Genomic DNA, 52,843 nt, shown 5'->3' on the forward strand with positions numbered 1-52,843 from the left:
TCCCGATGCCGCAGTCAGATGTTGCAGACTGGCCAGGTAGGAGGGTGGGTCGCGCCCCCTCCCAGCACCGTGGTCAGGGTCTGCGTTCCTGCCGGAAAGGCAGGGGGCCGCCCTCCCTCTCCCAGCACCAGTCAGTCCGCTGCTCTGTGCTGCTGCGCGCTCCACCTCGGGTCGGCGATCCGCAGGCGGGCTCAGGGAAGACCGAGGAACAGCCTTGTCCCTGCTCCAGGCCAGAGCCCAGCTCCTTGTTTGTCTTGGCGGAGCAAGTTCTCTGAGGGACCAGGACGGAAGGATCCTATCTGCCTCGGGCTGTAGACAAGTCTCGGTCTGGCTTTTGAGGCTGCTAAGTCCTTAGGTGCGGATGCAGGTTTCGCCCCCGCCCCCACCTGGGTGCTAAGCACCGGAGGATATGGCTGCTGTGCCTGAGCCCCGCCTCTCTTCCCCCGAAAACTTTCCGTGGGTTTTCAGAGATGGGGGTATACACCCTTCCCCCCAGGGCACATCAACCGTGTTGTTTTATGGAGGGCCCACGTTGTTCTGCCCTGTACACCCACAGCCACGGCGCGCAGCCCCCTGCAGTCCCCCAGGGCTGCCTCAGTGCAGGGGACGCCGTCCTCCGACCAGCTCGGGCAGCCTGGCCCTGCCCCCAGCTGCCAGCCCGCGTCTCAGGCTGGGTGTTGCGGGGACCCTCTGTGCCCGTTTAACTTAGTTCTGCCAGTCAAGGGCTGGTCTGTACAGATCCAAGACTCGGAGGCTCCCCCTCTGTCCCGCTGGCCTCTCAGTTGGAGGGGAGACCCAAAGAACGAGCGCCAGTCCTCTTCTGCCGCTCCCTCCCCGCAGGACCCGTCCCGCGCTGCTTTGCCTTTTCTTCTTTCTTTTTTCCTTTTCTCCTACCAGATTTTTGGCGTCTCTATCTTTTGAAGAGGACGATGTTCTGTCAGAGTTCTGCAGGTGCTCTGGTTGGCTGAGTGGGTCTGTGGATGTGAGTCTTGGTGCATTTGTGGGAGAGGGTGAACTACCAGTGGCCTTCTACTCCGCCATCTTCTCTCTTCCTCTGTGCACAAGTTTCTGTTTGAACATCTGTTTCCTTTTATTTGAGTATATGCCTAGTTGTACAGTTGCTGGATCATGTAGTAATTCTGTGTTTTACTTATGGAAGACTCACTGAATTCTCTTCTGTGAAGGCAGAACCACTTCACCTTTCTACCAACAATGTCTGAAGGGTGCCAGCTTCTCCACGCATGTGTCATATTTTCCTTCTTTTGGATTATGACAATCCTAATGGGCTTGAGGTGGCATCCCTTTGTGGCTTTGATTTGCATTTCTCTAAAGAATAATGGGGTTGGTCATCTTTTCATGTTCTTATTGGCATTATGAGTATCTTTCCTGGAGAAGTCTCTGTTCAGTGTCTGTGCCCGTGTATTAACTGGGTTGTTTGTCTTGTTGTTGTTGAGCTGTAACAATGTTTTACATATTTCAGCTCCTAGACCCTTATCAGATATATTATTTGCTAATAATTTCTCCCACTCTGAGTAGTCTCCTCACTTGCTTTATAGTGTCCTTTGATGTACACAAATTTTTAATATTGTGAAATCCAATTTATCTGTTTTTTCCTTGTGTTGTTTTGCGCTTTGAATGTCATATTTAGGACACCATTGCCAAATTCAAGTACATGAAGATTTGCTCTTTGTTTCTTCTAAGAGTTTTATAGCTCTTCAGTTTAGTTATTTGATCTATTTGGGGTTAAGTTTTGTATATGATGTGAAATAAAGGCCCAGCATCACTCATTTGCATGCAGGTATTCTGTTGTCCAGCACTGGACACTGTTCTTTCCCCCACTGAATTGTCTTGGCATCCTTGTCAAAAATCACCTGATCACAGATGTACAGGTTTATCTCTGGATTCTCTCTCCTCTTCCACTCACTGATATCTCTAGCCTTGTGCCTGTATTACACTATTTAGTTATTGCAGCTTTGTAGAAAGTTTGAAAATCAGGAAATGTGAGTCCTCCAACTTTGTTCTTTTTAAGATTGCTTTGGCAATTTAAGGTCCTTTGAAATTCCATAGAAATTCTAGTATCAGATTTTCCATTTCTGCAAAATGGACACTGGGATGTGGGTAAGAACAGACTTGAAGCTGTAGGTCACGTCAAGGAGCACTGCCACCATCACGACACTGAGTCTCCCAAACCATGGACATAGGGTGTATATTGGCTCATCTGGGCCTTCTTTAATTTCTTACTACTGTGTTTATTAGATTTAGTGTATAACTCTCTCACCTCCTTGGTTAAGTTCATTCCTAGGCATTACATTCTTTCTAACACTATTGTAAATTCCGTTCCTTAATTTGGGGGGGTTGTTCATTGCTGGGGTATAGAAATACAATTGAATTTTGTGTGTTGATCTTGGATCCTACAACTTTGCTAAATTCATGTGTTAGTTCAAGAAATGTCTTCTTTTTGGCAGGTTCTTTAGGGTTTTCCACATACAGCATCATGTCATCTATGAACAGACATAGCTTTCCTTTTCCTTTCCAATACTGACAATTCATTTCTTTTTCCTGACAAATTGCTATGGCTGAAAATTATAGCGCAGTGTTGAATGGAAGTTGTGAGAGGAGGCATCTCTGTCTTGTGCCTGATCTGAGGAGAATGGAAGCTTTCAGTCTTTCACCTGCTAGTACGGTGCTGCATTCAGGTTTTTTCATATATGTCCTCTCTTGTGTTGAGGAAGTTCTCCTCTACTCCTAGATTATTGAGTGCTGTTGTTTTGGTTTGTTTTTTTTTGTTTTGTTTTGTTTTTTGTTTTTTCAGGAACAGATGATAATTTTTTCAAATTCTTTTGAAACATTATTGAGATGATCACGTGGATTTTTCCCTCAGTGCATTGATGTGGCCTATTACACTGATCTTCACATGTTGAACCACTCTTGCACTTCTGGGAAAGATTTCACCTGATTGTAGCATGCCATCCTTTTAGTATGGTGCTGGGTTCAGTTTGTTCTGACCCTGTTCAAACTGTGATTCACCCTGCCCTTTCCACCTGGGGGTGGAAGTAGAAATGGACAGACCAGCCAGTCTCTTCTCCAGATAGGCTACAACAGTAATAGGGGCAGTTTGGTGTCACCTGAATGGGTCCCTGGGGTACCTGGGCATGAGGCAGAGGTGGGAGGAGCGTTAATGACAATGACATGGAGGCATTTTGAGGCCACTTTTTGAAGTCTTCTTCCCCCTGTTAGATGTCATGCCTGGAAATAGCCAACATCCCCTGTGCCGTGCAGCCACAGATGTTGTAAACAGAGACTAAAATCCTCTAAGATAATGAATTTCAGACCCAAAGTATTTGAGATACAGTAGGAACTGCTAGTTTCAGCTCAGTTTTCATACCTAAGCTTCCACCGTAGGCAACCCAAGAAAGCAGAGGAAATTAAACTTAAAGCAACTGTAAGAACATAAATAATAAAGATCAGAGCAGAAATCTATGAACTCAGAGCACAGGAAAACAGTAGAGAATATCAAAGATCAAGAAAGTTCGTAAACCTCTAGACAGTTTGGCCAAGAGAAAAAGAGAAGACATAAGATACAGAACAGGAACGAGCAAGAACATAACTAATGATCCCCGAGGCACTTAAACACTAGTGAGAGCACAAATGCCACAACCGACTCAAGCTTGTCAGTCTGATAACTCACACGAAGTGGACCGATTCCTCCAAGGACAAGCCACCAAAAGTCACTCAGAAGAACTAGGTAACCTGAATACCTTGTGCCTATTAAAAAAACTGAAGTTATGTTTAAAAACCTTTTGAAAAACTCCAGATCCAGATGGTTTCAGTAGCAAATATGCCAAACGCTTATAGAAAAATACCAGTTCTACACAAGCTCTCCCACAAAATGCAAGGGAAAGGAACACTTACTGAATCACTTTTTAAGGCGACCTGTATTCATGTCAATAGTCGATCAGAAAATGACAGACCACTCTCTCTCATGAACACGACACAAAAATTCCAAGCTAAATATCAGCCAATTGAATCCAGCAATATATAAAAAGTGTCACTTTTAAAATTTCAGCTATACCAGTGGGTGAATAGTTGTAATAATAAGACTGACTCTGTTTTTTGGATGCTTGCTGTCAGCTTTTAGGCATGTGTATTCACTTTTTCCCCGTGACTCATGTCTGGTCAAACTGATAAGGAATCTAAGGGCTCCCTCCTTTGGTGCAAGTAAGAGATTCAAAGCATTCAGCCCCTGCTGGCAGGTGTGAGCCCTCACCCAGGCCGCATCTGGATCACAATAAAAAAAAATAAAAAAAATAAAAAAATAAAAACCCAGACCAATTTCCTTTATACTCCTGCTCTAGCCGTTTTGAGATCATCTCGGGAGCTTTGTCCTGCTCTCCCAGACAGAGCCTCAGCATGTGAATGACAAGCCTCTCCCTACCCCTTGACCTGTCAGTGGCATCATCAGTCTCAATTTATGATTAAAGGGAACAGTCGAGTAGAAGGATACAGGAGTCACGAGACACATCGGTAGGCAGTAGAAGGCACTGCAGTGTGTGTGCACTGACTGCAGGGAGATTAGGGTAATTCTGAACTCTCTAGTCTCAGCAGATCAGTGGAGCCCACGCTTCAGATTGGAGATTTAGAATGAGATGAAGGTAATCTATAACTTGGCCGTTGATTTTGAATGTGACCATAATATCTTCTTTTATCTTATATTAGTTAACCTTATAACAAACGTGACAATAAAATATAACTGAAGTCAGATATGTTTTGTGCCACATATTTATGTATGCTTCAGTAATTATATATGCTCATTTGTAAAAATGAGCTATATAATACAATAAACATTTGAGAGAATATCATTGTACAGATGCTACTGGCATTCACTATGCATAGAACGGTAAGAGGAGTTACAGTTTTAAGTAAACTGTCTCTTAACACATAAAGATAGTCTTCAGAATCAGCAGAACGTTTCTAAGAGAAACTGACTGGAATAAATGGTGAAAACATGATACTTTCTGTTTTCATAAACGTTAAATTCTGCTCTTTAAGTATCTTGATGGTCCCTTGGTCTGATGTAGCTAAACATTTGACCATCTTGCAGGAAGTCTCCTGGAAAATTAATACATTCACAGTTATTCTGAATCTTTACATTCGTAATCAAATTATCTGTCTATAGGACGTGCTGATCTTGGTTTGAAGATCTAAGAGAGACTGAAAGACTATGATTTCCAGTGACGTGATTTTTGGGATCTTCTTCACCTTTCAAATTTGTATTGGGTTCATGGGGAATTCCTTGTTATTTTTGTTGTATATGTACATCTTCTTAATTCTCCCTCATAAGAAGAAGCCCGCAGATACGATTCTTGCCCACCTAACTTTGGCTAACACCCTATCACTCATATTCAGAGGGGTCCCAAATATAATGTTATCATTTGGAATTAGGCCCGAGATGGGTGATATTGGATGTAAAACAGTGCTTTACATTCAGAGAGTTACCCGAAGTATTTCTCTGTACGCAACCTCCCTCCAGAGTACATTTCAAGCTGTGACTATTACTCCAAGTAATAGTAAGTGGGCCTGGATCAAAACCAAAATTTCTACGTTTATTCAACCCTCTTTACTTTTTGCCTGGATCATCAACATGATCATTTATACTGAGATCATCTTAAGAACTGTGGCCAACAGGAATGCCACTCATGCTGGTCCTGGGTATTACACCGCTACTTGTAAAACCAGTGCCTATAACCAACATCTGGCAGCAACATTTCTAAGCACAACATTCACTCGAGATTTGTTCTTTCTCTCTCTAATGACATGTAATAGTATCTACATGGTGAATATTCTTTTCAGACATCACAAAATAGCTCAGCATGTTCGCAGTACCATCCACTCTTCACGAGGCTCTCCTGAAAACAAAGCTACCAGTGTTATTCTCATCCTGGTGAGCTGCTTTGTTTTATTTCACTGGACCAATACCTTTCTTACTGTTTATTTAATTTTTGTGCAAAAGAAAAACTGGCACCTGGAGAACTTTGGTAATTTCATTGCATCATGTTACCCTAGCATCTGTCCTTTCTTGCTGATTACAAATGAAAATAGAATTTCCGAGATAAATTACATCAAAACAAGGATGAGGATTTTCTCTTCCTAAAGTAATTAAATGATCATATGACCACTCCTTAGCATTCCTCGCACCACTGGAGTAATGTGCCTGAGGACAGAGTAACCTGTTTATCAATGACCTGAGTTACATTTTAGTTCCCCCCTGGACTGAGTTAACAAGGCTTAGGTTATGATGTCGTGTGTATAAGGTTTAAAATTTTAGAAGACAGTAACATATAAGTAATGTAGAATGCTTTTTAATAGAGGAAATATTATTAAATCATAAAATTACAGAAATTGATACATGCTGTTACTTTTGAGTATAAGGTAACCCTGACACTAAAGTAGGTGATGAGATATGCGTGTTATTTAAATTGTGCTCTATACCTTGGGATGTCAGAAATACTACATATTTAGTTTTTAAAATAAATAAAATTCTTCATATTTGCATATCAATTCAGAAATGTCTTCAGACTATGCAATAATTATTTACCTGCATCTAAGATAAAGTGAAAAGACATAAACATAAACAGCATCTCAGAACACCTAAGAGATTTTTTTATGTCCTGAGGACTATTGAGCATACAGGTGAACTTGGGCTCTGAATTGAAGATTAAAAAATCAAGGAGGCCAAAAACACAATGTCCATGATCTAGGTACCCCTGAATGTAAGACACATGGGAGAGTCTCACAATTACCGGTTCCTCCACAGGGCAACATGCTCAGCACACAGCACAGCGGAAGAGTTCATGTAGACGGTTTGGGACAGGGTTAGGGGTTCAGCTCTGAGTCTGGGCTTGGGGTTGGGGTTAAGATTCTGACTGGGTTTGGCTTTGGGTTAAAGTTAGGGTCAATTATACCTCAATAAAGCTGAAAACTTTTAAAGAGAATTCAATTTCTTTTGTCTTTAAAATAACTAGAGTAGATCCTGTTATCTGCCACAGAAACCTGATGGAGTAGACATTCTTTTTCCTATTCTTACCTCTAAGTATAACTAAAACCCCTGAAATTATATACAAAACAAAATAAGAAGACAGCACGATATGGAGAAACTTGATACACAAGGAATTACTTGGTTGTGGATTTCTTTTTGTTTGTTTTGTCTTGTTTTTGTTTTGTTTCATATATCCTAGATTTGAACCTGGAAAAGACAATATTGGTTATTGACAAATGAGACGAGCACACACAACAAAATCCTACAAAGAAACAGGGGAAGGCTCTTGACATTAGTCTTGACAATGATACTTTGGAATCGACACCTCAACGATAATAGCACAAGCAGCAATAGCAAAAAACAGCAAGACTACACCAAACCAAAACACCTTTGCACAGCAAAAGGAACAATCAACAAAATGAAAAGACAGCCTACAGAATGGGAGAAATTATTTGCAAATCATACGTCTGATAAGGCGGTGATATCCAAGATATATAAAGAACTCTACTACCTTTTTTTTTTTTTTCTTTTTTGCTATGATGTGTACATTTTATTTTAAAAGAGTTGCAGACAGAAAGAAACACACTGGCTTGGCCAATATTCAGGGTCCTGTAGTTCTTTTAAGGCACAGTGTTATAATGCTTTATAAAATGTGATCCTACAGTATCTCATGCCTGGTAACACTGATACTTATCACTTAACAATCCCCTTACTCTCGTGATGTTATGATTTGAGTAGACAGAATATAAAATAATGGGTAATTTTAAAATAATGACTGCATTAATTATAATAAAGATAAGTGCCTTAAAGCCCTCAACATAGTTACAATTATAGGTATAATTAGCCTACACTAATCACTTAAAATCAATCTCACATTACTAAGATGACCTTGTGCCTGACTTGCCTAGGACAGTCCTGATTTGTGTCCACGTCCTAGTGTAATTGTTACCAGTGCCTACTTTCACTCCTTAAAAACTCTTGGCAAACTATGGTTTGTCTATGTGTAATTAACTACAGAATAATTATATTTTTTAAATTTTATGAATTTAGTGTTCAGTCTGGGACAGGAAATACCAACTGTCACCAAAATCTGGAAACTATGATCATCACAGTATATAATATTTAATTAACTTAAGTAATTTTCTTCCACTGAGAGCCAAAGTAAATTTTGTAAGTGAATTAACTCTACTACATATGAGACTATAAAAAAGATATAACTTTAGGTTCACCAGAACCCAGAAAATGGAAGGAGAGTGATGAAAACATACACAAAGTAGGCTTCTCAAATTTGGGAAGAGAAATAAACATACAGATTCAAGAAGCTGAGTGAATCGTCCAGTGAGGATTATCGTCCAGCCTTCAGAGCTAGTTGGATTTGCGTAGCTGGATTTTGGACAAGCCTGGGGCCCACCAGGCTTTTTTTCCTTCCAAGTCCCCCTTTGCAATGGGAGAGTCCATCGTACGCCTGTTCCATCACTGTGTTTCAGAAGCACACAACTCGTCTGGCTCCACAGGTCAGCGAAAGAGGAATTTTGCCTCTGGATGCATCCCACCTTGAGTCGCACATATATTTAGTTTTAATGAGACTGAGATGTGACTTGGGACTTCAGACTTGATGCTGGAGTGAGTTAAGACTCTGGGGACTGTTGGGATGGAACGAATGCATTTTGTACATGAGGACGTTAACTTGGGGGCCACGGGGCAGAGTGCTATGGACTAAGCTGTGTTCCTCCAGAGTCCCTACGCTGAGGCCTGTCTTTGTCTTTGAGCTGCTGCAGCAGAGTGTCATGGATGGGGCGGCTTACAGACAACAGAAATTCACTTCTCACAGCTCTGGGAGCTGGGAAGCCCAAGAGCAAAGCACTAGCAGACTCATCTGGTGAGGGCGCACTTCCCTGTTCAGTCTCCCTGCTGTGTCCCCACCCAGAGGAAGGGGACCAGGCTGTTCTCTGGGCCTCTTTTATGGGCACAAACCCCATTCCTGGGGCTCCATCCTCATAATCTAACCACATCCCTTTGTTGGTTAGATTTCAACACATGAATCTTGGGGCAACAGACATTCACTATAATGCAAAGCCCTAACCCTCAAGGAGACCGTATTTGGAGATGGGGCTTCGAAGAAGTAACTATGGTTCAATGATGTCACAAAGGAGGAGCCCCGATCCAGTGGGTGGGTGTCCTTACAAGGAGACGCCAGAGAGCTCACTCTCCTCACCACGAGAGAGCACATCGAGAAGGCATCGTCCGCAAGCCAAGAAGACAGTCCTCACAGGGAACCAGGTTGGCTGGCACCTCAGGGACTTCCCAGCCTCCAGAACTCAATTCCTGAGAACTAAATTCCTGTTGTTTAACCCACACAGTCTAAGGCATTTTGTGTTGGCCACCCAAGTTGACCAAAATGCTCTAAATCCTCCATCTCAGTAGCTGATAGAATAAGCAGACAAAAGTGTCAGTCAAGATCCAACTAGCTGAACACGACAACAGCTTTGTCTAAACCACATACATAGAGCTTTATATTCAGCAACAGTCCAACACACGTTCTTTTCAAGTACATGTGAAAATGACCAGTATCACTGAGTCATAAAACAAGAGCCAACACATTTCAAAGCACTGGAATCACTCAAGAGTTTGAGTTTGTTCTCCGACCACACTGAAATTAAGCTAGAGAGCACTAAGAAAAGGTAACTAGAAAGTGCCACCTTTTAAAATTAAGCCGTGCACCTCTAAATAATCTGTGGTACAACAGAAGAAATCATAACAGAAGTTAGGAATATTTGGAACTGCATGACACTGAAAGTGTATCACAATATGTTGTTGCAGCTAAAACAGTTCTAGGGGAAAATTCAGTTTTTGATGCATGAATTAGAAAAGGAAAAAGATTGAAAATCAATAATCTAAGCTTTTACCTCATGGGAAAATAAACCTTAATCCTCCTCCACATCAATGGCAAAAATCAATTCCAGGTAGAGAGTTGATCTAAGTGGAAAGGATGGAATAACATAGCTGTAAAAGAGAGTGTCGGAGAATATCTTAGTGGTTTGGAACAGGCAAAGGTTTCTTAAGCAGGACACAGCAAGTGTTAACCTTACAGAAAAGTAATGTCAAATTAGACAAAATTTAAGTTTTGAGTTTGATAAAACTTCTGTTTATCAAAAACACTTTAAAGTAAGCAAAAAACAACCCTCAGTAGTAAAATAGGCAGAAGCCCTCAGAAGCACTCCAACAACAGGGCACCCTAATGAGCAGCGAGTACATGAAGCCACGCTGCCTCAGGAAAACGGACCCTCGGTCGTCAGCGTGGGCACCCACCAGAGAACATGGCCCGCAGTGCGTGTTGACGAGGGTGGGCGCTTTGCAGCTTTCCCAGGGGGCTGTAGTGACGCAGGTCCTCTGACTCTGCACAACCATCTGTCATTTCTAGGGAAGCTGAACTCCTAAGTGTGTACCGAAAACAAATGTGTAAACACATGTGCACCACACAAATGTGTGCGCACACATGCACCAACACACAGAAAGGTGTACACATATGTGCACCAAACACACAGAAATGTTCCCCTTCACCCCAGTCATAACAGCTGGACACCGAAAACAACCAACACTGGAATAAGACACGTACATTGTGTGCATGCAGACGGTGAAGCACACGGCTCATGGATGAATCTCACAAACACATGACCTACAGAAGGCAGACACCGAGGGACCGGCAGCCCCCAAGAACACCGCATGGAGGGCTCAGAGGGTGGACGTGGGTGCTCAGAGTCATGGAGGCTGGAGGTCCCTACTACATCAGGGCCCGGCCCAGCGTCTGGTGGGAAGCGTGCTCTGGTTCGCGGACGCTCCTGCTGGGCCCTCACGTGTAGGTCAGGCAAGAGCTCTGCGGGGCCCTTTATAATAAAGGCACTAACCCCTTCACGGGGCACCACCTTACGACCTCACCACCTCCAAACACTACACTGGGGGTTAGTTTTCAGCACATGAGTTTGGGGAGGACATGAACATCCAGTCTACTGAAAATTCACTAAGTATACAATTCCACTCATACAGTGTTGGAAACCAGGCTAAAGCCACTTCCAGTCTTAGAAGCCAGGCACCACCTTGGGGGTGGTTCTGAGAGGAAGGGCCAGTTGGGACCCCGAGTGTGTGCAAGGGTTTTGGCCTGAGCGCTGGCTACATATTTGTCTACTTTGTGGAATGTCATCCATCTGTACGCTCACAACTCGTGCGGTCTGGGGTATAGATTTTATATTCCAGTAAACAGCTGAAAGTCAAATTGACACACACCCAAAAACCTAGACATGGACCCACTGGCGTGAAAGTTTCTTTGTAATATTAGATGAGAAAGGTTACAGAGCAATGCACACAGTTTGACCCACCCAGTAAAAAATACTGTACATGCACAGAAGCATTCATTTATTAAAAAATATTTATTGAGCATGTACTATGTGCCAACACGTAATTCGTCTGGAAGACATCGCTACAGCCGGACCACCCCATGCAGAGCCGCATCGCATTCATTGCACCTCCAGCCCCGCACGCCCCACAGCTGGGCGGCTGAGCCAGGGACAGGAAGAGCACATGGACACACGGTGCACAAACAGCCACCTTCACAGGAGGACATGGTTGACGTCTGTGTCCTGTGAGCTCAGAACTAGACCTAGCTCAGGGACACTGTGCCACCAGCTACCCACAGGTGGACACTAGGCACACAGCCCGCTTCTAGGGACGGACAGGGCAGTGACACGGCAAGCCCGTGGAGCCCGGGGCAAGGCTGTTGTCACTCCATCAGAGAGAAAGTGGCGGCTCACAGGACACGTTCCCATCCGGGCGCGTCTTCGCTGGTCACGTCCGAGCCTCCAGGACCACACGCTGCCTTCCAGACAGAGCTTGTTTGCCCTGTCACCTCCAGATTGGAAAGACTTTCTCCCCAACCTGAAAAAGACAAAGAAAACAAACCAATCAGGTAATAAATCATTTCAGTTTGACCAACATGCAGTATTTCCTAATAATCATTTAGTATTTTCAAGAGTCTGGCCTTCAGGTACAGACTTTAACAACAAACATTTCAACTTGTCACATAAAATGAGCATAAAACAAAGCACAAAATAGGTGCTACAAAGTAAAGGGAAACTATCTGATTATTTTCTTCTCTCTCCTACATTAACCTGGAGTCTAAAGGAGAGGACTTTCAGTGGCCCACCCAGCCACACATTCACTCCAGCCCTCACACCACTGCCCATGGCCAAGGCACTGCGGTGGGCGCAAGGCCCTCAGCAACTCTGCAGCCGGGGGTCTCCTGGGCTGGGACGGGCTCTGTTCTCACTGACTGGCCGTCTCACAGCATATGACTCACCTTCCTGCTCCTCCGCTTCCTGTTCTGTAATAAGAGCACCCACTGCCCATCACGACGATGAGAAAAGTGACACAGACAAGGTCTGGCCGTGGGGTCTGTGTGGTGGGGATGGGCATCCCCCACTGTGATCACCCCCAGACCCACCATCTCCCGAGACCAGCACCACAGCACATGACTCTCGGCTAAATGCCTTACTTTCGGCGACGCAGGGTCTTGTCTGGAAGTGATGGACCAGCTCAGGGTGACAGACATGTGCCGCCTCCACACTGGGTTTCTCTGTAGCACAACTGCACCGGTGACCACATCTCCCGCGTGGACCGAGACGGGCTCGTCCATCATGAACAGCACCTGCTTCCAGTGGGTGGTGCTGCAAGACAGGGACGCAGTGTCACCCAAGACGCCCTCCCACCCTGTCAGGCGCCTGGCTGCAGGCTCCCACTGGGACAGACACACTCCCGCCTTGTAGGGCGAGGATGCAGCCCTGGGTGCTGCTCAGGTTCCCTGAGGCGTGGGGGTCCTGCCTGGCGCCTGTTCCCCAGCCCCAGCCTCCACGTGCTGGCACAGCAGTGTCCACCCAAAGCCACCAATGAAATCGTGTCCCCAAAAAAAGCTGTTATTTCTGTGAAAGGTCAAATGTGAGCAAGACACAGGCAGCATTTGGGGGAAAGCGGTCCCCCCGGGGGTCTGAGGTTGTTGGCTCAAGGGGACACCAAGCAGTGAGGCTCTGGCTAACCTCTCCCCCATCATGACCTGTCCTCCCTGACTCCTGGGCAACCCCTGGGCCACCGTGGGGGGGTCTCTTTCCCTGGCCCACACCCCACCTCGTCCCATATCACCTGTGTGGAGGACCCCACAGCAGACGCTCAGGAGGGAAACTGACAGGCACCCAGCATCCCGGGTGGTTCCCAAGGCTCCTACCCTCAACCTCCACCCCGCGACAGCTAGCACCCGCGCGGCCCTGGAAGGTGGCCTGGCTGGAGTCCCTGCCCCGCCGCCTCCACCGGCCGCTCCGGGCAAACGGCTCCTCTCTTGAGGTCCTCCGGGACCCAAGGGCCACGGAGCGCCTGACCCGGGCCTGGGCGATGCTCCCCGGGGCGGAAGGACCGCGCAAACCCCCAGCGAAGGCTACCGCGTCCCGCACCAGAAGGGATGCCGTGCGCTCCCCAGCGCGCAGGAGCCAGCCTGCAGCCAGGACAGCACTGCGCCAAACACGTGCTCAGGAAGACATCGGCTGACCCAGAGTCCAGTCCGAGTGAAACCCCGGGGGACTCTGACCACAAGAAGCTGCAGCAGCGTCGGGGCAACCGAGGGTGGGGGGAGCCTGAGGCGGGCGGGGAGGGGCCTGCGGTCCCGGAAGGGCTGCGCGGCGCGAGGCGCACTCACGGGTGCAGCGGGCCCGTGCTCAGCACCAGCTGTGGCTCGTCCTCCTCCAGGTTCTGAAACCGGACGCTGAACCAGGCTGTGAACCCGTGCAGGGTGCCTGCCTTCCTGATGTCAAAGCACAGCTCGCCTCTCATCGTCTGTGTGCAAGCAAACCAGTGAGAAAGGGGCCCGCCTGGACCCCGCACCACGCGGAATTACACACGCACCACAGCCCGCTAGTGCAGTTGCGCACATCACACGGCAAAACCTGCATCCTGAATTCAAAGGCCGCACAAAATCAGAAAAGGTTTCGAGCAGTCTGGGCCTCATTCGCCTGACTTTCTGTTCCCGGATTCGAGCGGAAAACTTTTCATTTCTTCGCACAGATAGAAAGCTCCGGATCCCAAACTAACTACAGCCTCCAAAGTTCAGTCTGCACATGGCTCAGCCCGTCCAAGTTCTGCAACCGGGTCTCCTCCGCCTCGAGCAGCCCTTAAAACGGGTCGTTCTGAACCCACACGCGCCACCTCGTGGTCACAGAGGGTAAGTAAAAGAAACATTCTTAGGAATTCTGTCTTCACTGGGAGCTAAAAAACTTAGAAAAAAATTTAATTCAACTTCTATGGTGAAACTTATATGATTTATTTGAATCGGAGGATGCTGAGAATATTAAACATAAATCTAAAAAGTAACTGAAGATGTTAAAGAGGTTAACTATAAAGAAAACAACCTAAAAATATAGACAGCGACATCAGAATAGAACGTAAGAAAGACTGAGGGCAAATCAACAGCAGAAAGTTTAAGCCGTTTATTTGAACAATGGTTACTTGGTGTAGAAGGAAGCGTCACCTCTCCTCACCTCCAGATCGGTGATCTGCACCGTTCTCATGTCCAGCTGTAAGATGGTACAGGGCTCAGAGAGACAGTCTTCTGGTTTCAAGATGTGGTTATATTTGGGCTTCGAAAAAAACTCCTTAATTGCTAAAGATCTGGGGAAAAGTCAAAGTGAGCGCTCAGGATCCGACCACACATGTCACAGTCTTCTGTATCAGTTCCTGTATCCCGCTGAGCAGTGCTGCCTCGCCCTGCAGGTGGCCAGGGCCCTCGGTGCCCTCCTGCAGGACAGCCTGCTGAGCCTCTGCCTGGACAGCAGCTGGGTGTGGGAGCAACAGGCACCTCCCTCTGCCCTGCTGGTGGGTCTCACATACCCAGAGGACATGGAAGCCATGTGGAATTAAGTTTTAACATAAGGTGTAGGGAACAGACGCCTTCTCCAAGGGTAAGGGTTAGGGTTAGGGTTGGCTGTCCCCAGGTAATGTGTGGCCTCAGCCCTCCTCCCTCCAGCTCATGATGTGCCCTCTCCCAACACACTCCAATCAGAGCTTCCTAGCCTGCTGCTCTGCTCACCTGTCTTTCCCGTTGCCTTCATTATCACGATGTGCACACGAGGCAGCATGAGACTCTCCTCCTTGCTCTTTTCAAAACCCTCCCAGCCGGGGGTTGGGAGGGGGAGGGTACTGTAGCTCAGTGGTAGAGCATGTGCCCAGCATGCACGAGGTCCTGGGTTCAATCCCTAGTCCTCCATTAAAATAAATAAACCTAATCATCACCTCCCAAAAAACCTGGAAAACAACAACAACCCCCTCAGCCCTTCCTGTGCATCTGTCCTGCACAAACCAGGAACAGCTCTGTCAGAGACCTTCCCCTCCACCCGCTCTGGGATTTGGGCTGACAGTGCAATGATCCAGCACATTAACTGGGGAAGATTCTATACCTTTATGTTCATTTTTTTTCTTTTTCTTTTTTTTTTTTGAGTTTTGTGTGTGTGTGTGTGGAAGTGGGCAGAGGTAATCAGGTTTCTTTATTGTTCTTTCTTTATTTTTTAATGGAGGTAATGGAGGTACAGGACCTCATGCATGCTAGGCACATGCTCTACCACTGAGCTATACCCTCCCCAGTTTGTGAGTTTTTAAATAACAAAATAAAAAGGCCCAGAGCCCTCGCGTCTTGCTGCCAACTCCCTATCTGGGCATCCAGCAGGTGTCCAGGCTCACGAACAGAAGTTTCCTGCAGTTTCTGACAAAGGAGGCTCTCCCTGATTCCCTGATTCCCAGGGCTGAGGCTGGGTGCCTCCTGCCTCCTCCCTGCCGCCCTGGGGAAGCAGCTCGTGGATGTCACCGCCCTCCTCTGGTGAGGCAACACTGCAGATGTGAAGGCCTTGTGAGGAGATCACTTTATGTTAAAACCTGAAGCTCCACTACAAGCATGTCCGTATGTTCAAAACCAGGAAACCATCTATTCTGGAGTACTGCTTTCTTTGCAAAGTGCCAGGAAGGACTTCACTAACACATTTTCTGACTTATGAAAAATGTATGGCTCTTAGTGGGAACTTCCAGTTGTGTTTAATGGCCCACGTGTTCATACACATGACCTTATTTTCCCACTATAATTGGGGTCTTATGAACGGGACAGTTCAATCCCCATCACATGTTATCAGTTTAAAGGCCTGTAAGGTAATGTGTCTAAGTCATGTCTTAGATCAGGGTTGTGGCGTATTCTAGACCGAGCGGCCACTCTGCCCCGCCAAGAGGCCAGGAAAGCCAGCCGACACTCACTTGAGGGCGCTGAGGTCAAACTCATAGGCGTTGTCCCAGAAGAGCACCTTGCTGCGGTAGTCTCTGTCGGCGCTGCAGGGCACGAGGTGCAGGGCGGCCGAGGTCGGCCAGATGACCCCGCCCTCCTTCAGCCAGGCATCCCGGGCATACAGGATGGACTCAATCATGAACTCAAACTGCACGGGAGGAGACACACAGAAGACGTGCTGACTGAGAGCCCTGTCTGCCAACCCCTCGCTACATCACACCCTCGGGGGTCTGCACAGTTGTCACCCTCGAGAGCAACCGCCGCCCGGTCCACTTGGAGGAATGCGCTTGCACCCCCCCAGACATGGTCACTGACTCTATCCCAGCCAGGGTTTATGTCCCGTGATCCACATCAGGATTCACCGGTGCGCATGGCCAAGGTCAGGGAAAGCGCCCTCTCGCCCACTGGTCACCCAGGAACCAGCTGCTCCCACACATTTAGGAGCTGGTGCCGCAGGGTCTTAACTCTCCAGCAACGCGGCATGGTCTGGGTGGTCCCAGAATCTTCACAGCCCTTTAAGTTGACTGCAGTCACTTCTTAAAAACATCAAAGCAGGAGGCCACAGCGCAAGTGAGAAGAGCAGCCAAACGCCACTGCGCTCGCCCGGAAGGCAGGATGCGGGTGCCGGCACCCCAGGGTGCACCAGGGAGCCAGGGGGCCAGAGACGCTGTGTCTCGTGGCAGATGGGAAGCCGGGGGGTTGCTTCTCTTAAATAACTGCAGGCAGCTATTGTTACAGAAGAAATACTTGTTCGGTATGGAAAAACGGAGAAAACTCAGAAAAGCACAAACAAAATAAAAATCATGAGTAAACCCAGCAGCAGAAGGCATCACTTTTTTCACCTGAGATGTGTGTCCGAACATCCACCCACACCCTCACACACACCCCCACACCCCCGCATACACCCATTCACACACACGTGTGAAAACTGCACAGCATGTAACTTTTAAGTTTAGTCTTTGAGTGATCATACAGTGAACCAGTCTGTGTAAGCTCGGTCAGGACCCAGAATGGCTCCATCAGCCAAACACTCCTCGCGGTGCCCTTTCTGGTCCAGGCCTCCCACCATCCGCCCTCTCTGGAAATCTCTCACCTGTCTGTACCCCGTGGTGTCTCTCTGAGAGGGGCAAACAGATGAAAGCTTGGAAGGGGCTACTCTGTCCTAACAAGTAAAAAGCTGAACAAACTGAAATATCAACAACTCTTCCTAGATCCGAAAGAGAAATGAGGTCAAAGAGCAAACTGCTGCGCCCAGAACTGGAGAAATCGAGAGGCTAACACACATGGTCCCTGACTCACCGGGTTCAACTTGGGAGTTTTCGACTTTACGATGGTTCGATAGCCATTCAGCAGAAACCACGCTTTGAATTTTGAATTCTGCCCTTCTCCCACCAGCCACACACAGTGACACCATGTGCCCACAGGCCACGGCTCTTCGCGGCCGGGCATCAGGAGGATGAACAGCCGGCGACAACAGCCCTCCAGCTCCTCCCTTCCACGCAGCGTCAGCCAGCACTTCAGTACCAAACGGGCTTTGTGTTACACCTGCGCCCAGCCGTAGGCGGCGTGAGCGTTCCGAGCCCGCTTACGGCAGGCGAGGCGAGGCGGGGACGTCCGGTCGGTCAGATGTACTATGCGCATTTCCGACCTAGGTGAGTGCAATTTACGACGGGTTTCTCAGGACGAGACCCTGTCGGAAGTTGAGGAAGATCTGTACAGAGAACCACAACTCACTGGAGCAGAACCTCCCCTGGAACCAGAGTCCAGGGAGGAAACACGAACTGCTGGGGGCTCATTGTGGAGAAGCCCGAGAGTCCGAAACTCCAGCCACAGGCCCCACACTTCCGTGAGCTCCCCTCCTGGACTCCACCAGGGTCCCAAGGTAAGTAGCAGAGAGAAGGCCCCTCGTGCTTCCACAGGTTAAAAAGGAACATTTTGAAACATGCCAGAATATTCTGTCCTTCTTAACAGGGTCTGCCCTCAGGAGAAACTGTTTAACCAGAGCCTAACTAGGGTGGGGAAAGACAGAGCCAACTCAAGCCCCTCCGATCCCACCTAAAAGGGGGAAAGAAACTGAGACGCACTTGCGAAGGTCACAGAGCAGAGGCCCAGGCTCCTCGAGCCCTGTGGCCTGGCGAGGCCTGGAGGACAACTCCCTCCCCCACATCACTAAAGCCCATCCACACTGATCCTGTATGCAGTACATCATGACTGGCCAACACGCAAGAATGAGCACACAGACTCAAGGGCAAGTAACAGTCTGAGAGACTCAGCAAGCCTCCGAACCAGACTCAGACAAGAAACGGAGGGCAATGTAAACAGAGAAATGAACCATCTTAGAAAGAACCAAAAGCAAACGTTTGAGATCAAAAACCACGTAACAGGAATGACAGGTGCCTCGATGGGCTCAGCAGTAGACTGGGCACAGGTGAGCAGCGAGTCTCTGAGCTTGAGCACATGACAACAGGAACCTCCAAGACTGAAAAGCAAAGAGAACAAAGCCTAGAAAAATAGAACCAAATACTCAAGTGCTGCAGGAAACTACAGAAGGTGTAACACACACAATGGAAGTACCAGGAGAACAAGAGGGAGGAACAGAAGGAGCACCAGAGACAATACTGACTGAGAACTGCCCCTAAATGACTGTCCAACACCGACCCGCAGACCCAGGAACGCAGAGCAAGAAGATCCAAGAAGGATCAATGCTAAAAAGAAAGTACAACTAGGCAAGCCACTTTCAAACTACAGAAACTCAGAAGACCAAGAGCAAACCCGAAAGAAGCTGGAGGAAAAAACACCTCACCTATGAGGAACAAAGATAAAACTTCATCTGAGTTCTCAGAAAACACACAAGCAAGAAGAGAGCGGGCTGATACACTGAAGGGGTTGAGAGGAAAAAACTCACCAATCTAGAATTCTGCACCCTGTGAAATTATCCTTCAAAAATGAATAAAATAAAAACTTTCTCAAACAAAAATTGAGGGAATTTGTTGCCAGTAGGCCTGCCTTGCAATAAATGCTAAAAGAGGCTCTTCAGAGAGAAGGAAAATGATCTAAGGCAGACCTCACCTCACTGCACCTCATAGAAGCTGTGCTTTGTACAAAGTGAAGGTCTGGGGCAACGCGACATCGAAAAAGCCTACTGGCGCCATCTTCCCGCAGCCTTTGCTCTCTTTATGTCTCTGTGTCACATTCTGGTAATTCTCCCAATGTTTCAAACATTCATTATTATTGTATTTGTTGTAGCAATCTGTGGTCAATGATCTTCACTTGTTTTTTTAATTATTTCACTGAAGTTCTGAAGTCCAAAATGGGTCAGCACCATTGCATTCCTTCTGGAGGCTCCAGAGAAGAATCTGTTTCCTCACCTTCTTTATTCAAGTTTCGAATGTTACACTCCATTTACAGTTACTACAAAATACTGCCTATATCCTCCAAACAACAATCTTTGATGTTACTGCTGCAAAAAGATTACGATTTGCTGAAAGCTCAGATGATGGTTAGCATTTTTAGCAGCAAGGTATATGTTAATTAATGTATGTACATTGTTACTTTAGACATAATGCTATTGCACACTTAACAGACTATAGTATAGTGTAAATATAACCTTCATATGCCCTAGGAAACAAAAAAATTCTTGTGACTCGCTTTATTGCGACATTCGCTTTACTGTGGTTGTCTGGAACTGAACCCACAATGTATCTCCAAGGTCTGAGGTCTGCCTGTAGATCAGAAACACAGATCTAAATAAAGATAGGTACCGAGAAAGGAATGAAAGATTAAAGATAAAGTTAAAACTTTTAATTCTCTTATCCTTAATTAATCTAACAATTTGTGCAAAATAGCAGCAACTCAGTATTTGACCGTATGCGCTTATGTATGCGTATACAGCTATGCTTACACATTATAAAAGCAATGGCAATGACGACACAGGGACAGGAGGGGCTCAGGATTATTCTGTTATCATAAACCACACTACCATGAAGCATTACAGTGTTCAAAGCAGATCTGCATCAGCTGCAAATGTGTGTTACAAACTGTGGGGCAACCACTTTAAAAAGCAAAAAGGAAGAAGTATAACCAATACACTAAGAAAGAAGAGAAAACAGAGTCATACAAAATGCTCAATTAAAACCTCAAAAAGCAGAGCTTTTCCTCTAAGATCAGGAATAAGAAAAGGATGCACACCCTCACCATTTTTATTTAACATAGCAATAAAGTCCCATCCAGAGCCATGAGGCAAGAAAAGGAAATAAAAGGCAACCAAATTGGAAAAGAAGAAGTAAATATGTCTCCATTTGAAGATGACATGGTAATACATAGAGAAAACCCTACACACTCCACCAAAAAATTGTTAGAACTGATAAAAGAATTCAGTGCAGCTGCAGGATACAAAACCAACATACAAAAATCAGTTGCATTTCTATACACTAACACCAAACTATCAGAAAGAGAAATTAAGAAGACAATCCCATTAACCTAATCAAACTTATTCATAAGCTTTTGCACAGCAAAGGAAACCATACACAAACAAACAAAAAAAAAGACAATCTACAGAATTGGAGAAAATATATGCAAACAATGCAACTGACAAAGGCGTAACTTCCAAAATATAAAAACGGTTTGTACAACTCAGTATCAACAAACAACCCAATCAAAAAATAGTCATAAAACCTATAGACATTTCTCCAAAGACACACAGATGGCCAACAGGCACACAAAAAGATGCTCAACATTGGTAATTGATGGAGAAATGTAAATCAAAATTATAATGAGGTTATCACCTCACATTGGTCAGAATGGCCATCCATCAATAAAAAGTCTACAAATAATAAATGCTGAAGAAGGTGTGGAGAAAAGGGAGCCCTCCTACGCTGTTCGTAGGAATGTAAATTGGTGCAGCCACTGTGGAAAACAGTATGGAGGTAACTTAGAAACTAAAAATTGAGTCATCACATCATCCAACAATCCTACTCTTGGACATACATCTGAAAAAGATGAAAACTCTAATTTGAGACAATACATGCACCCCAATGTTCATAACAGCACTATTTACAATAGCCAAGATATGGAAGGAACCTAAGTGTCCATCGACAGATGACTGGACAAAGAAGATGTGGTGTATATATACAATGGAATACTCTCAGCCATAAAAAAGAATAAAATATTGCCATTTGCAGCAACATGGGTGGACCTAGAAATTATCATACTAAGTGAAGTGAGTCAGACAGAGAAAGGCAAACATTATATGATATCATTACATGTGGAATCTAAAAAGTAATACAAATGAACATATTTACAAAACAGAAACAGACTCACAGACACAGAAAACAAAATTATGGTTACCAAAGAGAAAAGGGGGGGGGATAAAATTGAATTAGTAGATACGCACTATTATATATAAAATAGACAAACAAGGATTTAATGTATAGCACAGGGAACTATATTCAGTCTCCTGTAAAACTTATAATGAAAAAGAATCTGAAAAAGAATGAATATATATACAAAATATATATATATATATAACTGAATCACTTTGCTGTACATCTGAAACTAACACAGTATTGTAAATCAACTATACTTCAACTTAAAAAAGAAAGAAAACAATCTCATTTACAATTACATCAAAAAGAATGAAACCTAGGAATAAATTTAACCAAGGGGGTGGAAGATCTGTATATTGAAGGAAACCGAAGAAGACATAACAAATGGAAAGATATCCCATGTTCATGGATAGGAAGAATTAGTACTGTTTACACGTCTGGACTACCCAAAACAACCTAAAGAAACAATGCAATCCCTATCAAAATTCCAATGGCATTTTTCACATAAATAGAAAAAACAATCCTAAAATCTGTAGGGAACCTAAAAGACCCCAAATAACCAAAGTAATCTTGATAAAGAAGAACAAATCTGGAGGCATCACACTTCCTGATTTCAAACTACAGTAATCAAAACAGTATGGTACTAGCATAAAAACAGATACACAGAACAGATCAACAGAACAGAACAGAGAGCCCAGAAATCAACCCATGCATATAAGGTTAATTAGTTTTCAACAAAAAAAAACAAGAATACACAATGGGGAAAGAATAATCTCTTCAAAACAGTGTTGGGAGAACTGGATAACCACTTGCAAAAGAATAAATATGGACCCCTATCATACACCATACACAAAAATCAACCCAAAATGGATTAAGGACTTGAACATAATACCTAAAATCATAAAACTCCTAGAAGAAACCAAGAGGGGTAAGCTCCTTGAGACACAGGTCTTGCCAATAATTTTACGGATTAGACACAAAAAGCAAAGGCAACAAAAGCAAAAATAAACAAGTGGGACAACATCAAACTAAAAAGCTTTTGCACAGCAAAGGAAACCATCAGCAAAATGAGAAGATATACTGTAGAATGGGAGACAGTATCTGTGAAACACCTATCTAATAAGGGATTAACATCCAAAATATACAAGGAATTCATACAACTCAGAAGCAAAAATAGTAACAACAGTAACCCCATTTAAACTGGACAAAGGCCCTGAATAGCCATTTTTTCAAAGACATACAAATGGCCAACAGGTACATGAAAAAGTGCTCAACATCAGTAATCATCAGGGAAAAGCAATCGAAACCATAGTGAGATATCACCTTGCACCTGTTAGGATGTCTGTTATCAAAAAGACAAGTGACAAAAACTGGAGAGGATGTGGAGAAAAGCCATTGGTAGCAGGAATGCAAACTGGTGCAGCCACCATAGGGCTCCTCAAAAAATTAAAACCAGAACCACAGTCCAGCAATTCCAGATCTGGATTTATATCCAGAGGAAAGGAAACCAGTATCTCAGAAACGTCTGCACTCCCATCTTCACTGCAGCATTAGCACAAAAGCCAAGTTACGGAAAAAAACTAAATGTCCACTGACAGATGAATAGATAAAGAAATGTGATGTATATACTCACACACACAACAGAGCATTATTCAGCCATTAAAAAGAAAAAAAAATCTTGTCATTTGCAACAACATGGATGAACCTAGAAGCCATTATGCTAAGTGACATAAGCTGGACAAATACTGCAGGTGTCATATAATGAATCTAAAAAAATACCTGAACTCATAGAAACAGGAGAAAAGTGCTCGCCAGGGGCTGAGGAGGTGCAGGAAATAGGGAGAGGTTGGTAAAATGTACAAACTTCTAGTTACAAGATGAAAAAGGTATGAGGATCTATTCGTATACCACGGTGACTACGGTTGAAAACACTGTGTTGTATAAGTGAAATCTGCTAAAAAAAAAAATAGAGTTTAAATGTTCTAACAACAACAAAAAAGGTAAATATGTGAGGTGATGGATATATTAATCAGCTCAATGGGGACAACCCTTTGACAATGTACACAGATATCGAATCATCATACTGTACCGTTAAATATCTCACAATTTTGTCAGTTATACCTCAATAAAACCGTAAACAGATACACAGGTAGATAAACAGATAAATGAAGTAAGCTTCAGGAGAGAGATTACAACTGAGAATTTTTTAAACTTTGAAGTGGTTTGCAAAGTGGATAGTCCATCAATTTATGAAAATACGTATCTTAAGTTTACATTTATCAACATGTGATCATGTCAGGCTCTAAACCAACATATGCCTGAGCACTGAATTAATTCACCCTTTATTCATGCTGATTAAATTCCCTATCTTTAGGTGCTAAACACACACACAGAAACAGAAACATAAAAAGCAGAAAAAGAGAAGAAGAAAACAGGAACAAAGAAGAGCAACAGAGAAAACAGTAATTAATATGGTAGCTATTAATCCAGCTGTATCAATAATCACTTTGAATTCCAATGGCCCAAATACTCAAATTAAGACAGTGGATCAAAAAACAACTGTATGTTGTCTATGAGAAACCCACTTGAAATATAAAGACACATGTATATTAAAAGGAAGTGGATGAAGATACACCATGTTAAGAAAGCAGGAATAGCTTCAGACAGAGCAGACTTTAAAGCAAGAAAAGTTATCAGGGACAGTGAGGGGCATCACATAATGACAAAGGGTCAATTCTCCAGGAAGACTTAGTGGTCCTTAACACGTATGCACCTAACAACAGAGCATCAAACTGTATGAGGCAGAGAGTGATACAACTGCAGCGAGAAACAGTCTCCCACTATCAAAGCTGGAGACTCTGAAAGCCCTGTCTCAGAAACAGTCAGATCCAGCAGGCAATCACTGACCACCACCATCAGGCAACATACACAACTGACACCTACAGACCATTTCATCCAGGAGCAGCAGGGCACACACTATTCTCAGGCTCACACAGAACATTCACCCAGACAGACCCCGATCTGTGACAGGAACACATCTTAAAATTCACGAGAGGAATCATACAACATCTTCCCTCATACCACAGCGGAATTAAACTAGAATTCAGTAACAGAAAGCAGATAGGTGGAAAATTCCAGAATACTTGGAGATTAAACACACTTCTAAATAACATGGGTCAAAAAAGAAATCATGGGGAGGGTGTAGCTCAGAGAACGTGCTTAGCATGCACAAGGTCCTGGGTTCAATCCCCATACCTCTGTTAAAAAAAAAATAATCAAATAAAAGAATTTTTAAAAAAGAAATTAGAAATTGTTCAAATATTTTGTCAAAATTTTTGTGCATTAATTGGTACAGCCCTGTGATTTTTCTTCCTTAGACTGTTAATATGGTGGATTACATTGACTGATTTTAAAATATTGAACCAGCCTTGAATTCTGAAGATAATCTCTCCTTTGCAGCAGTGTATTATTCTTTTTATGTATTGCTGGATTCAATTTCTAATGTTCTGAGGATTCTTACACTTAGTTCATGAGTGTTATTGGTCTGTAGGTTATGTTTTTTGCACTAATTTTGCTTTTGACACTAGGGTAGTGCTGGTCTTGAAAAACAAATCAAACATTCTCTAGCTTCTCTACATGCTTTGTTCTTACAAAGAGCTTCCCATCCCAACATCAGATCAAATTTTTAGCACCTGTTTTATGTTTCTTTCTTTAGGAAAAAAAAAAGGTTAAATCTATATATCCAGTTCCATCTGGAACTTATTTTAGCATATGGTGTGAGGAAGGATCAAAACATTTTCTCCAAAATAATCAATTGCTTCGGCACCATCTTTGAAGGATTCTATATCCTTACCTCAATGATTGGAAACCTCTTATTATTATAAACTAAGTGCACATATATTTGTGTTTGTTTCCCAACTTTCTACATGTCAAGCATAGAGTAGGAAGACAGGTGGGAGACTGGGGCCCGGAGGTCTGAGCTCTGGGAACAGGCAGTGGACAGGAAGGGCAGCCACAGGGATGCAGGGCTCTGCACAGGATGAGGGTGGTCCAGCTGATGAAGCTGTGACACTGCCAGATGCCCAGCCTCCTGTCACCACGTCTACCACTTAGCCTGACAACAGTCACCACACGGGCCCCTCCTGGCCTGCACAAAACCACCAGACTCCCAGCATCATGTGACTAGACACCTCGTCCTGAGTGACTCGCTACCCCAGTTGTCCTCACTGTCCCCCTGTCCTCGGTGTCCACAGTCTGGCTCCCCAGGTCCCATCACCCCAGGGTGCCCAGTTAAAATTTAGTGAATGGACACTGGTGTTTCAGGGCAGAGGCCAATGACCACCTTATGACTAAAGGTGTGGTTAGTTCTATTTTCCCGTGTGTCATCTCACGAATCCACAGATTACACCCCAGATTACAGATAAGCATGTCTGTTTACACTTTATTTCCAGACAACGTAATTTCAACAGTCAAGACCCAGTGTCACTGCTGTCATTTTCCTCAATCTCTGCAATCTGTAAGAAGCCAGCGGCAACATTCTATTATTCACATAAACTGCTCCCTTATGATTTAAACAGGTTTCTTGCTGGAAACACTGGTGGCATTCCCCTCAACTTCACCCAGACGCCGTTTTTCTAGGTTTTTACAGAGACTGAAGCCCAGGTTGGGCTGTTCTGCCACAAGGTCTCAGATCCTGAGATGCTGAGCAGGAAAGGGGGTTGGACTGAGGGTCCTAGGAGGGTCCCACATTCCTGCCAGCCCGGCTCCCGCCCACATCTCGCTTGTCCTTGGAGCAGAGTTTGTGAGCCCAGAAGCCACTGTGCAGGGAGGTGGGCAGAACCAGAACTCTCCACCCTGCCCGTGTGACACCGGGGGAAGAAAGATGGAGAACTCGGGCTTTGGCGAGCCTCACAGACACTAACTGGGGGCTGCAGGGACAGGGGAGACCAGGCTGGGGACACATGACAAAGACTTTGCTGGTATTAAAAGAACAGCCTAATACATTAAACACTGGATACCCACAGGTTCCCAGAGAGAACAGAATTTATGTAATCATTCACAAGAAAGTTGCATTAACTTTGACTTAGATTCCTCATAAAGGCGTGTTTTCAATCAGTTAAAAATTCAAGCTACTGAGCCAATGGTCATACAGGAAATCAATTACACATCCCTTAGGAAGAAAGTCAAAATTAATCATGATTTGTGAAGATTCCAGAGACCAGACCAGCCACCCCAGCAGTCTCTGCCGCCCCCCAGCCATCCACACCTTATCCCAGGCCCCTTACCAGCAGGCAGGTCCCCATCCACTCAGACACCAGCACATCCACCTTCTCCGGCAGCACCACGTCCTCCACCTTCTGCTGGAACACGGTGATGATGTCAGCGAAGCCATTCTGCATGACCAGCTGCCCTGTGTGCTGGGCCATCTCACTGGCCTCCACCGCGTACACCTGCATGTGACAGAAGCACTGTTGGAGCATCCCGGCCCCAAGCTGAGGCCCGCTGTCACTCTGCCCAAGCCTGAGTCACCTCGCCTGAGTCAGAATCAGCGTCAGAGAAAATGACAGCGGCAGAACGGAGGCATGTTCTGGACGGCAGCAGCCGACCCCCCGCGCCGCCCACCACAGGGGCCCCAGGAAGGAGCTGCCTCTAATCCTAACTCCACCTTCCGCCTAAAACGCAGACACAGGGCTGCAGGTGGGCAGGAGCCTCTGCATCCACGGGCTGCCCACCCCCGAGCGCGGGGGAAGGCCCAGCGGCCTGGCTCCCGTGCAAGCAGCAACGCCATCTGTAAGTGCCACAGGAGGTCCCTGGCACTCGACTGAGCCCAGGTACTTGCAGGCTACCAGCGGCTAACGACAAATCCAGGTTCCTAGAAGGTCCTGAGAGCTATGGCCCGGCTCCGGTCCCTGCACCGCAGGCCCACTGTAAACTAGGAGTTTCATCCACCAGTGTTGGGCCGTCAGGAGGCTGCACCTTGCACGGCCCAAGCAGGCTTTCAAGGGAGGGCAGGGGCCCAGCATGAGTTGTGGAGGGTGGTCCGTCCTGTCCCTGCCAGGCGGTCACCGCCAGGGCGGCCCGGCACTGGGACAGTGATCTGTGGGTGGCATGGCCCAGACACGTGGACACACACGTTTCCTCGAGTCCCTGAAACAAACGTTTCACAGACACATCCCTCCAGACGTGCCTCACTCAGATTTTCTGTCCTATCCTGTTCCACTCTGCACTATTTGCAGCTCATTAAACCCACAGCCCAGGCCCTGGAGGGCTCAGCCCACAAGACACGCCACCTGGCTCACCTGCAAGGCCTGGTACACGGTGGAACCCTCGCCAGGATCCGGCTCAGAGGGCAGCTGCCGCCTACTCACCGCTTTGGGCCGAGCATAATGTGCACAGAAGAGGCTGATGATCCCGGTTCCACAGCCAACATCCAGAATCACTTTATCTCTCAGGGCCTCTCTGTTCTGCAGGATGACACTGTGGTATTTAGTCGTTCGCGGCTGGTCTGCCAACATCTCCAAGTGAAGTTTCTGGGGAAGATGCACATGAAGAACCATCGCCTGTAGTCAGAGCGGCGGCAAGCTCTGGCTTAAGACGGAGGCTAGAGCCTGACTCAACCCCTAACCCCAACACCACACACGTAAAAATGAGGGCAACAAAGAGGTTTAAAAAATCCAAAGACCAAAATATGCCAACAGATACAAGTAAGAGTGGACAGTGAATGAATGAGATGGGAGTTTCCAGAATCCTACCAGTAGTTCTCCCTGTACCCACGCCCCAAGAGCCAGGCAGGCAGAGAAGCAGGTGTGGACCGCGGAGGCAGTGTGGCTGTCGCCCTGCTGGCCACCGCTCCCACCTGAGACAGGAGGCACTGCCACTTTCCCAACCAGACACAGCCTGGCCAAGATCCCCCAGGGGAGAACAGGATGAGCCCGGGAGGGGCGCCCAGGGCCCTACGAGGGTCCTCCTCACGCAGCGCCCAGGAGTCCTCTCACATAAACTGCCCTTCACTGGCTTGGGGAGCAGAAACTGCAGCTCTGGAGGGAGGTGATAACCCACTGACCCTTGGGGGTGAGCTAAGGGACCCCAGCCACGTCCAGGGGAAACCCCAAAATCTGAGGGCACACCCCGTGGGAATCGGGCCAGTCCCCAGATGCTTCGCAAAGCCACAGCAGGTGGTCAGAGCCCCGGCTGCCGACAGCGGTGCACCCACCGCTCCGTCCCCATGCCCCACTCCACGGGTCTCAAGCTGCATTAGCACAAACAGAAGGTCTGCACGGCCCTCACAAGCCCACATGGCTCCTCAAAAGATGGACAGAGCGGGGCTGTGAGGGTAGACAGAGTAAGACCCAGCCATCCCACCAGCAGCATCCACCGTGACGGGAAGTCAGAGCCAGAACACAGAGGCGCCGGCAGAGGGGAGGCTGGCAGGGCGGTGTACACGGCAGACAGGATGCAGGCAGAGCACGAGTGTTCCCAGGAAGAGCGTCAGGTCCTAATAACACGCAGTCACTTCAGCAAAAGGACATGGTCATTCCAAACAGTTCTGCATCTAATAACAGGGCTTCCAAATACATAAAGAAAAGCTACCAGGAATGCAACAAGAAATGGACAAGTTCACAACTACCGTCAGAGACGTAGCACCCGTCTCTCAGTCGTCGGTGGAAGGAGATCAGTAGAGACACAGACGTGAACAACACCGTCAACCAGCTTAACCCCACTGAGCTGGAAGAACACTTCACCCTGCCACTCACGATAATACACAAGAGTACCCAGGAACAGATTTAACTAGAAGTACACAAACCCTGTTTGAGCAAAACCTTGAAACTCTGAGAGACATAACGTAAGGCTTAAGAAATGAGGAGAGTCGGTGTGTTGTCACTTCTCCCTAAATTAACGCTCTTTCTCTGCAACACGGTAAAAGGCAAACCAACTTGGCGGGGGGGGGGGGGGGAAGCACTGAAAAAGACAATAAAATTACTTAAAAAAAAATAAACAGACAAGGCTAGCCAGGAAACTGCTGAAAAATAGGAGAACTGCCAGAGGCCTCAGTCTTCCAGCTGTTGAAAAGCTGCAGTGATGAGAGGTATCTGGAACGCGCCGCAGAAGAAACAAACGACCAGCGGAACAACAGAGACCCCAGAACAGACCGCAGAGACTTAACATACGACAGGTGTGCACTTTGTGCCACACAGAAAAGGAAGACGATCCAATCACTGCAACAGCTGGACACGTGTGGGGAAATTAAGTCAGAAGTTTTCCTTATTCTTTACAGCAAGTAAATTCCAGATTGATTCAAACATTTCACTGCTAAAAATGGGATCATAAAAGTTCTAAAAGAATGCATGGAAATTTATAATCTTGGAGTGAAAAAGGCCTTGAAAGTAGGATGCAAAACCCAAAAGCTATTTTAAAAAACAAAGGATAGATTAGACCACATAAAGAAAAAAGGTTCCACAGGGGAAAAAGAGTGGCAAACTCTTTAGGAGTGACACAGACCACAAATACAAGCGAAATTGCCTATTTAACACATAAACTGACAGAAACCAAATTATATGAAAGCTCACCAAGAAAGCAAGATGCAAAAGACCCATCAAATTCGACAAACCATCAACCTCTCGTTACAAAATGGAAATCAAAATCGTGACACCTTTTCACCTTTAAGACTGGAAATCTTTTCTCACTGTGATGGCTTGTGGTCATGAAATATGCAGTCTCACGCCATTGGTAGGTGTAGAATCAGTGGATCTTTCTGGAGGGCGATTCGGCAAGACCCACCCAAGTAAAAACACATAACACACCCCTTGAATTTACCCAGGAAACTCTAGCAAAGGCTTAGCGGGATCTGTGCAGGAGGGCATCCCTCACAGCCTCGCTGGTCATGATAAAAAGCCATTAAATAAGCAAATACGGGCCTTTTGAAATCAACACAATACTCTGCAGCTGTTGTAAGGAAGAGCCCACAGTAATTACAGCTTCATGGGAAGAGCAAGGTGAAAAGCGTGTGCAGAAACATCTTTCCCTATGAATTTAAGAGAACAAAACAGATACAGCGCAGACTTGGTAGAACACCTGCTGAAAGGAGTCTCTAAGAGCAGAGCGAGGAGACAGACCCTGGGTTCCCATTACGTCTTTCTTAACAGATGGAAACTGTTAACCGTGTACACAGTCAGTGCTTTCTCATTTACTTTAATGTTTTTAATTGTGAAATATGACATGTCCACAAAATGTACATTAAACAGTGCCTGCGGAGCTTATCCAACATAGCTACATCGCAAACTCTCTAGCAGCCAATCCCAGAACCCTGCCGGCACCCGGTCCTTCCCACCTGGACCCGCTGAACACGGACCCTCTCTTTCCAGGCACCACCACCCACATCCTCAAGGGAGCCATGTCCCTGACTAGAGTTTCACATAAATGTTCGTAACAATACCTTTTAATGCTGCTGTCTCACTGACATGATTGAATCAAATGTAAGATACCCTCTGATGTCTTGCTTCTTTCGCTCAACACTCTAGCTGCAACATGCGTCGTGCAAGCATCTGCTTTATCTGCTTTAAAGTATAAACAGGGGCTGCGCAGACCGCGGGGCTGGGGGTCTTTACCCAGACAGAAACACAAACCAATGAGCTACTTGTCATACACACTACTGTTGACTCGTGCAACTTTTTTGTAATTTGTTTTTTAAGTAAAATTTATTACTTTTAAAAAAAATATTGAGAAAAGTTCATAATCCCAGCACTAATATAGTATCTCTAAACAGGGGTCAGCACGTTACAGCCCGTGGGCCAGTCCAGCCCACCATCTGCTCTGTATGGCTTGCAAGCTAAGAACAGCGTTTACATATTTTTGATGGTTTTTAAAAATCAAAAGAAGAATGTGACACTTGAAAATCCTATGAAATGCAGATTTCAGTGTCTACAGGTGAGGTTTGTAGGAGCACAGCCCTGCTCACTTGATTTTTACAGCTGCTTCGGCACTTGGACAGCAGGGAGGGGCCTGCTCCGAGCGGTGAGCAGCCCAGAAATTATTTTTTACAGTGAGAACCTACAACTGGGGAGAAGCAGCTGCCGCGGCCAGCTGGACAGGGTAGGGGCAGTACCAGGGTCCCGTAGCTGCCGAAGTATTCCTCGTCCTGCCAGGAGTCCTCGGGGCCCCAGTCCTCCAGACACTTCCCCAGGTGGTTCGCTGGGATGTACCCGCAGCAGCCGGCCCGCTCGCCCCACCACCAGTCTGCAGTGGTCTGTCTCAGGATGAGGATCTTCTCTCCTCTCAAAAAGCTGAGCTACAAAACACATACGGAAGTGAAAATTAAAGGATGACCTGTAGTTGGCATCTCAGTTACAGTTCAGGGAGAAATCCCCCATCACTGGGGCCCAAATCACTGTGATTCCAAAAAGGAGTCAATGGGTAATGACACCAACTGAGTTTACAAACATGATTCTAGGATGTAGAGATTTTTGTGGAACATCTACATGAAACAAAAGCGTAGCTTAATTCATTTTTTAAAAAGATTTAACATTTTCAAACAGCTTAAATTTCTCAGAACAGAATTTCTAACAGCCCCTCCACCGTAACCAGGTGGTAACTGGGGTTCACACTAAGACATTTCTGTTACAAAGCAGAGAAAGCTACATTCAAGCAGATACTTTTATTTCACACCCAATTTCTCATTGACTAGAACAGCTTCTAAATAAGGGTTTCCGAGCAGAAACTCCCTCCTCCCCTTCCTCACCCCGGGTCTTCCACATCAGGCCTGGATCCGAATATGCTAGGCTGGGAGAGTCACTCACAGGTTCCGGGTGGCTCTAAGTACCTGAACACTTCTTTCTTTAAATCTGGTACAACTTCTGCAAAACTTACGTCTAATTCTGTCACTGAACATGCTGAGCCCTAAGGCATGGCCCACACGGCTACCTGCGTCTCGTCGGTGGCAGAATAGTCCGCGATGGCCACGAACTCCTCCAGGCACTCGGTCCCCTGGGGGTGCTCCTCCTCGCCCGGCTCCACAGGGTCCTCCCCCTCCTGCTCAGATTGAGGGGGACAGGAGATGACTGTGGGCTCCCACACGCCGTCTCCCTCTCCCTCCCCACTCCGCTGTCTCTGTCTCTGTCTGTCTGTCTCTCTCTCTCTCCTCGGGTCTCCACCAGTCTCTGTCTCTGTCTCTCTCTCTCCCCCAGTCTCTCTCAGTCTCTCTGTTTTCTGGCTCTAGGTCATCGGTACGGTTTCACATCAAGTCCACGTGACCACGTCTGTATTGCACAAACATTTCAGGTCATCTTCACCAGCAGAGTCAAGGGATCACACCCTCCCTCCATCTTGACTCTCCGTCTCTAGCGCAAGATGGTTTGAGAACGTCAGGAAAATAAACCAGGAAGAGGCACTCTTGAGCGTCTACTCAGTAACAGACGCGGTCACAGCAGCGCTTCCTCAGACTGATGACCAGCCCAGGAGGCAGGGGCCTCGTCAGACCCAGGGTAGAGCTAGGTGGCGTGCCAAGGCCTACAGAGTGCTGCCGGGGTGGCCCGTGGATAGCCCCGCCGCTGACATGGGCCGCCCAGGGCCCAGAAGAGGCGCCTCACACCCTGGGGCCACGGCCCAACCGCTTCACGTCAGAACGGGCCTGCGGGAAGTCACCTTGGAGCCGAACCCAGAGCCCCACCCCCAAACACACATGTAAACAGATCTTCCTAAACACAGACATCACTCATGTTCACTTTAGAAAATGTGCGAAAGCACAAGAGCACACAGGAAAATTAAAACCATCTGTAGTCTCACTCATTGGTCAGATAAACGCTGGTGATATGATAACACGACAGTATTTCAGGCTTTCTTCAGTACACACGACACCCCTTACACAGGGTTTGCTGGGGTCACACAATTCTGCCTAATGACACGTCTTCCACTTTTCTGAACATTTTTCCTCATTCTGAAAGATACTTCTAAACACATCTTAAGTATCTGATAGTATTTCATCCTATAAATTACTGTAACTTACTTAACAAACCTCCCAGTTTTGGATACTTAAGACTATTTTCAGGTTTTACTATTATAAATTGTGTTGAGATAAACTCACTTTAATATTAATCAGTCAGTCCCTGATAACTTTCTTGGGATAAAATCCTGAGTGTGAAACTAACGGATCGAGGTCTTTTGTGGGTTTTGAGTCCCCCACCAGCTGCTTCCTGGAGGGTGGACAGTCACCCCTACATGTGAGCGGGATGGACAGCAGGAGCGGAAGCCCTGACGTTCCTGCACCCTCGTCAGCAATAGACATCACCATGGCAACCCTGCCAACAGATGAGGAGAAATCATCTCTCTGGTTATTAAGGAGGTCAAACACATCTTTAAGTACCTGCTGTCATCTTCTTCACTTTAACAGCTGCTTGTTTGTATCCTCTGACTCCTTTCAAATCAGCCTCGACCCTGTCCCTGCTCCCCAACATCGTCACCCGCTCACCCCTACCCCTGACCCTCTATGGGATAGTCTGACGGGGCTGAAACAGGAGCATGGCTCTCTTTCACACCTTTGTCAGATTCTTCCCATAAAGGGTGCAGCACTTCACGCCTCACCTGCAGTGCACGGAGTAACTGTCTTTAATGCTTGCCAGAGTGACAGGTGCAAAGTCCACAGAAAAGGTAAATATGTGGGTAACACTATTACTTACATTTTATAAAAAAGACTTCTTATAGTATAGAGAAACAATAATAATCAATTGTGGGGTTTATAACATATATGGAAGTGAAATATGTTACAACAATAGGACAAAAATGGGACTGGTAATTTCTGGTCAAGATGGCAGAGTGGCAGGACCACAAGCTTGCCTCTCCTCGCCATTACAACGAAACCACAACTGAATGCTAAACAACCATTGAAAAAAGACTAGAACCTAGCAAAAAAGATCTTCTGCGAATGGAAACATAGAGAGGGAACCACAGCAGGACAGTAGGAGGGCTGTGCTCACGATATAATTGGGCCCCATACCCCAGAGTGGGCGATCCACAAGCGGAAGAACAGTTTAGTCGCAGAGGCCCTCCCACAGGAGTGAGAGTTCTGACCCCAAGTCAGGCTCCCCAGCCCGGGTTCCAGCATTGGGAAGAGAAGGAGACCCCAGGACATCTGGTTTTGAAGGCCAGTGGGGCTTGGCTCTGGGAGCCTCATGGGACTAGGGGGAAACAGAGACTCCATTCGCTTGGGAAACATACACGGAAACTCACGTGCATCAGGTCCAAGGGCACAGGCAGTGATTTCACAGGAACCTGAGCCAGACCTGCCTGCTGGATTTGGAGGGTCTCCTGGGGACGTGGGGGACGGCTGCGGCTCACTCAGGGGACATAAAAGCTGGTGGCGGACATTCCAGGAGTGTTCATCTACATGAGCTTTCCTGGAGGCTGAGGATCTTGACTGGATCATCAGCACCAAGACCAAGCCCCACTCAACAGCCTGTAGAGAAGCCTCAGGCCAAACAATATAGAGTGGGAACACAGCCCCACCCATCAGCAGACTTCCTGAGCCACAGAGGCCTCTAGACACAGCCCTACCCACTAGAGGTCCAGGACCAAGCTTCACCCAGCAGTGGGCAGGCGCTGGCTCCTCCTGTCAGAAAACCTGCATAAGCCTCTAGTCCAGCCTCATCCACCAGGGGCAGATACTAGAAATAAGAAAATAATAATCCCAAAGCCTGTGGAAGGAAATCCACAAACACACAGAAAGACAGACAATATGAGGTGGCAGAGGAGTATCTCCCAGGCCAAGGCACAAGCTAAAATCCCAGAAGAAGAAATAAGTGATGAGGAGATAGGTAATTCATCCGAGAAAGAGTTTAAAGTAATGATGGCCAAGATGTTCAGAGAACTCAAGAGGAGTATAGACGCACAGAGTGAAGTTTTTAGCAGAGTTGGAAAATATAAAGAATACTCAAACAGAGCTGAAGAATAAAATCACTGAAAGGGACAACACACCAGAAGGAACCAAGAACAGACTAAATGAGGCAGAAGAACAGATCAGTGAGCTGGAAGACAGACTAGCAGAAATCACTGCTGCAGAACAGAAAAAAGAAAAAAAGAAAAAAAGGAATGAGGATAATTTAAGAGAACTCTAGAACAACATGAAGCGCACTAATATTCAGATCATAGGGGTCCCAGAAAGAGAAGAAAGGACCTGAGAAAATTTTTGGAGAGATAATAACCGAAAACTTCCCCAGCTTGGGAAAGGAAACAGTCACCCAAGTCCTGGAAGCGCAGAGATTTCCACACAGGATCAGCTCAAAGAGGAGCATACCAAGGCACACAGTCATCAAACTGACAGCAATTAAGAATAAGGAGAAAATATTTAAAATTAGCAAGAGAAAAGCAACAAATAACATACAAGGGAACTCCCACAAGGTTATCAGCTGAATTTTCAGCAGAAACTCTGCAGGCCAGAAGGGAGTGGCACGGTATATTTAAAGTGATGCAAGGGGGAAACCTACAGCCAAGAACACTCTGTCCAGCAAGGCTCTCCTTCAGACTTGAGGGAGAAATCAAAAGCTTCACAGATAAACAAAAGCTACAAGATTTCAGCACCACCAAGCCAGCTTTACAACAAATGTTGAAGGACCTTCTCTAAGTCATCAAACCACAAGAAAAGAGAACAGAAAGAAGAAAGAGAAAACAAAAAGAGAGATCAACATAAGATTGCTTTGGCTGTTGGGGGTCTTTTGTGGTTCCTTATAAATTCTGGAATTGTTTGTTCTAGTTCTGTGAGGAGTGTCGTTGAGTATTTTGGTGGGGGTTGCGTTGGGTCTGGATTGCTTTGGGCAGTGTGGCCATTTTGATAGTGTTGATTCTTCCAATCCAAGAGCACAAGAAAGCTTTCCATTTCTTTGTGTCATTTTGGTTTTTGGAGCATAGGTAACCTCCTTGGCTGGGTTTATTTCTAGGTATTCTGTTGTTTTTGATGTAACGGAAACGTCTCTGCCAGTTATAAAATTCTGGTTTTTGAAGTGAAAAAGAAAAAGTGAATGAATGAAGGGCCACAAATGGCAAAGTATCCTTCTTTCTTATGGGTGAATTGTATTCCATTACATACACATGTGCTGCATCTTCATTCTCTATTCAACTATTGATGTGCACTTAGGATGCTGCCATATCTTGGTAATTATAAATAATCTTGCTCTTAGTAGCAGGGTATATGTATCTTTCTGAATGAATTCTTATTTTGTGGTTGGCTTTATTCCTTTGATAACTATGTAAGCTTAAAAAGCTAAAGCTCTAAACGTTCTTAGACACAATGAACAGTACATATATGTAAATTTAAAAATATGTGCAGTAAAAATATGGGGCTGGCAAATGGAATTAATTTAGAGGATACTTACACTGTGAAGTTGTCAAAAAAAAAAAAACTGGAATAGGTTAAGGATGCGTATCACGATTTCCTGGGTAACCACTAGAATAATATAAAAAGGTACAGCTACAAAGCCAATAGAGGAGATAATATAGAATTATAGAAGATATTTTATAAATCTAAAAGAAGGCAAGAATGGAGAAAGGGACAAAGAAGAAATGTGACAAACAGAAACAAACAGCAGGATGTTAGACTCATTGTGTCAATGTTAATGGACTGAATACTCCAATTTAAGGGCAAAAATTACCTGACGGGAAAAAAAAGAAACAACCATGGGCTCTTTACAAGAGGAAGACTTTAGATATGAGGAGTTAGATAAGTTGAGAATATAGGTATATGTGTATGTGCACCATGAAACATTAACCACAAGAAAACTGGAACATGATAAGGAAATTACTATCCAACATATATAAACAGCCCATACAACTTAACATCAAACAAGCAAACAACCCAATTAAAAAATGGACAGAAGACCTGAATAGACATTTTTCCAAAAAGGAAATGCAGATGGCCAACAGGCACATGAAAAGATGCTCAACACTGCTAATTATCAGGGAAATACAGATCAAAACCACAATAAGATATCACCTCATACCTGTTAGAATGGCCATGATCAAAAAGAATACAAACAACAAATGCTGGCGAGGATGTGGAGGAAAGGGAACCACTATGCACTGTTGGTGGAAATGTAAATGGTGCAATCACTGTGGAAAACAGTATGGAAGTTTCTCAAAATACTAAAAATAGAACCACCATATGACCTAGCAATTCTACTCCTGGGTGTATATCTGAAAAAAACAAAAACACTAATTCAAAAAGATAGATGCACTCCAATGTTCATAGCAACAATATTTACAATTGCCAAAATATAGAAACAATCTAATTGTCCATCAACAGATGAATGGACACAGAAGATGTGGTACAAACACAATGGAATACTACCCAGCCATAAAAAAGAATGAAAATTTTGCCATTTGCAGCAACATGGGTGGACTTGGAGAGCATTATACTAAGTGAAATAAGTCAGAGAAAGACAAACACTGTATGATATCACTTACATGTGGAGTCTTAAAAAAATAATAATAATAATGAATATAACAGAAAACAAGCAGGCTCACAGATATAAAGGAACTAGTGGTTACCAGTGCAGGGACAGGGACAGTACAGGGGCTGAGGAGGGGGAGGCACAAAGTGCTGGGTGTAAGGCAGGCTACAGGCATGTATCGTACAACATGGGGATACAGTCAATGCAAATGGAGTAAAACGTTTAAAAACTGTACAAAAAGTAAAAATAAAAAATAAAAAAAGAAAGCTGGTACAGCCATATTAATATAGACAAAGCATGAAGTATTAATCAGTAAAAAGAGAGATTTCATAAAAATGAAAGGGTCAATTAATCTAGAAAACAGAAACTATTCTAATTATATGTACCAAATAATAGAGATTCAAAATATCATGAAGCAAAAAGTGATAAATCCAAAAGGAAATAAGCAAAAAAAATAGACAAATCCACAATCACCATAGAGATTTCTGAAGCTCAGACCTCTCAGTAATTGACAGACCAAATGGACAAAATATCAGACAGGATATAGAGATCCTAGCAGTACCAATAACCCATCTGACCATAATGACGTTGAACACTAAACCCAACAACTGCAGAAGACATAGTCTCCCAAGTGCACGTGGAACATCCACCAAACAGCCCGCCAACCAGGCCGAAAAGCAGGCCTGAATACATTTCCAAAGACTGAAATGGTATATTTTTTGACCAAACATGATCAAACCAAAATTAAGTAACAAAAATATAAAATGTCCCAAATGTTTGGAAATCAAGCAACACACTTCTGAATAGCCCAGAAAATTTCTAATTTCCATCGTGATATATTAGAAAGTACTTTACCTCAACACTAATAAAAATACAGTGAATTCAAATGTCTGAGGTGCAGCTAAATGGTGATTAGAAGGAAAGTTACAGCTTTAAAGACACACATTGGAAAAGAAAGGTTTAAAATCAGTGACCCAAGCTTCCATCTCAAGATGCTATGAAAAGAGAAAATTAAACCCAAATAGAATAGAATAAAGGAAATAAAAGCAGAAATCAATGAAACAGAAAACAGAGGAACAAAGAGAAAGTAAAACAAAGGTTTCTTTTAAAACACAAAATTGGTAACAACCCAAAAGATAAAACACAAATTGTGACCGTCAGGCATCTCTTCTGCAGCAGAGGGTGCCACTGCCAGGATGAACAACACTACCGTGACTTGTAAGTAATCAGGAAAACTAAAATGACAAGACACCATTTCTAACCCATCAGACCAACCGAAATCAAAAAGCCTGATGCTCTCAAGGGTTAGGAAGTACTCGGGGCTCCTGGGAAAGCCACCTGGGAGAACAAGTGATCATTACCGAGTAAAACTGAAAATACGTAATGCCTTCCAGCCCACAGTGGCATTACTGGCAGACACCCTGGAGCACACGTGCGCAAGGAGACACACAGCAGGACAGCACTGTCTGAAACAAAGGAAAACCAGAAACAATGGAAGTGTCCCACAAAAGGGAGAGAGATGAAATGTGGTACACATCCACTGCCTAGCAGTAAGACTGAACCGACCTACATACCTTCTGTGAATGGGATACATTCACATAAAGACTATGCTACAGGACCATCCTTCAGGACTGAGCCAGCTCTACACATACATTAAGGACAAATCCCTCAAAACTAACGTCGGTGGAAAAGGCCGGCTACAGAGGACACACACTCCGTGCCACCACTTAGGTAAATTCTAGGAAGCATATTGTCATTCTAGTGTCACAGTTCACCGCAGAGTTTGCCTGTGGAGACAGAGGAAGACTAGGAACGGGTGGGGAACAAACTTTACTCACGGTTCGGTTATTCATATACATACATATACACACACACAAGCAGACACTCTGAAGCAAATATGACAAAATGTTAACAAGTTTTCACTTCTGTGTAATACATACTTGATGTTTACAATATTATTCTGTAAATGTTCCTATATTTTTTACTTTCCCAAAATAAAAATGAACCATCCATAAAATCAAAACTTTTAATGATTAATTTTTAAAAAGATTAATAAAATGACCCAACTACAAACAAAATTTCTATATATAAAAACTCAAATGAATTTAGAATAATCATTAGAATGAAAAGAAAAAAATGTTAAAATTGATATCACAGACACAAAAATGTTTGATTTTTAAAAAAACATTATTTATTATTCACTTGCTTTTTAATTTTATATAATCAACACTCCTTGAAATTTAAGGTGACTTTTTTTTTACTGTTAACTTAAATGAAATTATATGTGTCCCTGGCAGAAAAGCAGTATGAATACATAAATATTTTCTAATGTGTCCAAGCTGTCCATAACATATTATGTCTGGGACATTTTTAAACAACTAAAAAAATATGCTTTCTTCACCAGCTCAAGTACCAAACATGGAACTCCAGAATCCTGGGAGGTGTTTACAACGCCCAAATCACAGTGTCACTTGTGACCTTACAAACAGTGCATTTCCTCTAGTTAAGCATTCCCTCATTGGTGGCCACCTTCCAAGGTCCAAGTAAAGCACCATCACCCTGGGCTAAGTTCAGCTCTCTGAAATGGTCGGGTCTTTAAATACAAGTCCTTACACAGCAGAACCAAAATTACCTGCAGCTCACTTCCGGGGCAGTCACCTGGTGTTGCCATCCTTCCCCTGGGATCTGCGCATAGCTGCTGCTTTAACCTTCCATTTCCCTCTCCATTTCTGCTTTTAAAAGAGGGAAAATGAGAAAATGCTTGTTACATTGCATGATAACTAAGTTCACATAACTTCTAAGGTCCATGGGAAAGGTCCTCTGCCAAATGGAAGTAAAACATGTAAAGAACGAACAGAAATGAAATTTATAAACGCAGTTCTTTACACAACCAACCGAAGACGTGCGGCTGAATTTGCTCCTGGCCATGTCTCCTCTTAAGACTTTCAGGACCAGGAGATTCCTGGTCAAGAAACAAAAGCAGAATCGTCCCACTCCCCAATGGGTCCAAATGAAAACCAGAAGTAAAATCAGGTACAACTCCAAGAGAAGACACTGGAGAAGAACCAAGTGGGGTCTATAATGAGCCTCACACATGAGGTGGCACCCAAGTTTATGCTGTGTCAAGGTCACGTGCATCTTCCCAAATCACTCTGTCTGAATGGCTGGGTGTGTTTAACTGGGAAAATGATTTTTCTCTGTGTCAGTGTTTCTGCACTAGTGCTTTGGCTCAGTAATAAATGTTTGAGACTTTTTGTTGGGGGAAAAAAAAAACAGTTGAAAGCATTTAAAACTGATGAACTCCAAACAGTATATATTTTCGTAACTAGTCTGCAAAGTGTTAATCATACTCACTGGCAAAGCCTGTCACTTTCTGTTAGATCACTGGGTTGATTTTTTAAAATCAATTTAATAAATTGATGCCAATTCTTTCCTTGGAACCATAACAGCTTTAACTCCAATTAAAATTTCCTACCTGGGGCTTTATGGTGTTTCCACTAACAGGAACCAAGGTCTGCCTCTTTCAGAGGCTTTTCTTCTCATTCTCATTCTCATTTTTCCAGTGACAGTGTAATTCCTACTATGCTCTAAGATGAATGTGTTTTCTCAGTTACACAGTAGTTATTTAAATACGTGCTTCACTTATCAATGAAGACCTAGTACTTGTTTTGTGACGTTTAATTGCAAATACTAATACATATACATTGCATTTTCACTGGAAAATACTGCATTGAAGCAAAGATGGGACTCGACCAGTGGGTGAGCCAGGGACAGAGCGGTGGGGCCCGGACGGGGCGGAGCTCGGCTGACGGGTGGGAATGGGACAGGGAGCGGGAAGAGGACCCAGGATTTAGAAGGGCCGGTGGCTAGCCGGGCGGGTTCGGGGAGAAACGAAGGAAGGGAGGATGAAGGGCGATGCGGCGCGTGATGCCCGAGTAGAAGGGGCAAGGAGGAAACGGAGTGTGATACACGCTCGGGGCGGAGGCCAGAGGGCCCGACGCCAAGGACGCGCGGAGACGGGAAATGGGCGGGGCTCAGGAGGGGCGGGGCCTGTGGGCGTGGCGGGGGCGGTGGGAGCCGCGCCGCGGGCGTGGCTGGGGAAGGGCGCGGCCCTGGTCGGGGCGGGGCGCCGAGCTCCCGGACCGCACAGAGGCCGGAAGGCGCCGGTAGGGTTCGGAAGGGGCGGCGGCCTGGGTCCGCCTACTGATGCACACGCCGGGCGAACACCTCTCACTTGGCACGTCTAGATGTCCGAGCTGCCCACGGAAACCTACCTCAGTCACGTTTCTCCGCTGGGTTCTCGTCCACACCGCTGGTGCGAAGGGGGAGACAGCACCCACCAAGAGCCCGAGCCACCGCCCTCGGCCCGCGCACGCGCGCTGTGCGCCCCTTGTCCGCGTTAAAGACCCCGCCTTGGAACCAGCTCCGCGCATGCGCCGCTATACACGCCCCAAAGTCTGGAGAGGGAAGCCCCCGCCCTCGGCTGCGCAGGCGTGCTCTGCTCGGTCCGTCTGCGAGGTGGTCCTGATGTGGTCCGAGCGCACCGCGGGCAGGCACACCTCGTGGGAGCCGGCAGCGGCGGCGGCGAGCTCCTAGGTTCCGGCTCCGCCCTGGTGGAGGGACGGGGTCGACGGGAGGGGCGAAGCCCGGGAGCCGTCCTGCTCTGGGGACCACAAACCCACCCTGGGGACGGAATGGCTGTTCTCCCGAGCAGGACCCAATTTCTCGTGATTTTCTTGTAGTAATTTAATTAACCTTCCCATCCACACTGTGTAGTCCCTATGTCATTCTTTCCACTTGACAAGTGGAAGCAGAGGGATGGAGTTTTTATTTTACAGAGGAAGTCTGGGATTTAAAGGAAAGTGGAATAGTGTTAGTGCTCCCTGCTGTGCGTGGTCTCCGAAGGTTGTAGGGAGCTGGAGTGGGAAGGGTAGGAGGGAGTCAAACCTTGGGGAAAGGAGGGTGGTGGGCGCCAGGGGCTGGAGGAGAGGACGTGAGGGCGACATACCCACTTTGACCACTTCTGTTTAACGTTGTATGAGAAATCCTGGCCAGCACAAGGAGGCAAGTGTAAAATAAAATTCGTGTTTTATGACAAGACAAGAAAAATTTAAACCTGAAAGTTTTCTCTGCCCTTTGACCTCCTCTCTCCCCACTGTGCACTATGTTTCTGCGTTATTGGTTGACCAGCCTTCCCTTCAGCAGGAACACCTGCTCAACAATAAAGAGCAACGTTCTCCCAGCACCAAGGAGACAAATCCTGAAGAGAGAACATTTTTGATCTCATAAGGGGTCACGATGACCCAGCACTTTGTACTTACAGATCCGTATTATACAAACGACCTGCATCATTTAATGCACAGCCGTTTGTCTGAAAAAAATCCTGTACAACTGTGCTCTGACCTCTAACGGGTGTAACAGTTCTCGGAGCTTTCTGAGAGGCTGTCCCCGGGATATAATCCTCAGTTTGGCTTGAATAAAATTTTTCACTTCTTTCTTAGATCGACTAACTTCTTCATGGACACAACTGAAGCAATGAATAAATACAAAGAAGAACTATTAGAAAGGGAGAAATTAAATTCTATGTATTCCCAGATGATTAGCACGTTTGCATGAAAGCGCTTAAAGAGACTCCAAAACAATCAGTAGGACCCAGTGAGTGAGCATTAGCAACCTTGTGGGACACAAGGTCAACTTGGAGAAATGTGTTCTGTTTATTAGGAGCAAAATGAACTGTTTAGAAAAACCATTTATAATAGCATGGTCGTGGCCGCACCTAACAATATGCCTTTTGAATATAATGTAGGTGCCTGACATTAAGCTTTCCTGCTGAGGCATCTGCTTCAAAGACATCCATCTCAAGCAAGCACACCACCAGCCACAGGACGAGGTGAAGGGTCAGGCCACCCCACCCACTGGTTGACCTAGATATCTGACCCTTTGACGGCTTGCTTTTCCCTTCCTGCTCCTTAATTTCCACTCTTATGTCTTAAATTCACCAATAAAGAGTGAGCCCGAGAACCCCTAGGCCTCACCCTCAGTCCCAATAAAGGCAGAACCTCAGAGGACGAACCCTCCCTCTCCACCAACACCCCCACCAACTGTGGCCCGACCGTGTGGCCCTGGGCCTGTGTGGGCTCTGTGTACCTTCCAGGACATGTGAGTAATAAAACCTGCCTTTCCAAGCCCCCTGATGGTTGTTCCTGAGGTGCGTCTTGCAGTCACAATGAGACCCACCAGAGCTGGTCCAGCCACAACGTTGGCACCGGCAGGGAAGTGTCTGTGCGGGCTGCCACAAATAGTGCCGGCCCAGATGAGGGCGCCAGGAACTTCTAGCTGATAGCATCACTATCTACAGACTGAGTCTGATCCAAAACAAGCATCAACATAAAATGCTAAAGAATAAATTCATGAAAAATGTGTATAAGACTTTTATACTGAAACTAATTTTTAAATGCTGAGAGAAATTTTGCGATCTAAACAAGTGGAGAGAGATCCCATGTTTACATATCAGAAACTCAATATATTTAAGAAGTCAACTCTTCACAAATTGATGGATACAGTCAATAAAATCCCAATCATAATCCCAATATGCTTTTCTTCTAGGAATTGACAAACTCCAAAATTTACAGGGCAATGCTAAGGCCCTAGACTAGCAGAGCAGCCTTAAAAGAGAAGAGCAATGTTGTAAGATGTGTACTCTCTGACTTCAAGAATCATTATAAAGATACAGCAACTGAGACAATGTGTAATTGTCAAAATGATATGCAGAGGGATCAACGGAGCAGAGATCCCAGGAGTAGATCCACAATTTTACAGGCATTGATCTCCAACAAAGCTGCCCAAGCAATCCAACAGTTTGAAGACAGTTTTCTCAAAGGGTGGGCTGCAAGAGCAGGATGTTTGTTTAGAAACAGTGAACCCATGTGCTTGCCTCACACAACACAAAAGCTTATTTGGAGTAGATCATAAATCTAAATGTAAAACTTTAATGCTAGAAGCAGCAAAAACTCCTTCGATGTAAAAAGCACTAACAACAAAATTAGAAATTGGTAAACTAGACCAGTGGTCAGCAAACATTTGCTGTAACGGGCCAGACAGTAACTGTTTTAAGCTTTGAAAGGCAGTCTCAGTCAGAATCACTCAGCCTTGCTGTTGTGACATGAAAACAGCTGTAGAAAACATGTAAATAGGTGGGTGCAGCTGTGTTTCAATAAAAGTTTTACTTACAAACCCAGACGAAGGGCTTACTCTGTCCATAGATGGCTGGCAGCTGTATTGGACCATCAGAATTGAAGGCTCTGCTCATCAAAAGACACAATTAAGAACAGGCAAAACTTAGCCTGAGAGAAAGTAGTTGCAAAACATTTATCTATCGGAAGATTTGTGTACAAAATATATGACTTCTTAAACCCCAAAACTCAATAGACAAGTAAATAAATAGAAATTCCTTAACAGACACTTCATGAAAGAAGATAATCAGTACATGAAAAAATTCCTCAGTACCATTAATTTTTGGGGAAACGAAAATCAAAACTCCAGTGAGGTATCTTTACAACGTCTTTAAAAAGATGTGTGCTCTCTACCATTGGTAAATAATTTGTGACTAGAGGGTGAACTGTGGTGGCTTTTTTAAACGGCTGTAAATTCTTGGGCACCCTTCCCATCAGGCTCCCTCTCCCTGAATCCAGGTGGGCTGAGTCAGTGCAGCAGGAGGCCAGCAGTGACCTCTGAGGCCAGCTCACAGAAGACCTGTAGCCTCCTCTGGTTCTGCTGGAATGTTTGCTCTTGGGCCCCGCCTTATCGGGGCCCAGTCACTGTGAAAGCACAAGCCACTTGGGGACACCATTCACTGTGCTCCAGGCATCAGTCCCAGCTGAGCCCAGCCTTCAAGTCACCTCTCACCAAGTGCCAGACGTGCGATGGAGAGGGGTGCCAGGTGGTTCCACTCCCATCATTTGGGCCACCTGACTACTCCAGTCTCCCCAGCCGGGCCCCCGACATCATGGAGCTGAACCCAGCTGTCCCACTGTGCCCTGACCACTGGTCTGCAAGAGTAAGGAAGTGGTTGAGATTTTACGCTGGTGGCTGGTGGATGGTGGCAGCAATGGTGCCCGGGACAGAGTTCGGCGCTTTGAAGCAGGTGCTGCCAAAACAGGTGCCTAAAACCTGCCGCATCTGCTTGGGACCAGGTAGGAGCCAAGAGGACTTGGGGGGACTCGGGTGTGGGGACAAGGGCAAGGACAGCAAGGCCATGTCGCTGGAAGCAGAGGAAGGAGGCCTGGCGCTCGATGGGGAGCCGGCGCGGGGCGGCCTGTGTGGACGGGCTGATTACGGGGACCCGGGTGGTGTCACGAGAGTCAGCAGGTGTCTTGTTGCCGCACGTCGTGAGGGATGGTCAGAGAGGGAGGGGCTACAGAAGCAATTATCCAATTTTCAAGCAGAACTTAAAAGAACTATAAAGGAGCCAAGATTGGCTGGGCTCAAAAGTGAAACTATTTCTCCTGCCGAGTCTCTCCCAGCAGAAGAGCCTTCGAGGAAGAGCGAGCTCAGGGCAGAGACTGCATGCATAGCATGCTGGGCTGTGGTCCCAGAGAAGAAGTAAGACGAGATGGGACTGAAAAGCCCTCCAAGACTCTGAAAGGCTCTAACTGGTGCCTTGCTCAAATGGGCAGAGGCCTCCCATGTGCCTTATATGTGATGCTCTCGTGTCAACTGGCCTTCCAGAGCCCAGGCCATTGGTCTTGGGAGTCTCCTGGGGGCCACGTAGAAAAGGGCCTGTTTCAAAGGGATTCGGGTGTAGGCTTTGTCAAATGGAGTGAACACTAGTGAAGTTCATAGAAAAGACACAGTTATTAGGAGAATTGTACTGGCAGAGTTGACACCAGCATGGCCCAGAAGAACCAGTGACATGACACAATGGAAAGAGGACCCCGAGATCTGACAGGCAGGCAGTAGGCGACACACACAGGCTACTTTTTACAGAAAAGGAAGACTGAGTCATAGCGTGGAATGAAGATTATGGGGGCAAAGTCCACGGAGAATCCTTCCCAGGCACTGCCAGGCCCTCGTGAGGGACAGTGGCGTGTGCTGGGTGGGACACGCTACTCTGAGCCTCCCACTTCCCCTCCAGAGGAGAATGTCTCATTGTGGCCCTCCTGTCCCCATCCCCACTCTGGATGTGTGGTGGGCGGACAGACTCAGGTAACTTGCCTCCTAGGTCACAGTCTTCCTGCTGAGAAGGAAACACACTCCAGAAGCTGTCCCTGAAGAATCCTGTGAGCCCACGGAGGCTCACCTGCACACAACCTGATGTAGGTGACAAGGTCCTGGGATTCCAGCCACCACCCGGGGATGAGGCTGGGTGGGTCTAGGAGAGTCTCCTGTGCTGGTACTTGCAGTTTGGCCAGAGGGCTGGCCTCAGCAATGCCGCTTTTCCCACACGCTCTTCCCCACTGTAGCCTTGCCAGCCCCCCACCAGGAGGGGACATCTGATCTCGCCCCTTGGTTCTGGGCTGGCCTTGCACCTGGAGTGGAAAATGGCACGAGGGATCCGGCATGACCTCTGAGACAAGCTCAGAAGAGACCAGGCTATGTCCACGGGTCCTGTTGGGACGCTCCCTCCTTCCGGCCCGAGAAGCTGACCGTCCAGAGACGGCCCTGTGCGTGGGTGATACACGCACAAGAACTTTGCCCGCTTATTCAGCTTTACTATGGGGGCTCCGTTAAGTTTAAATTTCCAAAAACTTATCCTTCCCATGATTTTATCTAAGTATTCTCTACATTTTTATTTATGGTAGCACTCAGTTGTACAATTAGATAATGAATATGCCTGTGTACATATTTCAGTTGTACTAAAGTTTTAAATATAGGGCCAATTCTCCCCCGTGTCTTTAACTTTTTGTTTTCAAAAAGCAAAAAATATAATTGTCCTCCAGTAGGAAAACTGCTAGGCATTAGCCTGCTAGACTTACCTGCTCTTGTCTTTAACAGTCTCTATTTTGTTTGGAAAACTGTTTGTTTAAATCTCTAAATAAGATCACTCACTCCCACCTCCTGGATCATTCTTGCTGGAGATGGTTCAATTCCACAGTTATTTATAAAACAAGGTACAGGAATCCTCATTACTGAATAATTTTAACAATCTACTGAGTAGGTTTGTGTTGTTGACCACTTGGCTTCATATGGTTGAATCCTGTGTGCTGTGCTGGGCGCTCCGTGGAACAAGGACACACAGATGTGTGGTGCTTACAAGGTAGTTACACAAAAAAACGTTCTTGAGTGAAAAACCAAATAGATTAATCGAGTGATTTTTTTAAACTTTAAACCTGATATGTTTTTATGGCCAATTTCTAAGAGTCCTTAGAAGTTATAAAAAGTATAATCAGATAAGTATTTGTGCAGAGTTCTGCCAAAGGGAAGCACCGCAGAGCTTGCTCTGGGTGCCTGTCCAGCTTCAGCCTGACATGTCCCCTCGCGTCCCTGGACACACGCAGAAAGCGAGGCTGAAGCAGCAGCTTCGTGTGGGGCAAGCTGCTGTGCTCCAACCTCCAGCTCCTTCTCAAAATTTGGAGGAAAAAAAAAAAAAAAAAGCTCAAAAACAAAAACAGAAACAAAAGCCCTCTTGTCTCGAGCTGGGCCCTGAGGTCGCCATGGATCCAAAGCAAACCCAGCGCCGCCGCGGCTGCCAGCTCTGCTCACGCTGGCTTCCCCCCTGGATGGAGCTCTGACTTTGGAATGACTGGGTGGAAAACAAATGGATTCATGGAATTTGATGTGGGATAAAAATAATAGAACGTGATACCCTTGAACATGGATGTTCCAGCATGACTGGCCAAACTGGGGCCTCCTGGATTCGAAGTTTTCTAAATTAGCCAGTGAGCTCAGTCTGCACTTTGGGGCCCTGAAAATCTGGCTCAGAAAGCAGCCCCTGCCCTCCCTTCTCTGCCGTTCTTTGCTGGGTTTTGCCTGCCTTCTGCACCAGGGATTCACCCGACAGTTGCAGTTCTTTCCATAGACAGGAAAGGTGACTTTTTGGATGATAATGACCGTTAATCCGGTGCAGTAGGCCCATTACACTATAGATGTGTGTGTGCACACAGATTTCACTTTCTCCTCCAACAACCTTCAGGGGACATGGTTTCCCTCTTTCACAGAGGCTGAGGAAGTTTAAGTCGTTTGCCAAAGTTCTCTCCACAGAAACGGGATTTGAACCCAGCTCCAGACTTCAGACCCAGCCTGGCCCATGGCCTGTGGCTGGTCGTGAGCAGCTCCCTCTAGACTAGGAAAGGCAATTAATTCTCATCTCCTTGGCACTTGCGTTCACTACAACAGAAGCCTTTTGTCCCTCTCCCACGTCCCCTCAGAACACAGGCACCCTTTCTCCCCAGGGACATGGGTCACTGTGACCCACCTCGTGAGCAGCTTGGTGGTGGATGGCACTGTCTTTTGTGCAAGAGAACAATATTGCTGCCCAAGGCCGTCCCTCCTGGAAGACTCAGGCTGGACTGACTCTTCTCCCCCAGAGCAGGCTCAGCAGGGCTTGGGTCTGGTTACTGAGCTGCTCAGTATGGTCCCACTGAGAATCTGATTGCTGTGACCCCTGTGGAAGTCTTTCCCTTTGGAGACTAAGATTTCCAAACCATCACAAAGTTGCCAGCACAGGAAACAGAAACTCTGCAGGGAGATTATAAAGTGTGCTGGCGAGAGGCACACTGGCACTTCCAGATTCCCAGCCCCAGGCGTTCTGGCTGTGGGGGGCACAGCACCACGTAATGGTCCCTAATTCAAAGCATCCTGCATGACAGAACCCCGTCATTTCAGGGTGCTGCCTCCCCTCTGGTGCCATAGCCAACCCTTCAAGAAGCTACTCCAACTTTCCCAGGGGTCAGCCACTTCTGAGTGACAGGATCTGTGACAAGACTGGTCGAGCTCCTGGACCAGACGCCACTGTCACGATGGGTGAGGCTCCGTCAGGTCACGTGCACTGGTGCTGGCAGAAGCAGTGCAAGCAGGGAAGTCAAATCCATACCAAGAATACGTATCTCTTCTGGTGAGGACAGATGTCTGCCTTTCTATGATGGAAGAGGTTCAGTGTAACCAAGCTGCCGCCACGCGTCTGGCTGGTCACCACAGGACTCAGCACCGGTCTGGGCTGCAGGCAGGTGAGGCACTGGGTAGTGACAGCAGCTGGGTCAGCTTTGGTGAGGGCGTGCATGTTGCTGAGCCCCACACGGCCACTCTGTTCACGGACACATCGAGTGAGCCCTGGAGCTGGCTGACACCTACAGGCCCATCATTTTCCACCTGATTACTAAGGGCCTATTCTGCGCTGCACACGTGGAACAGAAACTTATTCATGACTCTGCTCTTTCAGAGAAGTCCGTCCACAGGCCTCTTCCAGAGCCTTCCTCATCGCCAGTTTTCCAATCCTGCTCCTTCCAAGTTGTTGGCCAACCAAATCATTACAGCCCCCATGAGTAAACACAGGTCCTCAATCTGGCCTCTTCTCACTCCAGACGCAGGGAACAGCCAAGTGAGCTGCTGGAAGTGCTGCCCGTGGGAAGGTTTCCATCACCACGCCCTTCAGGGCAAACCCTTGAGTAGGGCTGTGCTGCTGCTTCTGCTCCCTTCAGGGTGGTCCCAGCACGTCACGCAGACCCACCCATAAAGCAGCCTCACGTTTGTTCTTCTGCAGCCAACTGGTTATAAGAAACAGCCCAGGAGGCAACAGACAAGGATCGGGAGGGGAGGCAATGCAACAAGGGCCGGTGTCCAAGGAGTCTGAGCACCTGCTCATGTCTCCCGTGCTCTCCATGTGATGGTACACTGCTGGGACACGCACCCAACTCCATGGCCAGGTGGGTGGGACAGCACTTGAGCTGCAGAGTCTCCTGATGCCCTAGGTTAAGTGTTGAGTCTCCATTAAGGCCCAGCAGCAAGCCAGAAGCTGTTCTCCAAATGAGAATCATTAGCACCAGAGAGCACACAGACTTTCCGAAATCCTGTGCCAGAATCCCCCACGGGAGCTCACCAGAGGGTCCATGCTGCAGCCCCCATGCCACAGACACTCTGAACACCATCGGATCTGCCAGATCCTGAAAACCAACAGTAAAGCAGCTCATACTGCAGCCAAACATGCTCTGGTCTCCACTTGAAACTGCCGGCGTCATGGGGTGACAGTACATGCAAACGTGGTATATGTAGCACGTCAAACTCCCAAACCCCACTGAAAGCTGGGCTTCTCCTCCTGGCGAGCAGTGCAGCATGCAGCGACTTGTCTTTCACTTAAAGGAGATATTTCAGTGTGTTCAGAGCCACTGAGTCCCCAGAAACTTCACTGAGGCGGTGGGCCGCACATTTCATGGGGTTTATCTCCTGCTCTCTAGTTTTTGTCTGTCTTACTAAGGCACCTGAAGTACCTGCCCCTTCCTTCTGACCGGACCTAGTCAGAACACTCTCATCAAAGGAGTGGACCACACCATCCAGATCCTGCAGACAATATCTGGGGCAGGTGTCCCTGGGGTGACACTGAGGGCGTACCTTTGGCCCTGCCAGGTAAAAGCAAGTTGCTCCTGGTGGTCCTTGAAAATTGGTTTCAAGAAAAAGGCATTAGTCAGTCAATGGCTGCACACAATGTCCCGGGGGCGTGTCACCATTCTCTGGTGGAGACACCAAAGTGTCCACAGCCATTCTCCAAGATCCAGCAGCTACTGCACCAGACAAATGGCAAGTTAAATGGGTTCGTGTTAAGTTCTGTCTGCTACATCAACCTTTGATGGTGGGACTAATCTCCTGGGGACAGCACTGCTTCTGGTTTACTAGAAGGGGTTGAGGGGGTCCCAGGAGCATAGCCTGGAAATAGCACTGGACTGGGAGCCGCGGGCTTGAGCTGACCAGCCTGGTCCCCAGCCTGTCCCCACACCCCATAAGGTGGGCCCTACTGCCTCAGCTGCCCTGTAGTCAGAATGGGCTTGCCCTGAGAAGCACAGAACCCACCTCCCTCTGAGGAAGGATCAGCTGGGCTCAGGGGGGCGTCGCACACGTGCCAGGCACCAGCACTGCGGCAGTGCCACCTCTGCAGGCCTTAGCCTGGACTCTGGACTTGGCCCTCAGTGTTCACAAAGAAAGCTTCAGCCTTCTCCCACAGGGGTAAAAACATAGTTTGGAATCCACTCATCCAACTACTGCATGCCTGAGTGTGGGGCTTGCCCTCTGGGCACAAACATCAGCGTCGGGGACAGCTGAGTGCAGGCTGTGCTCCAACCCCATTCCAGGGCTCACAGGGTGGGAAAGGGCTGCCCATCAAGGTGAGAGGGGTTTTCAAGGGCTGGGGGCCCCCAGGGTGGCATCCTGAGATACAGGCTGTAAGCTGACGCTAATTCCTGGGGCCACACACTAGTCAAAGCAGGAATTTGTGGTGGTCAGGTGACAGTCTCAGCCAACTCACAGGGCTCCGGGGTGTACAGATTCTCCCCGGAGCTGTTTTCTCAGCTCCAGACAAACGTGCCCACTGCTGCACCCCTCACCGTCTCCCTCTGTTTGGGGGGAGGACCATTATGTAGGGAAAGCTGGTGCCAGTCTCTACAAGACAACTGTGAGCACAGACTTCATTGTGTGCTGATTCCTCTGCAGCCGTGGCGAACCGAGTCAGCAGAAGGGACTGGTTCTGGCTCAGACGGCCTTGGATGAGTCTGGG

General features: G+C 46.4%; 2 protein-coding genes and 1 long non-coding RNA gene across 6 annotated transcripts; 2 read left to right on the forward strand and 1 right to left on the reverse strand.

Annotated features, from left to right (window-relative positions):
- Positions 1 to 11,441: 11,441 nt before the first annotated feature.
- PRMT2 (protein arginine methyltransferase 2) lies at positions 11,442 to 42,577 on the reverse strand. 4 transcript variants are annotated; one of them, XM_010966476.3, is made up of 11 exons: positions 42,420 to 42,577; positions 40,778 to 40,874; positions 32,633 to 32,740; positions 31,818 to 32,000; positions 28,084 to 28,245; positions 27,001 to 27,165; positions 16,364 to 16,539; positions 14,608 to 14,737; positions 13,770 to 13,906; positions 12,582 to 12,753; positions 11,442 to 11,965 (listed from the first exon to the last, which is right to left on the reverse strand). In XM_010966476.3, exons 2-11 carry the CDS (start codon positions 40,814 to 40,816, stop codon positions 11,933 to 11,935), a joined length of 1,305 nt encoding a protein of 434 aa, XP_010964778.1. In that variant the 5' UTR covers positions 40,817 to 40,874; positions 42,420 to 42,577; the 3' UTR covers positions 11,442 to 11,932. The 4 variants fall into 4 exon arrangements, with proteins under 4 accessions (XP_010964778.1, XP_074230508.1, XP_074230543.1 ...); XM_074374407.1 differs by having other exon boundaries at positions 28,015 to 28,245; XM_074374442.1 differs by having other exon boundaries at positions 28,015 to 28,245; positions 40,778 to 40,877; positions 42,420 to 42,553.
- Positions 40,915 to 42,410, forward strand: LOC105077984 (large ribosomal subunit protein eL39-like). The gene has a single exon (XM_074374875.1). The coding sequence runs from the start codon at positions 41,072 to 41,074 to the stop codon at positions 41,225 to 41,227; it is 156 nt and encodes a 51-aa protein (XP_074230976.1). The 5' UTR covers positions 40,915 to 41,071; the 3' UTR covers positions 41,228 to 42,410.
- Positions 42,578 to 43,805: 1,228 nt separating the features above from the next.
- Positions 43,806 to 49,364, forward strand: LOC141579391 (uncharacterized). The gene is made up of 3 exons (XR_012510623.1): positions 43,806 to 46,337; positions 47,366 to 47,459; positions 47,607 to 49,364. It is a non-coding gene; the product is annotated as an uncharacterized LOC141579391 (long non-coding RNA).
- The last annotated feature ends 3,479 nt before the right edge of the window (positions 49,365 to 52,843 follow it).

Source organism: Camelus bactrianus, chromosome 1 (assembly GCF_048773025.1).
Source record: "Camelus bactrianus isolate YW-2024 breed Bactrian camel chromosome 1, ASM4877302v1, whole genome shotgun sequence".
Classification (NCBI taxonomy): Eukaryota; Metazoa; Chordata; class Mammalia; order Artiodactyla; family Camelidae; genus Camelus; species Camelus bactrianus.

Coding starts and splice junctions, on each gene's coding strand:
- PRMT2 (XM_074374407.1), bottom strand. CDS start 40,816: ATGGCAACACCAGGTGACTGCCCCGGAAGTGAGCTGCAG. Junction 28,246..31,817: donor TCGGCAGCTACGGGACCCTG/GTACTGCCCCTA, acceptor CATCTTCCCCAG/AAACTTCACTTGGAGATGTT. Junction 12,754..13,769: donor AGCACGGGCCCGCTGCACCC/GTGAGTGCGCCT, acceptor CCTGTCTTGCAG/CACCACCCACTGGAAGCAGG.
- LOC105077984 (XM_074374875.1), top strand. CDS start 41,072: ATGTCTCCTCTTAAGACTTTCAGGACCAGGAGATTCCTGGTCAAGAAA.